Consider the following 60,948-nt stretch of genomic DNA (forward strand, 5'->3'; position numbering starts at 1 on the left):
GATTTCTCAAGGCACACAGTTGGTTTTTCCGGAGCTGTCTTATCTTATCAACTTTCAATTTTTTAATGGTACCACCACCACCACCACTACTACTACAAGCAGAAGGGCTATCACAATCAGAACCAGCAGTCTTCATAAAGAAAGGCCAAGGCCTTATCCTTTCCTTGCCACTTTGTGTAGTGAATGGCATGTTGCCAATTTTTTGTTTACCTAAAGGCAACTTGCCTTTCAATTTTTTTTCTTAACTTCAGTAAAAGTAGCTTTACCATATCGATGGCGTGACTTAAGCCCTGGGGCATGGGCCTTCATAGAGGATGAGGAAGTTGATGGCCTTGCACTGCTGGCGGCAGCTACAAGATGTGGTTCTTGACCTTGCTCTCCTGTCATGTGACAGCCCTCCATATTTTCTGCGGTCTTGAAGTAGTGTCACAAGCACCAATAGTGTAGCCAAGGTGCGGTTACAAAATTCACACACGTGCAGTCATGCGCACACAGAAAAACATTTTACAAAAAAATACACTATGTTTTATTTTTTTTGCCAGTCCACAACTTGGGCCCGAAGCACCGATTGATGACGACTGGAGTCAGGCAGCACTAGGTTGCAACTTGCGTTGCTGGTTGTATCTTGTGTGGCTAAGCCTAACAATCACACACACACAGAACAAAATTAGCGCAAAAAAAAAAAAAAGACACTATGTTTTATTTTTTTGCCGGTCCACAACTTGGGCCCGGAGCACCGATTGATGACGACTAGAGTCAGGCAGCACTAGGTTGCAACTTGCGTTGCTGGCTGTATCTTGTGCAGCTAAGCCTAACACGCACACACAGAAAAAAAAATAAAAAGACAATATCATTTATTTTCGGGTTTCCAGAACTTGGGCCCAGATGGATGCAGTAGACAGCACAGCACCAGCCCAGATGGATCAGCACCAGCCCAGATGGACGCAGTACACCAGCCCAGGACACAGCAGAAAGCACAGCACTAGCACCAGCACCTCTCCCAGCCCTACACTACCCATCCTCCCTGTTCAGTCTCCACATCCGGAGTGAAATGGCGTCCACCGCGTGGTCCCTTATATACAAGATCATAGAGACGAAAGCTCGCCAGTGGCGGGATTTTCGACTGTATGGTTTTGCTTCGGATTGAGATCCGGGGCCGGCAGAGGAACCAAACGCACATTCGGTTCTCGCCCTGGATCTCAAAATTCGGGTGGGTTCGGATCTCTGAGATCCGAACCCGTTCATCTCTAATATTATATATATATATATATATATATATATATATATATACACACACACACACACACACACACACACATTATTTATCTTACAGCTTTATGACCATAGTGAAGTATCTGAAATTTCCCATTTTACAAAGCAGGTCTGTGACTGTATGACAAATGTTCCTATCAACACCAGCTGTTATCAAAGTGCAAGACTGTCCATTATTTAAAAAAACACACTCATTTTGAAAATGTCAGTAGTCAGTTCTGCCTAACACAGTTTTACAAGTCGCAGTTACAACTTGAATCCTTCTAACAGGTTGCCCAGACAGGATGGGGTTACTACAGTTGTTCCTGTTGCTAGGCAATCGGCACGCCTCAGGAAGTGATGTATTCCACAAGTGCAAACCTGATTGGGACTTCAGCTGTGCTGCCATTGGCTCATCAACTTCCATACGGCTTTCCAGACGCACCAAGCAGCTCCCATTCTGCCATCGGCGCATCAGCTTCCAAGCCGCACCAAGTAGCCCCCGTGCTGTCATCAGCCTTCATACGGCTCCCAAGCCACAGTCAAAACCTACATTGTTTTCTAACAGCTATTGCCGCACCATCGGCACTATAACCGCATCATCGGCTCCCAAAGCCATTGCCAAATCCTAGACTGTTTACACCATCGGCACATTTGCCGCATCATTGGCTCCCAAAGCCATTGTCAAAACCTAGACTGTTTAATAACGGCTATTGCCACACCATCGGCACAATTGCTGCACCATCGGCACTATTGCCGTACCATCGGTACAACTGCCGCACCAACGGCACATTTGCCACATCATCGGCTTCCAAAGCCATTTCCAAAGACTAGAGTGTTTACTAACGGCTATTGCCGCACCATCGGCACAATTGCTGCACCATCTGCACTATTGCCACAACATCGGCTGCTGTGCTACTTTAAACCACTACAAGTCATACCATTGGTAAAATATCCACTCTTCTTTTCCTCAAAGCCTTACTATCACCTGCATCTGTTCCAACTGTACATTTAATCTATTGAATTCCCTTGTACCTCCATGTGAGCCGCTACTACCCCGAGCATAAGTCCAGGTGGCCGCCTAAGTACCGATGAACGTATCCAAGTTCTAAGAGAACAACGGGCAGTTGTTATTGGTGAAGATCTCACTATCCGGGTTCTTGTGGTCTCACATGGAGTAGGCATTGGGATTCGTAACATTATAGTCGGCCTGCTTACGCAGGTACACTTGGATATAGATACAGAAAGAGTCGTGTCGGACTTATAGCTTCTGCTATCATGGAGCAGGGACAGAATCTTGGCCAGGTGCTTGCAGCCCAGATCCAAACTCTCACACAGAAAGTCCAGGTCATGTCCATCAGGTCATGTGAAGTTTAAGACACCTCCTCTCCGGTTATCGGTGGGTTTTTTACACTCAGAAATTTTGTCTTTTTATCTCCTTCATTGTCCCTTGGCTCCAGTCATTCTTGGTTTTCCATGGCTTAGGGATCATAATCCCGTGATTGATTGATTGGCAATCTGGTGAGATAATCAGATGGAGTCAGACCTGTCAGAATCGTTGCTTGACCATGCCTATTTGGTCTGTATTAACTACGGTTGCTGAGACGCCTCCAACCATTCCGCTTCAGTACTTGGATTACGCTGATGTTTTCTCCAAAAAACTTGCGGATGTTCTTCCTCCACATAGATCTTTGATTCCAGATGCCAAATTACCCAAAGGCCGGTTGTATTCCCTTTCAGTACCGGAGGAAAAAGCTATGAGAGAGTACATCGAGGATGCTTTGGCAAAAGGATTCATCCGTCCCTCAAAATCACAACTGGGAGCTGTTTTTTTCTTTGTGGGAAAAAAGGATGGGTCTCTTCGTCCCTCTATAGATTACAGAGGACTCAACAACATTACGGTAAAAAATTCATATCCATTACCTCTCATTCCGGTACTGTTTGATCAGCTGCATCAGGCTAATATCTTCTCCAATATTGACCTCCTGGGGGCATACAACCTGATTCAAATCAAGAGTGGGGACGAGTGGAAAATGGCCTTCAGTACCCATTTCGGACACTATGAGTATCTAGTCATGCCTTTTGGCTTATCTAATGCCCCAGATGTTTTCCAGGACCTGATTAATGACATTCTTTGTGAGTATTTGTGGTCGTATATCTGGAAGACATTCTCATTTTTATCCCAATTGCTGAATCAACATTATCAGCACGTACGTCAAGTTCTTCATAAATTGTGAGAGAACCATTTGTACGCCAAGTTGGAGAAATGAGACATTGATGTCACTCAGGTTTCTTTTCTGGGATATACCATCTCATCCCAGGGATTTTCAATGGATCATGGAAAAGTCGAGGCTATACTTAAGTGGGAACACCAACTTCCCTTAAAGCCATCCAGCGGTTCCTCAGCTTTTCTAATTACTATCACCGATTCATTAAATCCTTTTCCAGCATTGTGGCACCCATTGTAAATCTGACCAAAAAAGGAGCGGATAATTTAAATTGGCCAATTGAGGCAATCTAGTCTTTTAAAACTCTCAAAGTCGCTTTCACTCAAGCACCTGTTCTTCGACATCCTGATCCTGACCTTCCTTTTATCGTAGAGGTAGATACCTCTGAAGTAGGAGCTGGAGCCATTTTGTCACAGAAAGACCCGACAGATAGTAAGTTGCATCCGTGTGCATTCTTTTCTCTGAAATTCTCCTCTGCTGAATGCAATTATGATGTGGGAAATCAAGAATTGCTGGCTATTAAATGGGCTTTTGAGGATTGGCGACACTGGCTGGAAGGTGCCAAACACCGAATATTGGTTCCTACTGACCACAAGAACCTGTCCTACATTCAGTCCGCAAAAAGATTGAATTCCTGACAAGCACATTGGGCATTATTTTTTACCCGGTTCAATTTCCTCATCTCCTTCCGTCCTGGTTCCAAGAACATCAAGGCTGACACCCTACCCAGGAGTTTTGGACCAATTCAACAGACATCCAGGTCAGACGAAGCTATCATTCCTGACGCTTTTTTCCATTGTGCCCTCACCCGAAAACTGCCAGATCTTATTCGGGCATGTCAATCAGAATCACCTCCGGAGAAGCCTTCTGATCAATTGTTTGTTCCAGAGAAGTTTAGAGGAGCAGTTCTTCTGGATTTTCACACTTGTCGAGTCTCTGGTCATCCAGGCATCAGTAAGACCTTAGAATTACTCTCCTGCTCTGTTTGGTGGCCGTCTTTGACCAAAGATGTGCGTGAATTTGTCTTGGCATGTAAGGTATGTGCCCGTAATAAGACACCTCGGACAGCTCCTTCTGGTCTGTTACTTCCACTTTCCATACCTAGCATACCCTGGACCCACATTGCCATGGATTTCATCGTTGACCTCCCAATATCTGCTCGATGTTCCGTTATCTGGACAGTGGTGGACCGGTTTAGTAAAATGGCACACTTCATACCATTACAAAAACTTCCTTCTGCTAAGGAACTTTCCAGTCTGTTTCTTCATCACATTTTTTGGGTACATGGCTTACCGATGGATATCATTTCAGATCGAGGATTACAATTTCTGGCACAGTTCTGGAGAGTGTTCTGTTCTTCTCTAGGCATTGACCTTAGTCTTTCTTCAGGTTATCATCCACAGTTCAATGGACAAACAGAGCGTGTTAATCAGTGTCTGGAACAATATCTATGCTGTTATGTTTCCAAGTGTCATAATGACTGGGTATTTCATCTGCGCTTGCTGAGGTTGCCTTTAATAATTCATGCCATTCTGCATCTTCAGTATCCCCATTCTTCTGTGTTACAGGGCAACATCCGAGGTCTAATGCCTTCAACTCTGGATCATCAGCCTTTTCCTTTGTCTCTCGCTCCGACATATTTGGAGTAAGGTTCATCAAAGCCTCCGGAAGGTATCTCTCCGCTCAAAAAGGTCTGTTGACAAACATCGGAGATCGTGTGGTTTTAAGAAGGGTGATTTGGTTTGGCTCTCCACCAAAAACATCAAGCTCCGTCAACCCACGCAGAAGTTGGGTCCCAGGTTCATTGGCCCATTCCAAATAATTTCACAGGTGAACCTGGTAGCCTTCAAACTTCAATTACCCAACTCTCTCTGTATCAATAATACCTTCCATTGTTCCTTGCTCAAACCGGTCTTCTCTTCAGTCAAGTTCAAACCCAGGTTTTCATCCAGGCATGCTTCAGTTATGGTCCACAGTCAGCATGAGTTCATAGTGGAGAGAATCTTGGACTCTAGAATTTCCAGGGGTCATCTGCAATTCTTAGTCCACTGGAAGAGCTAATGGTCTGGAGGAACGTTCCTGGGTTCCTGATTTTGCATTACATGCTCCCAAGTTGAGAAGATGTTTCTTTTGTGGATTTTCCAGACAAACCAGGTTCTGGGGGTTCTTCAACCCCACGTCAAGGGGGGATACTGTTACAAGTCGCAGTCACAACTTGAATCCTTCTAACAGGTTGCCCAGACAGGACGGGGTTACTTCAGTTGTTCCTGTTGCTAGGTGATCGGCATGCCTCAGGAAGTGATGTATTCCACAAGTGCAAACTTGATTGGGACTTCAGCCTATTTATACTCACTGGACTATTGCAGCTGTGCCGACTATAGCGTGTCTGTGAGTTTCATCGGCTTTGCTGAATGGTCAGTTTGTTTGTTTCTCCTCGTGATACAGCTCATCAACTTCCATATGGCTTTCCAGCCGCACCAAGCAGTCCCCATGCTGCCATCGGCTAATAAGCTTCCACATGGCTTCCTAGCCGCACCAAGCAGCCCCCGTAAGCCATTGCTCCCAAAGCCATTGCCAAAATCTAGACTGTTTACACCATTGGCACAACTGCCACACCATCGGCACTATTGCCGCACCATCGGTACAACTGCCACACCATCGGCACATTCGCTGCATCATCAGCTCCCAAAGCCATTGTCAACATGGACATTGTGTCAACATGCAACATATGGGTCTCACATCTACATTTACTTAGTAAAGAGAAAAAGGTGTGGTAAGCGCACGGTTCAAAACTACAGAAACACACCCACCCTTGATGAAGGCCGTGATTGTCCGAAACGCGTTGGGTATGTGACCAGACATGTGACGCACACAGACTGTAACAGAGAGCAGTGCACTTTCCTGGAAAGGCTGGTGATCTGAGAGCATGTGAGGTAAAAGGTGGTGGGTCATGGGGAAAATGAGGCGAAAACTGGAGGATAGAGGGTCACATGAGGGAAAAGCTGGCAGAAATTTATATTTTCTTTGCTTTTTGAAATCTAACATTAGGAGACACCTATTGTGTGGACATCAGTGGAGTCTGGACAAAGTTGTGGATCAGATATTAGTACATCAGAAAATCTGGACTACAGCATTACCAGCCAACCAGTCAGGAATTATTTTACAAAAGTCAATTGTGCTAGGGGCTGGTAAGCTGAAGCTTTGCCCAAGGCACAGAGTAACCTTGCACTGACCCAGCCTTCAGCTAGAAATATAGTCATGTTAACAAGCAGAAAGTGAGGCGTCATCAATTGATCAATACTAGCTTTCAGCCAAGAACACAGGGTTACCTATTCTGTCACTGGTGCTGTCAACAAACAATATAACAACAGACAACATGTTACTTTTAGGGAGGGTGAGGGGAAGAGAAGTGAAGAAGGTAAAGGGGGGGGAATGAAGGAGGTGTGTAGGCTGTTAATGTAATGGCGATGTTAGAGGCAGTGAATTAACAGTGCAAGAGATTCATTTATTATTAAATCACAGAGAGAAATTTAACAGCCTCTGGAAGTTTAATTAATAAGCAGAGAAAAGTAACTATTGCAGCCACACGGTATTTCTATTATAAACAGTGCCATATAGTTGGAAAATCAATGGGCGAGGACTGATGGCACATAAGGGTCATCTGATGGAGACCTATGGCACATAAAGGCTATGTGGAGGTGTCCAATGGCATTATAGTGGCATGTGGGGAGATCTGAAAGGCATGGGGCATATGGAGACAGAAAATTCTGATGCCCACCACTCTCTTTATATGTTTTATGCCAATCATCCTCCTTATATATGTTATGCCAATCACACCCCTCCCATCCCTCTTATAATATATTTTATAACACTATCCTCTCCTTTAACTTTCAATAAATGTTTTTGTTTTCTTTTATATGCTGCCGCCGGCTGTGGCTTAATCTTCCTGGTTGTCCGTGGCACAGTGTCACTCCAATTCTCTTCCTTATAGGACTCCTCACAGGGCCACATAACCAGATGAGATGCCATGATGTCTCTCCCCACAGAGTGTGGGAGTTAAAGCATACCAGGGACACGAAGAAGGGAGCCGCTGTCAGAGACAGCCGGGGTTGGGTGCACCGCTAGCATATCGTGCATCGCAGCAGGCGCCCAGCAATTCAACTTTCATAGATGGCTGAGCATTATGGACTGGGGCAGCAGCGGTGCAGACTCTAGGGCATCGTGCCCTGGGTGATGGCACCGACCTTCCTATGACCATGCATTGAATTAATATTGATCTATATGCCTTAAAAAAATGATTAAAATTGTCATAGTTACTCTCCCTGTATGTGTAGAAGACTAATGAATATCAAGAAGTATGGGTCATGCTCTTGTATCCCACCAACTTCCTAGTGAAATGGGTGGGGTGCGTGTTGACACTGTTCTTGGTGAATTGTGTCAATGCAGTCCAACCAGCTCTGTGAGGCAGCGTTTAATTGACATTGTGCAGAAGTGGCGAGCCCATGATGTCATTCGCATCACCACTCCCCTCTCTACCTGTATCGGAGACTGAAAATCACGTCTGGGGCCCAGCCAGCAGTATCTCTCTATCAGGTCCTTTCCAGCCTAAATAAATAAATGACATTTGGCAGCAGTAGTACCTATCTAAAGCAGACAAGTAGATCTAGGTAATTAATTCTATCTGGTGATTATGATCAAGAGTGAAAGGAAAGGGTCACATGGGTGGTATTGGCTTCCTTGAGAATTTGTGGCATTAACGATTTGTATGGGTAAAAGATATAGGCAGCACATGAAATGCATGTCGCTGTCCTTATTAATGTAGAAATAGGCTTCTTCAGACCTAACATTCTATTTATGGAATTGGGACATGAGATAAGAAGTGACTGCATCACTTTCTAACATACTTGTTGGGCAACAGCAATGGCTATCTGAATTGTCCCACCTAAATTGGGGCAGCTAGGAGGGATGACCTCTGGGACCAGATTCAAAATCTAATGAGGGCCCCCTTTACTAATATAGCCGCAACACCCAACATGATATCACTCCTCTGAGACTTCGCAATTGGAAAATTCCCTGCAGCTGATGAATGTCAGACATACCACACAGTATCCTTTCACTAACAGCACAATTTCACATGAGTCATATACATAGGTAATGTTCGGAAACATTTCTCATGGAACTGATTGCATAATAGCCAGGAGAGCAATCTAATAGACTTCTGGCTTTATCCATTCCACTTCAGTGCAAACTCTCTGCTGTATCACATATTTGCAGGCTCTCCAGAAGGGGATAGCCAGGTCGGCACAGCGGGGGAGTGTTTCAGCTTAGGTGGGCTGTGCGCGATTGCATTATCTTGGCCCCATTCCCGCTATATAATGCCGAGATTGCAGGCATTGTAAAGGGAGGGGGCTATGATGACGTGATTCAGCATGAATTGCGTCATCGGCAGCCCAGAGTTAACACTTTATTCGAAATAGTGGGTGGAGCCGGGCGGATACGGTGCAGCTCTGGGAGACTAGAATGCTCTTCTGGGTGGCAGGAATTACCACCCAAGACTCGGGAGCGTCGGAAAGAGAGAAGGCAAGTAAGGTGCATCGTCACACTGTTTGCCCAGTAGTTACATGAAATAGTGTACACCTTTGTGTAGAGGCAAACAAAAAGTAATATGACAGTGTTACATTGTAATCGCTAACTGAAATCCAAGCAATAAATTACATGACAATGAGAGGCTCATTCATCAGGCACAAGTTTCCAAATAAAGCTAAAACCGCAGAGTATGGAAAAACAAATAAAGTTGTTTTTTTTTTTTTTTTAATAAAATGTAGAACAGATCTTTAGAAGTTTTATTACAGTTTATTATCAAACGGTCTATGTTGACTGCACATAACTAATATGTAATCCACTACTACCATTTCATTTATGCCTGACAGAGGGGACTCTGATTATAAATGCTGTAATGTCATTTTCTTGTGTTTCAGTTAGTCAATAAAGTTTCCACACACAGTACAGGACAGACATTTTGCGGAATAAACCCATGCTCAACCAATCCATTCACTACGAGCTGCTGACATCATAAAGGCTGATGCAAAATGAGTACTCCAACAGTTGGAGTATTTAATTTTCATATTGTGCATGACCAGAAATTGAAGGCATGCACATGTGTAATTGCAGAGTAGAACGTATTACAGACAAAGCACGCCTTACGGGTGGAGAGGTGAAATGGGTATGAGAAGGGGTGTTCTTAAGTTCATTAAGGACGTGTTCACCCAAATACAGCTCATGCAGACCTATTGTGAGCATATACGATGATGGTGGGAGGCGTTGGTTTTGCACCAGATATAGGACAGGAACAAATACATACTGATTATGATAACTTTGGAGACGTACACACACTGAGATTTGTCCAGCTTTATGTAATTGTAGCAGCATTTAGATGCATCATTTGTGTGTAATTTGCATGCATTTTGCCACCAACCCTTCATTAGGTGCACAGTGAATTGAGATGCTGCATTCACATGAATATTAGTTCAGTCCGCAAACTGACTACCTCCACTAATTTATTGTTTTCATTAGACAAAGACAACCATTAACTCACATTTGCAACACAATGGGCAAAATGTAATAGGGTGAGAGTTTAGAAAATGTGAGAGCTTTCTTAGACTTTTTAAACTCAGCCAATGTAATAGAGGCCAAGAACAAAGTAAAAGAGCAAATTTACATGTCAGTCTAAAAAAGGTCAGGGTTTAAAATCTCATCCAGATTTTTTACCATTTTGAAGATAAAACACGAACAATGTGAGATTACTGCAAAACTCTCACATTTTCTAAACTCTCACCCTGTTACATTTGGCCCACTGTTACGGTTTTATTTACAGTGGTGTGAAAAAAGTTTTCGCCCTCTTTCTAATTTTTTCGATTTTTGCATATTTATTACTTATTTGTTTCAGATTTTCAAACAAAATTTAATATAAGACAAAGACAACGACAACATGAGCATACACAAAATACAGTTATTAAGTTTATCATTTCATTTATTGAAGGAAAAAAGTTATCAAACACCAACTGGCCCTGCGTGAAATAGTACTTGCCCTCTTAATTCAAACAATGAACCAGATTTAATGGGCTCAGACTAGGCACAATCAGGCTTGATTACTGCCAGTCCTGTTGAATGTAAACATAGCTTAAATAGAAACGTTCCAGCAAAGTGAAATTGGCTACAAGGTCTCAACAAGCAGCACAGTATTCCACGATCAAAAGAAATTCCAAAAGAGATGAGAAAGAAAGTTAGTAAATTATATTAGTCTGGAAACGGTTAAAAATTGATTTCTAAAGCTGCGTACACACTAGACGATATATAGGACCATTTGTTGTTTTGAGATGAATTGAAACAACATATCGTCCTCATCGTCTAGTGTGTATGCACTTTTGCGCGCACCCGTGTGTCATTCCTCGTATCTTCTCTTCTGCTGTACTGCCCAGCAGATGAAAAGATATCTTCAACGATTTTGAGTAAATCGTGAAATGTGTATGCCCAACCGGACGACCAGGCAGCCAGATCGTTCCGATCTGGCCTCTGAAGATATCACCTCAGCCACTCCCATATCCTCCATTTCCTCTTCCTACAGTCGGCTTGTTTTTATACCCTATAGAAAGTACTGCCCATTATTTAAATTTTCAGAAATCATTAAGATGGTCGTTAAGACGGTAATTGATCCAATGTGCAAATGATGCAAGATATATGACGTTTGGAAGATTACATCGTGTGTACGCACTATATCACTTCTTCTGGGATGAAGGGAAATCAGAACGGCCATCACGTCATTTGAACATTTTCTAGTGTGTACCCAGCTTTAGGCTCTGGGACTACAGTGAACCAAAGCGAGAGCTATTATCTCCAAATGGAAAAAACTTGGAACAGTGGAAAAACTTCCCAGGGGTGGCCAGCCAACCAAAATTCCTGCAAGAGCTCATCACATTTCATCCAGGAAGTCACAAAAGAACTCAGATATCTAAGGAACTGAAGGCCTCAATTGCATCAGTTAATGTCAGCGTTCATGATTCCACCGTAAGAAAGAGTCTGGACAAAAATGGTATCCACGGGAAAGTTGCAAGTTGAACATCACTGCTTACCAAGAGAAACCATAAGGCTTATTTCATATTAACTGGAAAACAAATTTACAACCCCCAAGCCTTTTAGGCTAATGTTCTGTGGACTGATAAGTCAAAAATTTTACTTTTTGGAAGAATTGGTAATGTTACATGTGGTGTAAAGCTAACACAGCATTCCATACCATATCATATCATACCATAGTGTGGGGATGCTTTGCTGCTTCAGAACCTGGGCCATAATTGATAAAATTAATGAATTCAGCTCCCTAACAGAAAATTCTGAGGGAGAATGTCCGATCATCAGTCTGATCTGAAGCTCAAGCCCAATTGAGTTATGCAGCAAGACAATGATTCGACGCACAAGAGCAAGTCCACCTCTTATGGGCACAAAAGAAACAAAAATGTATATTATGGAGTGGCCTCTTCAAAGTCCTAACTTGAATACAATTGAGAAGCTGTGGCAGGACCTTAAATGGGCAATTCTTGCTCGAAAACCCTCCATTGTGGCTGAATTAAAGCAATTCTGCAAAGAAGAGGCGCCCAAAACTGAGACTGATCTCCGGTTATTGAAAGTGTTTGCTTGCAGTTGTTGCTGCTAAAGGGGGCACAACCACATATTACATTTAGGGGTAAATTTACTAAGATTTGTGTTGGTCCCGATTCGTCCCGTTTTTCAATTCGGATAGGATCGTTCAAAAACTGCAATTTTTTAACCTAAAAAAATCGTGAATTTACTAGGCTTCCGGTTCTGACAGGATCGTTTTGTTTTATGGTGTATTTGATCGATCCTCTCCGTGTTGAAGCCCCAAGTTCCCTGCCTGACTTTCTCTCCCAAACAAGCAGCCTGCACATATCAGTGAAATATGTGCAGGCTGCTTGTTTATAGTTTTATTTTAAGAATTAATTTTTAATGAAAAAATTTACGTCGGGTCTAACCAGCCCCGGACTGGTCAGCCAGTCCTGGTTCCAAAAATTACGGGGAACAAAACGAGTAGAGTTCCCACGTAATTTAAGAAACAGCACCTGGCTGCAGGGCCTGTGTTGGTTTTAAATATAGGGGGGGGAAATGTGTAGGGGTCCCCCTATATTTAAAACCAGCACCGGACCCAAACCGACTGGGGTTTAATGTCACAGCCAGGAGACCTTATTACCAGGTCTCCATGGCCAAAGCATTCTCACCACAAGCCGGTCAGACCAAGCTGGGGATCTCAGGGGAGGTGGGGACCCCTCCAAAATGGGGTTCCCCCTCTCCCTAAATCCCATGCTTTGTCTGAAGCCTGGGGCTATTCCCCGTACCCCTGGAGCGATGGTGATGGGGGTAATAAAGTATTAAATAGTATAAAATTGTTGTATTTTACAGTGGAACTACAGGTGCCAGTATACCTGCCCTTTGGCACTTGTGGAACTACAGGTGCCAGCAGGCGGCCGGTACCCGTGCCCCCACTGTAAAATAAATAGTTTTAAAAAAAGACGCAACACACACACACACACACACCGTACATAGTATACATTTTTTACACACCTACCTCAATCACATATACTTACCTGCTGCCAGATGTTCGCATCCACTTGTCCCATGTAGAATCCGTTTGGATGTACCTGCAAAAAAGATCCTATACTCACCTCCATCCTGGTGCCATTCTCCGTAGCATCCACGATCTTGGCAAAACAAAAAAACGTCTTACGCGAACCATGCCGAACATGTGTAAGTATATGTTGTTACATATACTTACACCTCGCGAAATGACAGATGATCTAAATCATCTGTTATTTCTCACAGGCTGCTTTACATGTAGCAGCTGCTCATTGGCTGGTTCCTCGTGAGTCCCTAAAAATTTACCCTAAAAACACACTTTCCATTATTAAACATACACAAATCACAATGATTTGTGTATGTTTGGATGGCAACTCGCAGCTCAGGAAGTGGTGCATTTGAAACTACTATTGACTCCCCGATTTGGCTGTAAAAACGTCCGAATATAGTAAAAGGAATAATGGTAATTCCAGATTTAGGCAGAAATGAATGAAAAGTACTTCCGATTTGAGCCGATGGTGAATTCATTTCTAGTGAAAAAAAAACGGCCAAATTTGCTGCATTAACTCACCCGATTTCAACTTCAACCCCAAAAGATGAACACATCACCTGACTTTAATTATAGTAAATTCCTGATTTGCAAAAAAAGTGATATTTTCACCCGAAATAGCAATCTCGGATCAACACGAATCTTAGTAAATTTACCCCTTAGGGTGCAATTCATTCTGACATAGATGATACAGGTATTGGATAACTGTTTCCTCTAATAGAAGAAGTTATCATTTATAAACTATTTTGTGTTTACTCAGGTTGTCTTTGGGCCTGATTCATAGATAAACGGTATTGCACAACTGCTGCATCTTTGTACGCAGAGGCTATGCAATACTGTACAGCTAATATGCTAATGCCTGCAGGAGGCATCTAAGGACAAAAGAAGCCTCCTGCTGGCATCGCAGATCCAAACGCTGCATCAGAAGAATCAAGCATCAAATGTCAATCAAGATGATTGCAGCCATTAGCCATTATATTAAGTCTAAGCTTACTCAGACTGGCTGCTGTAACTGCTCAGCCTGGCCTCGACATACCTACGAAATGGGGGTGAGGCACCCCATATGTAAGACATTCGCCGCCGGTTTTGGGGCAAATGCGAGCGATTTCACAGTCAGTGATCGGCACATGCACAGTACAGATTCTGTTCATGCCCCGATCTTTAAATATCGGTGATGTACCCAAACCATCAGGTTTGCCTACAACTCTGGCTCCCCTTCCCTTCAGAACCCAATTGGAGGTTTTTTGTTTTTTTTAATTGTTATTCATTGAGATCCTTTTAATAAAAACTGAGATCATAATAATCAAAATCTCACTTATGCAAATGATTATCAGTCAAAAAAGGTCTGTTCCTTATAAAATGAAAACAGAGATTGTGATCCATTTATATAATTTAACATAGAAAATGAAGCAAAAAAAAAAAAAAAAAGCGGTAAAGTAGGGTGAATAATGAAAGAAAAAACAAAGAGGGCTAAAGAAGAGAAAAGGAAAAAAAAGAAAGATCCCTGGGGCAGGTCCCAAAACTGAAAATAAATAGTTACATATATACATATCCTGTGAATATACCTAGATATTTATGCATATGCCAATATAAATGACTGTTAAAGGGCAAAAGGGGAGGGGGCAGATTGAGAAGCTAATCATGGACTCTAAATTTTATCAAAAGATTTAGAAGAATGGTTAATAATACTAGTCATATATTCCATGCGATAAGTATACCAAATGCAAGATAAAATCCAATTGAAGGTTCTTACACTCACTTACAAAGCCCTCTCCCAATCTTCTTCCATTTACATCTCTGACCTCATCTCCCTTCACACTCCCACCTGCCCATTTCTCTCAACAAATGCACACCGCCTCTCCTGCCAACTGATTACTGCCTCCCACTCCCGCCTCCAAGATTTTGCCCGTGCTGCTCCTTACCTCTGGAATTATCTCCCTCTCCCTAACAGACTCTCCACCTCTCTACAAATCTTCAAATGGGCTCTCAAGACCCACTACGTCATCAAAGCCTTCCACCTCTCTTCCAAACCCGCTGCTACCTGCTCCTTCCTGTTACCCCATCTGTGTCACCCCTGTCTGTCTACCCCTCCCATTTAGAATGTAAGCTCTCGCGAGCAGGGCCCTCTTCCCTCATGTGCTTCTTCTTTCTTATACCATCATCTACTCCTCACTCCCCACAACGACACCTAATACTTGGTTGCTGACTCCCTGTTGCTTATTTGAGTGTTATGATCGCTAATGCAGCAATGTGTATAAGCCATGTCCTTGTCCTGCAAGTCACTGGCCTATTGGTCACTTATTTGTTTATGTACTTTGTAAGGTGCTGCGGAACACTTGTGGCTCCATATAAATAAATGATAATAATAATAATAATAATAATAATAATAATAATAATAATAATAATACTAACAATAAAAGCCTTTTTTTCCAATTTTGTTTGCAGAACTGAAACAATTAAGTGTAACAAATATGCAAAAATAGAAAAAAAAAAAAAAAAAATCAGAAAGGGTGCAAAAACTTTCCCACCACTGTATAAATAGACCTACGCACTCGTTGCTCAAGTACAATGCCTATAGGAGACATCCCTACATAATGCCCTCTGCAATACCATCTGTCAATCCTTGGCTGGATTATATACCAATTTGCATTTCATTCACTAGAACATATGTCACATATAGTACAATCCAATTGTAACATAATTTCTGCAGGGCACAATGTACTCTCAATAACTTTATGGACTGCAATGCACACAGATTAAGCCACTCCACACACATAGGTTATTCTTTTTTCTTTGCTTTGTGCTAATTCTTCCAGCAATGACCTATATTTGTATGAAAAAAAGTTCAGGAAAGTCTGACGCCACCTAGGGGTGTACTTAATAGTAATGATAAGGGTATAATGAAGTAACCTCCTGCAGTAAATCAATCCGGCGGACCCTTTTGGACTGGACTGTTTGAAAATTTGATGACCTAAATCTCACCAAGAGCAAAATAGAATGTGCTCAGTGGTGTAAGAAATTCCTCCCAGGAACAAGGCTGTAGATACTCAGGTGGCATAGTAGATAGCATTGGAAATCCGTGTTTGTGAAATGTAAATATTCTACCTGGTTCAAGAGAGATTTTCTTCCACAAAAACTTACAGATGGTGTAATGGTTAGCATTATTACCTCACAGCACTGTGGTTGTGGGTTTGATTCCCACTATGGCCCTAACTGTGTGGAGTTTGTATATTCTCCCTGTGCTTGCGTGGGTTTCCTTCACCACTCCAAAAATATACTGGTAGGTTAATTGGTTCCAAACAAAAATTAACCCATTAGTGTGTATATGTGTGAGCATGTGGTAGGGAATATAGATTGTAAGCTCCACTGGGGCAGGGATGTGAATGGCCAAATATGCTCTGGAAAGCGCTGCAGAATTTTTTTTATTATTAACAGTTTCTTATATAGCGCAGCATATTGAGTTGCGCTTTACAATTGGAAACCACATTAATAGAGCAAAACTGGGTAGTAACAGATAGACAAGGGTAAAAGGGCCCTGCTCGCAAGCTTACAATCTATAGGGCAATCTTACAATCTATAGCACAAGTTTATAATCTATGTGAGTGCTGTATAAATAACTGGTAATAAATAATGTACAGGCAAGTTAAAGCTATTCTGATTAATATAGCTCTAGGCTAGGGAAATTAAATTGAGAGTTACATTTTTCTGACTTACAAAATTCCCATATTTAAAGCAGACATATTTGTGGATTATCAAGGCAGAGCAGTGGGCTCAACTGAGAGGGTCCTACATTTTACATGGAAATATGTTGTGTTTATATGACCATTAGGTCTATGGATGGAATCGGTATGATATCCCGGCTGCCGCATGGCCAGGAGTTCGAATCCCGGCAGCCCGACAAAACAGCAGAGCCCGTCAGCGGAAGCCTGACAGCGCTGATTGTGGTAAGGTAAGTATCAACTAATCTAACCTAACCCCCCTAAGGGGTACCTAACCATAACCTTAACCCCAGTGCCTAACCATAACCCCCCCTTCCCCGCTGCCTAAAACTAATTCCCCCGGGGGGGGGTGCCTAACCCTAAGTCCCCCGGGGGTGCCTAACCCTAACCCTCCCTCCCCCTAGCCTAACCCTAATCCTAACCTTCCCTCCCCCTAGCCTAAGCCTAACCCTCCCGGGGGAATCCGGCAGCCGGCTTCCCGATTGTATACCCTATGGATGAACCATAATATATCTATTAACATAATAGTTCCTTATACCTCAGAAAAGTAATCATAATCTGCTAACACTCAAATTTATAAATACACACACAGATTTTTCTATGCTAAATTATATATGCCCATTATGGGTAAGTAAAAAAGGGGAAATTAAATTACACTCAAAATCAGACTATAAATAAAAGAACAGCACACAGCTGGGGTGGTTGGTTTCCAGGACTGAAATTAAATGTAACCAATTACATTGTGATCACAATAAATGGAGAAGCTGATTTGCAAGAAAATCATACTAGGAAGGAAAACAAATCACAATATTTGAAACATTGGGCCTGATTCAGACCCACTCGCGAGCGGCTGTCCGCTCGCAAGTGGGTCGATGTTATGGACTGAGCATGCGCACGACGGAGGGAGCTCCGTCGTGCGCATGCGCCAGACGCGACGAGCGAAGGAAAGTCCTTCGCTCGTTGTGTCCGATCAAAGGGGGCGTGCTGTCAATGTTGATTGACAGCACGCCCCCTTTGGTGGGCGTGCCTCCCTGACGGGGGCGTTCCCACGGGAACGCCTCCCGTCATAAGCCGGCCCACTGACATCACTAGTGATGTCAGTGGGAGTGATTTTGGCTCTGATAGAGCCAAAATCACTCCGGAGCTTGCGGTTGAAAACCTCAACCGCAGGCTCCGGCTCGCAAATTCGATGGTCGCGATGGTCTCGACCATCGCGACCATCACAATGCACGCTCGTATAGCCTGTGGGTGGTGACCCACAGCTATACGAGGGTCCAGGAGGACGCTCCATGAAAATGGAGCCCGGCCCTCATTCAGAGCGTGCGCTCTGCTCAGAGCGTACGGCTCTGAATGAGGGCCATAGCTTTTAATACATTCTGTAGAAAATGTATTAAAGGGCTCTATAGTTTTCAGTGTGTTAAGAAGCAGGTGTACCATTTATATTCCACTATTAGAACATTAGGCTAAGAAAATCAGTCAGTATGCTGCAGTTTAATTGGAGTCTCCATTGTATTGTACAGTATTGCATGAAATAAGAAAGTAGGAACATTGTAGGATCTATACTGCCACCTTTGGACAAAACAAGAGTATAACAGATTCAACTTTTCTTGAACTGGCATAATTTTAAAAAGAAGTCCAATGCCAATTGTATTCATATTAAAAGATTATATAAACCTATGGCTACTTGTCTGGTTTTAATTATGTAAAAATGTGTATTATATTTAAAAATTTTGGTGGATAAAATGGGACAGTTCTGGGAAAATTAGAGTGCCCTGATATGCTCAAACTATAGCTGGCACCTGAATAAAACTGCTGCTACATGACCGGATGATTGGGAGAGAATGATGCAGTCACAAAGGCAGAACAGATTCCTTATTAAAATAAATTATAGACACCATGTGACAATGTCATATTCCCCCTTCTCCACAGGCCAATCCAAGATGCTTTTCTTTCCATGCACAATTTTTTTGCCACTTTCTATGATGTAATAAGTGTGACTTTCAATGCCATAAAGATCAAAAAAATCATTACACTGGTCTTATTATTCCTAGAAATAGTACAATTATTACCATTAATTTATTTTCTCTAAGTATTCAATGACACCTATTCACAAATAATATGAGATATGGTAAGAACTTACCTTTGTTATCTCTATTTCTACTAAGTCCATAGGGTTCCACAGGATACCTTGGGGTATAGGTGATGACGACAGGCATCTGGCACCATAGAGTTAAGTTTTCAGCCTCCCAGGATGCACTAGGGTCCCCCTCCTATACCCCGCCCCCAAGCCAAGGCATCTCAGTTACGTACCAAGCCATAGGCCGGAGGAGGAGAAGGAAGAGAGTGAAAAAAGATCTGGACACACACAAGAATCACATTCTCACCAGAGGGAGACGGAAAAAACGGTGACCAGAGTAAAGCCCATCTGCAACACAGGTGCGACAGGGCGGGAGTCTTGTGGAACCCTATGGACTTCGTAGAAATAGAGATAACAAAGGTAAGTTCTTACCATATCTCATATTTTCTACATCAGGGTCCATAGGGTATCCACAGGATACCTTGGATGATGTCCCAAAGCAGTATCCTTCATGCTCCTGTTCTGAAATGAGAATCCGCCGCCCGAAGGAAGCATCCTGAGAGGCAAAGGTGTCAAACGCGTAATAGCTCACAAAGGTATGGACAGAGGACCACGTGGCAGCCTTGCAGATCTGGACTGCAGAGGCACCACGTCGAGCTGCCCACGTAGGACCCACAGACCTAGTGGAATGAGCCCTCACAGAGGATGGAACCGGAAGGCCTTCATGAAGATAAGCTTCTGAAATTGCCATACGAATCCAACCTGCCAAAGTTTGCTTTGAAGCAGGCCAACCCTTTTTACGGAAGCCATAGAGGACAAACAAGGCGTCCGACTTCCTAAACGAAGAAGTGTGGTCAACATAAATCCTTAAGGCCCGTACAACGTCCAAAGTGGCCTCACCCACTGAAAGATCAGGAGAGTTAAAAGCCGGCACTTCGATTTCCTCGTTGATATGGAAACGTGAAACAACTTTGGGAAGAGATTCAGGACGAGTGTGCAGCACTGCCCTGTTCCCATGAAAAATCAGGAAAGGGGGTATACAGGAGAGAGCCCCTAAGTCAGAAACACGTCTGGCCGAAGCAATGGCCAGAAGTAAAATTGTTTTAGCTGTCAGCCATTTAAGGTCCACTGAGCCCAGTGGTTCAAACGGCGGTCCCTGGAGAGCCCTCAGGACCACAGCTAAATCCCAAGGCGCCACCAGTGGAACAAAGGGCGGCTGAATTCGAAGAACACCGTGCATAAAGGTGCGCACATCAGGGATTGTAGCAATCCTACGATGGAACCAGACGGACAGGGCAGACACCTGCACCTTCAGAGAAGCAAGGCGAAGCCCATTGTCTAGTCCCGCCTGTAGGAAAGCTAACACTCTAGACAGACGGAACTCCCGAGGGGCATAACCTCTCGGTCGACACCACTGGAAGAACGTATGCCACACACGATGGTATGTCCTTGCAGAAGATGGTTTCCGAGCTCTTAGCATAGTTCGTACTACAGAGCTGGAAAACCCCCTGGACCTTAACATGGCCGTCTCAACAGCCACGCCGTCAAAGACAGCCGAGTCAGGTCCAGGTGAAGACAAGGACCCTGTGACAGTAGGCCCGGTCGTAGCAGCAACTGCAGAGGAATGTCCACGGACAGACCCGGAAGGTCTGAGAACCAGTGCCGCCTGGGCCACGCGGGAGCTATCAACAGGAGCGTCCCTCCTTCCTGTTTGAATTTCCGGATTACCCGTGGAAGGAGGGAAAACGGAGGAAAGAGATAAGCAAACCGGAAAGTCCACTGGACGGGCAGAGCATCCACCAGAGATGCCTTTTCGTCTCTTGTTCGAGACCCGCACACCGGCAACTTGTTGTTGTGCCGTGACACCATGAGGTCGATCTCTGGAAGACCCCACCTGTCCACCAGAAGTTGAAAGACGTCCTGGTGCAGAGACCACTCCCCCGGATGAACGTCCTGGCGACTGAGAAAGTCCGCCTCCCAGTTGAGGACTCCCGGGATGAATACTGCTGATATGGCCAGGAGATTGTGCTCTGCCCAGAACAGGATGCGGAACACCTCTACGAGTGCCGCTCGACTTCAGGTTCCCCCTTGCCGATTTATGTAGGCCACAGTGGTGGCGTTGTCTGACTGGACCTGCACGGGGTGACCTTGGAGAACCCGATGTGCCTGCTGGAGAGCACTGAAAACCGCGCAGAGTTCCAAGATGTTTATTGGAAGCTCCTTTTCCGCCTGAGTCCATCTGCCCTGGAACAAGTGTGGACCCGCGACTGCTCCCCAGCCCCGAAGGCTGGCGACCGTTGTCAACAGGACCCAGTTCGCCACCCAGAATGGATGACCCTTGTTGAGATGGGTCGTCTGCAACCACCAGGCTAGGGACAAGCGAACCTCCGGAGTGAGTACCATCGTCTGGGACTTTAGACTCTGAGGCAGTCCATTCCATTTGGACAGGATCAATTGCTGCAGAGGTCTGCAGTGAAACTGGGCATATTCCCCTATGTCGAATACTGACACCATGGAGCCCAGTAACCTCATCGACGAGTGCAGGGGCACACGGTGACTCTGCAGACAACTGCGCACCCTCAACTGTAAGGCAGAGATCTTTTCCCCCGTCACAAAGATCCTCTGCTGTCTGGAGTCCAATAAGGCTCCGAGGTGCAGAATCCTCTGAGACGGGATCAGGGTGGACTTTTGCCAGTTTATTAACCAGCCATGCCGTTGCAGTACCGCAATCGTCAGATCCAAGTGGCGTAGAAGGAGCTCTGGAGATCCTGCTACCAACAGAAGGTCGTCTTGGTACGGCAACATGCGGACTCCCTGCAGCCGCAGGAAAGCCTCCATGACCGCCATAACCTTGGTGAACACACGTGGTGCTGTCGCCAGGCCAAAAGGTAATGCCCGGAACTGAATGTGATCGTTGCGAATTGCAAACCTGAGGAACTGTTGATGGCGCAAAAGAATAGGGACATGCAGGTAAGCGTCCTGTATGTCCAACGACACCATGTAATCCCCAGGTTCCAGCGCCAGGATAATGGACCGTAGGGTCTCCATCCGAAACCTCGGCACCCGCAAGGACTTGTTGAGTGCTTTGAGGTTGAGAATCAGACGGTACGACCCATTGGGTTTCTGCACCAAAAACAGATTGGAATAGAAACCCTGGCCCCTCTGGGAGAATGGAACAGGCACTATAACTCCAGCCTGGATCATAGTGTGCAAAACCTTACGCAGTTCCAAGGCTTTGTTCCGGTCTAAGGGAAGACCGTGGTGAAGAATCGGGATGGGGGCCTGTGCCGAAAGCAGAGGGCATACCCGTGAGAAACCACCTCGTGAACCAAAGTGTCTGTCGTAGTTACCGACCAATACTGGGAGAACTGCAGCAGGCGGCCTCCCACTTTGGGAGCCCCCAAAGGGGGGCCCGGACCGTCAGGCCGCAGGTTTGTCATCAGACTTAGGGGGCGGACGTCTGGTACTCCAGGCCTGTTTCTTGGGCTTGGCCGATTTCTTGGGGCCAGCCTGTCGGGGAAAGGACTATGCTTTAGGCCTACCCTGGGCCCTGTAAGGCCGAAAGGACGACGTACCCGAACTGGAAGGGACCGCAGCAGACGGGAGACATGCAGACTTGGCTGCCGCCAGCGTGGCCACAATTTTGTCCAGATCCGGACCAAATAGGACTTCTCCATTAAAGGGCAAAGCTTCCAAGCCCTTTTTGGAATCAGCGTCCGCCTTCCAGGATCGCAACCATAAGGTGCGACGAGCAACAACAGCTGCAGAAGAAATCAGAGATGCGAGGGTACTGATATCCAAGGCCGCTTCATTGATGTAAGTGGCCGAATCCCGGAGATTGCCTACCAACTCGGCCCGTTCAGCCGAACAGTCGGAATCCATAGACGCCTCCAAACTATCAGCCCAGCGCTCCATAGCATTGGCTACCCAACATACTGCCAAAGCCGATCTGGATGCCCCCCCGTGAGGGAATAAATGGACTTTAAGCAGATCTCCACCTTACGGTCCGTAGCATCCTTCAAGGAGGACATGGAGGGCATTTGCAATGTGGCACTTCGGACTAGGCATGTCACATGAGAATCCACCTGTGGAGGGGATTCCCACTTAGAAAAATAATTGTCCGCAAACAGGTAAGCCACCGTTTACCAGGGTGTTTCCACTCCTCCTCTAAATGGTCTACTAACTGACCCGAAAGAGGAAACACTGTGGCGTCACCCTTAATATCCTTAAGAAAAGGCATATTTGGACTTGGACACAGGAGGATCATCATCCTCAATAACTAAAGCTGTGCGGACTGCCCGAATAAGGCCAGGAATATAAACCTTGGACTTAGAGTCCGACTCTTTAGTACGGAGAGGTTCCTGGTCAGATAGATCCAGAATCTCCCCATCATCGGTCGTCACGTCATCATCCTCATAAGAAGCGGACAGAGACGCCACCGGCCGCTTATGTGGCCGCAAAACAGACTCCCCTTGCAACACGTCCGACAAATGCTGTACAGAACTTGTCAGTGAATTAACCCACGCAGGTTCCTGAGACCTGGGGAGTGGAAATAGGGAGACTGTGGGGTACCATCAGTTGTCTCGGGAAACCCTGCATGGGTGACGACACCACTGACTGCTGGGACAATCCCATCTATGAAAATGCAGGTGGCGGAGCTAACTGGCCCACTAGGGTTGTAAGCGCTTTGGCGAAATAAGCCCAGGGCGGTTCCTGTACCGGAGCCGTGACAGTAATTGGCCACGCCAATAAATAACACTGCCTCCACGTTACCCTCCCCCTCCGCTATTGGTACTTTGCACGTAGTACACAGAAGCTGGAGAGGAAATTCACTCTCAGACATGATGGTAAGTATGTGACCCCTCTCACTAATACTCGTTAGTTTAGTGGGAGAACCACCCTGCAATCACCGCAAGGGCTTTAGCAGAAGAAGAGCAGGGACAGTGAAATGGCTGACAGTAGAAAGTGAAAGTACAGGCAGCAGATGCTAGCAGAAGTCACATACAATGCAAAGAAATTAATCCCTGCACTATCAGCGCTGTTCCTCAACTACGCAGACACAGAGCCTGGTGGGACACAGCGCTGCATACACAGACCTGTTTCAATGGAGGAGAGGTATGCCGGGGGACGCAGACCGCGATGCCATCGATCAACGACCTGGGGGAGGAGCGCTGCCACAGGGCCAATCGGCAGGTGCAGAGAGGGCTGTGTGCAGCGGGGGAGGCGCCGGCTGTGTACAGGGAAGGCGTGCTCCCCTGGCATGCAATTAACCCCTGGGACGCCGCAGCGCTACCGCTCAGCTGTGGTCCGCTGTCCAAGGGGGTAGTGGAAGTGCAGGTTAGTTACCTGGCTCCACGCTGCAGCCAGTCCCCAGGGAGCCCCCTGCCTGGGGACTCTGGACCATGTATCAGCAGGGACCCACCGCTGTCCCCTTGAATCCGGCCATGGTCCAAAACATCTAGGGTCACCGCTAGCTGTGACCCCAGATGCTTACCAGCATCCCCGGATCAGTACCGGCGTTCTGGTACCGGCGGGGTATAGGAAAGACAGCATGGACGTCAGTAGTGACTGTCCATGCTGTACTTCCAGATGTGCAGCCACAGCTGCCGCGAAAAAAAAAAAACTATCCTTAGACCCCCTCTAAACAGGTGCTCCTACTCCGAGCCGGGCACCAACGAAACTGAGATGCCTTGGCTCGGGGGTGGGGTATAGGAGGGGGACCCTAGTGCATCCTGGGAGGTTGAAAACTTAACTCTATGGTGCCCGATGCCTGACGTCATCACCTATACCCCAAGGTATCCTGTGGATATCCTATGGACCCTGATGTAGAAAGGTAAATACATTAGCCAGCTGAGTAGAAAGAGACAAACTAAACACATGGGCAGGCATATATAGCGTCACTCCTACATCCCTTTGGTATCTTTAAAAAACTGTCCTACAAAACCTACCACATATGGCTTACATGGACTATTTCAAAGGAAATAAAATTTGACTAATTAATATTCAAACTCCATGCAAGTCATCCATGAATAGGACATACCAAAGCAATACATGAAACAGAAGGTGGGTAAAAGTGCAAATAATTGCAAGAAAATACTTTCATTAACCACTTAACTGATGATTTTTCCAGAAAAAAAACAGTCAGAAATTGTCGGGTCCGCAGTAGAGTCCGGGGAGTCAGAGGAGATCCGTTCTGCACATGTGTAGAACAAATGTCTGCTTCAAAAACACAGTGGGGAAGTGCGGTCACACCTTGTCTGCTGAAGCACAGCTGGCTGCATTCGGATCCCATATGACCACGTCAGTTAAGTGGATATGTAACTATTTAAAGCATATTCCTTCCAAAGTGAGCATCTGCAGAAGATCTCACATCCAGAAGATAATGGCTGATAAAGACATGAAGCGATGATGACTCCTTACACCTCAGAGAATGTAGTATTTTCACTCAATGGTCAAACATTAAATAAGCTACCAGGATCAATACCTTTAGTGTAAGCCAGAGGTTCCCAAACGTGGTCCTCAAGGCACCCCAACAGTTCACGTTTTAGAGATATCCATAGTTGAATACAGGTGGTTAAATCAAATTGACTGAGATACTAATTAAGTCATCTGTGGTCAAGCATGGATATCCTTAAAACCTGGACTCTTAGGGTGCCTTGATGATAAAATTTTGGGAACCTCTGGTGTAAGCCATGAGATAAACATCACATAGATGTCCAAGGGGCTCAGATGTTAGAGCTTCTGACAATAGTTTAAGGTCCCAACCTGCCTCAAAAGGTTTGTTATGAGACCTGATTCTCTTTACTGCTTGAAAGTGTTGCATAAGTTTTTATGACACCAAAATGGTGTCCAGAAAAATACTAAGTGCAGACACCTGAACCTTCAGGCTGGTGCAGGGGTTCCCAACCACAGTCCTCAAGGCACACTAAAGCTGGCCACACATCAAAAGATTATCTGTCCAACCAGCCAACTAGTTGATTGGTTGGAATGAAAATCTGGTAACGTATGGGAGTAAATGATCAGCAATTTGCTCCTAAATGCCAGAAACCAGATGAAAATGGTCATTCAGACAAGTTTGTTAAATGTTTGATCTAAATTTGTTCAAACAACAGTTTTTGTCCATTTTCTGGTGTTTTTGAGCAAGTTGCTGATTGTCATTTGCTTTCATACCTTACCAGATTTTCATTCCAACTAATCAACAATTTGGCTGGTTGGACAGATAATCTTTAGATGTGTGGCCAGCTTTACAGTCCTGGTTTTAAGGATAGCCATACTTAAGCAGAGGTGACTTAATTAGTAGCCCAGTTAATTTGATTTAACCATCTGTGCTGCAGCATGGCTATCACTAAAACCAGGACTGTTAGTGTGCCTTGAGGACCGAGGTTGGGAATGACTGGGCTAGTGAAAGCAAACTATATAATCCAGGGGTAGCCAAACTCTGGTCCTCGAGAGCTACCAACAGTGCATGTTTTCCAGGTCTCCTCACAGAATCACAAGTGTAATAATTAGCTCCACCTGTGGATCTATTCAAGTGAGTAATGAATACACATCTGTACCAGCTAGGTGGTCTGGAAAATGTGAACTGTTAGTAGCGCTCGAGGACCGAGGTTGGCTACCCCTGGTCTAATCCATTCTGACGAAAATCCAGATTCAGTTGAATGGCAGCAGGCTCTGATTAAACAATTTAATTTTACACTATAGAATCTTCCACATCGTTTGGTTTCTAGCTTTGAGCACCGCAATAACCTTGTCAAAAAACCCTTTGCTTTTTAAGCAATGACCAAAGGACAGTATATGGATTGGGACACAGAATTGGTCCCACTCTTGTAGATATAGGTTTCTTCTGCCACAGTATATTAACCATCCTGAGTCACCCTGGGACATATGATACCAACACCCAGAAAATGATTTATTTAACTTGTTCAGGAGGCTCACACAATATTTCTTTGGACAGTCCACATATAATGCTCAGCTATAGATTTACCACATGCTCCACACATACAATTATCAATTTCTTCTCTCCAGCAGGCTAAAATAATTTCTCCATTAAAGCATTCCTAGGATGGGGCTTAGGTACATTGTGCTAGAGGCGGATTCAGGCTGCACAGCTGCAGAAATCCTAACCTTTTGAGGAAGCAACCGAAAAGGTTTGGAGGCGGAGAAACACGTAAAGGAGTCTTTATAGACCATATCGCTGCAGCCACCAGCCAGGTTCCTCGTTGTCCTCATCTGATGATTTTTAGCAGATTGGAATTCATTACCCTCTATCAAAGCTGCGTTATAGCAGCAGCTGGGAGGATAAGATTTTGCATTTGTACATCATCGATTTAAATGACTATTATGGATTGGTAAGTATATGTTAGCTTCATCTATTTATATTTAATTACTACAACAATGTAAAACAGGGATGTGCATTAATTAAAAAGTCAACTAAAGTGGGACGCTATACTTCTCTAACAGGACAGTTATATTTGGGAAACTCTCCAACTAACCAAGTGACAGAAAATTATACTAATATAGTTTTGAACATGGACTTTTATATTATATGAATTGGTTGAAGCTAATATTTTAATATTATTTTGCATAATATTGTATTGTTTATTTTTACCACCCAGTGATATATTAAAAATTATATATATATATATATAATTTCCTGTAAAATTTCTGACAACCAGCGCTTCTAATATATTATTTTTATTTCTCATTTTAAGGGTTAAGTATTTCCTTAATTAGGTGCTGCAAGTTTTCACCATCTCAAACCAGGAGAAAAAAAACAAGTTAAATCCCTATTTTTGACTAGAAATGTGGGGACTTTTTTCAGAACCCTTTGGACACGCCCTCCTAATGATAAATTACCCTAAACATTTTTGAAAGGGAAAAACAACCGGTCAAATTTTTAGAGAAAGAATATTGGTGAAAATGGGTTTAACGTATTGGGTCTGGTATTTCGGGGGCGATATTGATGCGTCATGTGTTTTAAACATCCCACGAGGTTCCAGCAGGCGCTTTTTTAAGTTTTTAAAAGTGCCATTTTAACGTACCCCAAATTTACGTCGAACAGTAATTTCCTGAAAAAAAAAAAAAGGAGAGTTATGGTAGACTTGCCTTTCTACAGGCTGGTTGATCAATCTTGTACCAACAAAGGTAATGGTAACTGTACCTACAGATGGCAGTGAAGGACCTCTGGACAGCGTGCTAAGAGCAAGAGGTCGTCCAAGTATGGGAGTAGCCAGTTTCCCTGAAGACGCAGGTGGGCTGCCATAATTTTGGTAAAGACCCGCAGAGCTGTAGCAAGCCAAAAGGGGAGTCTTGAATTGGAAATGTTGCTTTAGGACAGCAAACCGGAGATACCGCTGATAGGAGGGCGCTATAGGTACATGTAAATAAGCATCCTGAATGTCCAGAGATACCATCAAGTCCCCAAGTTCCATAGCTAGGACAATAGAGCGGAGGGTTTCCATACAAAACCTGGGCTCCATGATAAACTTGTTCAGAGACCTCAGGTTGAGGATAGGCCGATGAGACCAATTGGGCTTCTGAACCAAGAAAAGGGTGGAATAATAACAGTTCCCACGCTGTGACTGGAATAATTACCCCCACGTGCAGCAAGGACTGAATGGCCTTCTGGAGGAACAGGGCTTTGCTCGGGTCCAATTGAGGGCCTGTGTAAAAGAACTGCTGGGGAAGACGTCTCAGGAATGAGAGGGCGTACCCATGAGAGACCACTTCTTGTACCCAGGCGTCTGTGGTGGTCTGAAGCCAGAATTGGACAAACTGAAGAAGTCGGAATCCCACTCTGGGGTCCCCCAGAGGGAGGCCCACCCCATCAGGCTGAAGGTTTGTCACCGGATTTAGCAGCTGGACGTCTAGTGGCCCAGGCCTGCTTGGTTCTGGGCTTGAAGGCCTTTCTGGATGCCGACTGCTGACGAAAGGACGGACCTTTAGCTTTTCCCTGGGGATGAAAGGACCTAAAGGATGATATCAGAGGCCTCGGTGTAGATGCTGAGGGCAGAAAAGCAGTCTAAGAAGCCGCTAAGGTAGCCACAATCTTGTCCAACTCTGGGCCAAACAGGATCTCCCCAGTGTAAGGCAGTGATTCCAAGACCTTCTTAGTCCACGTCGGCCTTCCATGAATGAAGCCAAATGATACGGACGGGCTACTTCCGAAGTAGCAGATGCCTTGGAAGCCAGGAGACCAGTATCCAAAGCCGCTTCTCCCAAATAGGAGGCTGCATCCCTGATGTGGAAGATATAGGACAGCTGCTCCCGGGAGGCATCAGAGGGAAATGTGTCCTCTACAGCATCTGCCCAGCTCTCAATGGCTTTTGCCACCCAGGCAGTGGCCATTGCTGGACGAGTAATAGCTCCTGTAAGAGAATACACAGATTTGAGGCAAGCTTCAATCTTCCTATCCGTCGTGTCCTTTAGGGAGGGATGCTGTAGGGATAGGTAAAGTAGAGCTTTTAACTAGATGTGTCACATGGGAATCTACTGGTGGGGGAGCTTCCCATTTAGCGCAATCAGCTGCTGGAATAGGGTAAAAATAAACCAGACGTTTTGGGGGCTGAATCTTTTTACTTGGCGTATTCCATTCTTCGCTCCTGAGCTCAGACTGAGGAAATTCCGGGAAAACCACTTTCTGTCTCTTAAAAAGTGGCTGTTTTGTTTTAGGAGAGGGCTCAACATCTTCTGTCTGAAGAATTGATTTGACATAAGCTGACAGAGTGAGAAAAACACAGACGGCAGCGCTAGCATAAGTCACATATAATGGGGAAAATAAATATAACTGCAATGGGCACTAAAATCAACTACACAGACCGCAGTAGCTGGTAGGCTATAGCGCTACATAACAAAAGATAAAAGCAGCGCTTGAGAAAAGTGTATAGACAAACAAATTACATATAAAATATTAAAATGCAACAATTAAAATAAATGTGTTGGAGTAGTACATCAGTGTGGGACCATCGCTAATTAAGGACAATCTTGGGACTTCTTATCAGCCGATAATTCTACCATATTCTCCTGGCGAAACATTTACCATTCTAAGACTCATTGTCCAGTGGTTGCATTTAATTCATACTATATTTTGTGCCTCACAGTTTAATTACATGTATGCCTTTTCAGGATTCATCCATTGTTGTTTGAATATTTGGTCTATTTGTCTATACTCCTTTATTTTAATTGTTGCATTTTAATATTTTATATGCGATTTGTTTAATTAAATGTCTATGCACTTTTCTCAAATGCTGCTTTTTTCTAGATTAACTACCTCGGTTTTGCAGCTGCTTGGGGTAGTAACTTGTCACAGCACCCTTTACTATATTTATTTATAGTCCTTTTGCTACAGTGCTACATAACCTGGCTTCTAGGAGAGGCATGTGAGGAGACTAGACCCAGCGTTCCCAGAGAAAGCTGTGGCTGCCGTTTAGAAAGTGGCCGCCGGAGGTCTCTGAGGGGGCAGGGGGAGGAGCAGCTCAGACACAGCAAGACCACAGTGGAATGGTGCTCTGAGCTGGGGGAGGTGGTGCTCTGAGCTGGGGGAGGGGCCACAGAAAAAGAGAGGTGACCTCCCCTAAGATGACATTAACCACTGGTCCCCTGGCCTCTTGCACCAGTAACGTTAGCCCTGGTGGTCTAGTTGAGTCCCGGACAGACAGATGTCCACATCAGTACCTCTGGTCTGTCTCCAGCGACCGGAGGTATGACTGCACTAAAAGCGGATTCCCGTGAGCAAGAACCCGCTTTACCTGTCCCCGTGTCCCGGCTGCAGTTTGGGGTCGACCCGAGGAGCCTGCAAGGAGGTCCCCCGCTGAAAGTACCAAGCTGAGGGCTGGAGTTGCGGCACCGCGGAGGGGTGATGGAGTAGCACAGGGGTTCCCAACCACGGTCCTCAAGGAACACTAACGGTCCATGTTTTAAGGATAGCCACACTTGAGCACAGGTGACTCAATTAGTACTTCAGTTATTTTGATTTAACCACCGGTGCTGAAACATGGATATCACTAAAACCAGGACTGTTAGTGTGCCTTGAGGACCGTGGTTGGGAATCACTGGAGTAGCAGCATAGACGTCCGAAGGACTGTCTAGTGCTGCTTGCTGTCTTGAAGGTAAAATAAATAAAATAAAGCTTGGGCTGCTTAAAGCAGCCATACTGTTCTAACGGTGATCCAGCTCCTGCCGGAACAGCAACAAAAACAGATTGCCTCAGGCTGTGGGCGGGGTATAGGTTGGACTGGAGCATCCTGGGATTGCAAAAGTTTAATTGTTTGGTGTACGGTCCTCCTATCCACCACTTACACCCCACTGTCTCCCTGTGGAGCCCTATGGACACTGAAGAAATTAGCTTTCAATGATTTCTTTTAATTTTTTCGTATGCGCAAATCACCGCGAACCGACGCAATTTAAGTACCATAAATACTTTTATTACGCCCAATAATACACTTCTAAACTATTTTCCGATTTAAGTCAGCCATTTTTTTGGGTACAAACGCAATTTCGTGACTTTTTCGCACCTCTCGTTTCTGCCTGTTTTTTTGGCGAAAATCGGACGATTTTGCAGCTAACTGAACCCAGCCCTTTGATGGAGATAAAGTGAACTGTCAAAGTCTGTGTTTGAAACATGACAAGAGCTGGGTGGCTGGTACTTTATCTTCATCCAAGGCTTATTAAATAGACCCCTAGATCACTGCACATATCTTTGATTAGCACCATGTGAGATCTTGGAACATGGCTGCAGGGATAAGCATCCAGCCACAGGAGCATTAGTAAGGCTGGGTTACAAAACCTGGCTTGCAGTCTGCGTTCCAAAATTGCTAGATGGCGAAGCACATTTCCACTGCTCCTAAATCCAATGGTGGTGTGCTTTAACCCACTGCAGCCATATGGCATTGTGTGTGGCGATCTAAGCTTGGTATATACGACTCCATGGCCATGGACCCCCTAATCCATGAATCTCCTCATGAATAGTTCTCTCTGAAGTTGCTTCCAGAGGCAGGCCGAAACTCTTTAATGAGTGCTGCAACTAAGGACAGACTAGGTTTACATTCTTCAGCATTGGCTATTTCTGTGAGCTTGTCTGGCTTACCTCTTTGCGGCCGACCTGTTGTTGCTCCTAGCAGTTAGCAATTTTAAAGTTTTCTATGTAAGGGAAATAATGGAAGGACAGAGACAATGATATAGAAGTTGATATAGTCAGTTGGCCTACTTTTCATCGACATGTGAAGGTTTTTTTTTTTAACCACTCATTTTCCAATCCCCCACCTGCCCCAATTGTCTCTATTGTTCATTTACACTTTTGCAGTAAGTGTTGTAACATGACATTATGGGGGAGATTTCTTAAAGCTTGGAGAGAGAAAATGTACCAATTAATCAGCTCCTGTCACTTTACAGGCTGTGTTTGAAACATGGCAGGAAATGATTATTTGGTACTCTCTCTCTCTGGGCACGATTCTATTCAACGCGATGTAAATAGCTCCGAGAGTGAGCTCCTGGAGCTATTCAATACACCGCGCTGCCAAGTCCGACTAATGATTTCTTCTCTCATCCCTCCGGGGATGAGAGAAGAAATCCGACAAAAGTCCCGGTGCGAGGCTGTTTTCTGCCCTTCGCGCCTGGAAAACAGCCTCGCGCCAGGAAGTTAGGTTGGGGAATGCCCGTTATCGCGCCTAAAAACCCTATTTAAGACGCGAGAACGAGCCTTCCCCGACCTAACATTGCGATGAATTGAATAGCTCCGGGAGCTATGTCCTGGAGCTATTTACATCGCGTTGAATGGAATCGTGCCCTAAGAGTGCATACACACGTAAAGATTTTCTGTGCAACCATCCAACTAGTTGATTGGTTGGAATGAAAATCTGGTAAGGTATGAAAGCAAATGATACTCAGCAATTTGCTCCCAAACGCGAGAAAATGGACAAAAACTGTTTTTTGTTAAATGTTTAATCTAAACAATTTCTTCAAACTTGTGTGAACGACCATTTTCATCTGTTTTCTGGTATTTAGGAGCAAATTGCTTATCATTAGTTACTCCCATACGTTACCAGATCTTCATTCCAACCAATCAACTAGTTGGATGGTTTCACAGAAAATCTTTACATGTGTACCCAGCTTAAGCTTTGATAAGTCTCCCCCTATATGTGGACCAGTGACGTGTGGTGAGGTTAATGGCTGGGGAGGCACTGGCTAGTATCAGAGCCATATTTACATACAGATACATATATGAACCTGAGGGTTCATGTGGGCATTATACAAAGATACAGCAGTATATAGTGCTGAAAATTTGGTGTGTTTTGATCAGGGATGTGTGGAAAAGGTAGACAGGGGAGGCAGTGCCTCACCTGCCATACACTTTTTACACCAGTTTTGACTATAAAAAAGATTAGTATAATACAAAAAAAAAATTATATATTTTCTTTACATTTTTCTTATACATTTTTATAGTAAAAACTGGAGTACACCCAAGTATGATTGGAAAAGCTGGCTCACCTCACCTCACTGATGTCATCAGCTGAAGTCCAGCTTTACAAAAAAAATAAAAAAAACCCTCATTCAATACCCAGTTTCTCATACATCAGAATAGAATTAGCTGCAATTGCTACTTATATTTTAATAGACATGTGTGCCATAGCTGTACTAAACGACATAACCTGCAATGTTGTATCTTATCCGCCCCATTATCACTATATTACCAATAGAGGAGTGCACAGACGCCTGTTATGTTAACATGGCTAAGGAGAAAGTACTTTAATAGGCACTTTTAGACAAAAAAATGTGTTATGGTAAAATGTACCTTTGTTAACTCTTTCTTCGAAGTCCATAGGGTCCACAGGGATACCATGGGGATCTATCACAGAGTGTGGCACACATACTTCCAGTGGTGTGCTACCAGAAGTTTTGACCCTCAAGTTTTTAGGGTCTCTAGAGTCCTACCCAAGAAAAAGTTAAAGGCAAGTTTTACCATAACAAAATTTTCTTCTTCAGGGTCCATAGGGATCCACAGGGAAACCATGGGGGATGTCCCATAGCAGTATTCAAGGGTGGGGACGCTCCAGAACTGAGAAGAGAATCCGGCATCCAAATGAAGCATCCTGAGAGGCAAAGGTATCGAAGGCATAAAACCTAAGAAAGGTGTGGACAAAAGACTACGTGGCCGCTTTTTACAAAGCTGTTCAGCTGAGGCGCCATGGTGAGCTACTCACGAGGGACCCACAGAGCGAGTGGAAAGAGCAGTGACAATAGCCGGAACGGGAAGGCCTGCCTGTGAGATAGTCATGCAAAGCCATCTGGCCAATGTTTATTGGCTGGCCATCCCTTCTTGTGAAATCCATAGAGCACAAATAGGGAATCTGTTTTCCGAAGAGAACTTGTATGGTCCATGTAGATCCTGAGAGCACGGACCACATCCAAGGAGGCCTCACCTGCCGAGAGGTATGGTGATTGGAAGGCGGAGACTACGATTTCCTCATTAATATGGCAATGAGAAACAACCTTGAGAAGGAAGTCGGGACGAGTTCGAAGAACAGCCCTGTCCTGATGAAAGATCAGAAATGGGGAGTGACAAGAAAGCGCCCCTAAATCTGACACCCTACGGTCGGATGCAAGAGCCAGAAGAAAGTCTTCGCTGTGAGCCACTTGAGTTCCACAGATTCCAGGGTTTCAAAAGGAGGGCCCTGAAGGGCCTAGAGAACCACTGACAAATCCCACTGCGCCACTGGAGGGACGAAGGGCACCCTGAAGGAAGGTGTGAATATCCGGCATTGGAGCAATTCTGCGCTGGTACCAGATGGACAGAGCAGAGACATGCACTTTCAGTGAGGCCAGGCGGAGTCAAAGGTCTAATTCTGAAGGAAGGCCAGGACTCGAGACCCTAAAAACTTGAGGGTCAAAACTTCTGTTAGAACACCAATGGAAGTATGTGTGCCACACTGTGATAGATCCACACGGTATCCCTGTGGATCCTTATGGACACTGAAGAAACAGGACATATTTTAACCTGGTTTGCCTTAAAAAATTATAAAAATGCAGCTGTAAATACAGAGGTTACATAATTGTAATTACTGCTTGTAGTCCAGCAAGGTCTACATTTCTGTTCAGAACATATTTTCTCTTATTTCCCCACTATTCGTGAAGGCAAGTGAAGACAAAATATATATATATACCCCCAGAAATTTCAGCAAAATGTAACTAACATCATGGGAGATATTGTTAGAGGTTTTCTGATCCATATTTAAACAAAAATTGGAGAAGTACAGTATAGAAAATTAGATTGAGTTAAGAAAGAAACCCAATAGAAAATGTAAGACTTTCTACCTCAGAATGGACAGATAGATGTATAAATAGGGCAAAATCCAGTCAAAATTGCCCTATAAAAACAAGGATGGACTATATAAAATACTGACTCAATTTAAGATGGTTTTGGAGATATCCATGTAATGGCTCAAGGGGGTATTTTCTTCAAGTTGAGAATGCTCTGAAAGATTAAAAACTACAAGAAAATGGCTGCCTGAGTCACTGCTTATTGCTCTGATGACATTACATACCAGAAAATGGACAGAATGGGCAGTAGATGCTACTATGTGTTCAGAGAGTAGCTGTCAGAACTGCAAGTCTTTATGTATACACTAATGAAGAATGGGTACCCAAGCTACTAGGCGTGATTTGACAGCAAAAGATGGTTGATGGAGCTACTGGGCATGTAACCATGGCTTAAGCTACAATAACCACAGTCCAATTGACAGTGGATGACCAGGAAATGTTTTTTCTTAAGCAAGTATGTCTTATTTAACTATAATATAATTCAAAATTATTAGGATTTTTATCTCATCTATAGGGTGCCAGACTGTCTGTCTTTCTTCCTCCCACTCATCTCAGTAGGATTGAAGGTTTTGAAATAAAATAAACATGAAGCTGATTAAACCATGAGGTGTTTTCTCTGTGTATTGCCTCTTAGATGTGTTGGAGTTGTTTACCCTTTAAGAATAAGAATACTAGTTGTGGTTTTCTCCTATAGGATTGTTAGGGGAGGAGTTTGGAGTCTAAAACTGGCCATACACTAGACCAACTTTCCTCCAACCATCCAACTAGTTGGTTGGTTGGAATGAAAATCCGGTAATGTATGGGAGCAAATTACAATCAGCAAATTGCTCCCAAACACCAGAAAATACGAAAAAGGTAGTTTAGGCAAGTTGGCTAAATCTGTTTGATTTAAAAAAAACTTGACAGAACAGCAGCTTTCATCTGTTTTTCGGTGTTAGGGAGTAAATGGCTGATTGTCATTTGCTCCCATACATTACCGGATTTTCACAGGGCACATAGTAACATTGGTGTGAGAGGTGGGTGAAGCCACTACTGCCACCAGTCTGCATAGCACTGCTGGTCACGTGGGCCACTCCCGCCACAGGGCCTCTATGCAAAGCAATACAACTAGAACACCTCAAATAAAAAAAAATCTTTACAGAGGCAATTTAATCTTTATACCATATTTGTATAGAATACTTTCTGCAGAAATAACCCTATACCCATTTCATACTAAAAGTAATCTGCAGAGAATGAAAAACGACAGCTTGTTGAGAAATATTTGACTATATTAATCCAAAATCACGTTAAAACAGACTTGAGCCTGGGAGACACAGGCAAAAATGATTAACACATTAAAGCATGGTAAGAAAAAAAAAACCCACCTAAAACAGTTCAGGAAATGCAGCACATGCAATGTAAAAATGTGACATAATGCAAATAGTTAAGATCTTCTGCAAAAAATTACATTTTATTCAAATCTGAAATAAAAACCAATGCAATGTTATTTAGTTTTCCTTCTACATACATGGACATGTTTAAGGCAATTTATCCGCATGCTGAGCCCACGTCATCTCACAACAGTCAGTGTCTCACAGACATTGCTCGGGGCTGGGAAATATAGAGTCTGAAGACATGATAACGCTGTGCAGGCGGTTACTGGTTTCCTTACTTACAAGCTGGTCTGTACATGGGGTAAACAGATATTTCAAGTTCACAGCCACCAAAACTAAAGTCAGTTTTCAGGCATAATGTTTGCTTTCCTGTACCAAACTGAATATTGCAGCACTTGGTAGGTACAAGCCTTGGCTGTGCAGGCAACTTATAGACAGATGTCTTATCTTCCATTAGCCACCTGTAAGACAGAAAAAAAAAAGCAGTTATGTTCAGAGTATTAATACGGTCCAAGTAACATGACGGAGGATTGTAATAGCGTTCCTGTGAGTAGTTCTTGGCAAGATATTTATAAAAGTGAGAGAGATTTAAGAGTTCACTTCTCATGCAAACTATGACAACTCTTAATTTTATCATCATGTTTGTGGGTTACTTCATTGACAAGTTTGGGCTGCTAGAAGGTGGCACTGGTTCTTATGCATAGCTCACAGTCTACGGCCAGTTTCAGATTCCGTCAATTTTAAAATGACTGACAACCGGAAAACTGTTAAAATAATATTTTAAGTAGTATAGCTTGGGAATTGGCATTTCTGTACATATAGCATATACATCAAACGGCTGCCCCACCCTATTAACAAATAATCCTCTACACTTCATGTAGCATGAGGTTATAGAACTTTTAGAGATTTCATACTTCAAAAACACCGGTACGACATGGAGTGTTTGTAGCACTCTACATTGGGCTGATCATCTACACTGAAAGTCAGCACTTAGCGGGCTAGCCTCTGTACTATAACAGGTATAATCTACGTTCTTTTTCAATAAGGGATAAATACTAAGAACTGCTAAAGTACTAATTATCTGTTGGAAGTGAAAATGGCCAAATAACTTGTCCGATCTAATTTGCTTTAGTTTAGATTCAATTCAGCAGATTGCCTTTTGGTGGGCAGGCGCAATAAATGGAGCAAATGGGCCCTTGTTACTTATTAACCAAGTTCCAGAGACAGATGCCAGTTACTGCTTAAAGTATAATAAATGCAATTAAATGGGCTCTGCTGACATATTAGAATCCATCCTTTTTGAATGCATGCACTTATAGGTGCTTTTCTGTATGGTCTATGACACTATAGACTCAACCTCACGCCCCTATGCATCAGTGTTTCAAAGAACTGTATTCACAGAATAACTTTAGACACATATAGAACTTTTATAAAAATTAAATCACAACCTTGGGCGCTCCTTCACACAGCTGCAGAAATAAAATTATGTGACAATTCACCAGATTTGTCTTTATAACATACACATAAAAAATAATCTTACAGTTCCGCGCTTGTCTGTGTTCCAACATATACACTGAAAAGACTCCAAATATCCGCGTATCAGTCCATACATAAGAAAAACGGACAAAAATAAAGAAAAAAAGGAACTCAATAAATCAAAACTTAATTTGTAAGACACCCCAGGTGAGGGTTAAATCGTAAATGATGATGAAGTCCAATATTCAGAGAAGTTTTCACAAAGTCCAAACTCCCAGAGATAGGCACCTCACACGTGACTTGATGATATCAATGATATGTGCTTACATGTATGCTTACTTTGAAAAGCTTGGTAAATTCATATAATGGTTTCTTTGGGTCCAATTTCAGCGTTTCCTCTATTGGAACCTCATGTCCAAATCATTAGGACCCCAGGTACCAAAAAAATAACATATGGAAATCACCAAAAATAGAAGATATAATACTTCTAGGTTTTATTATAAAAACATGAGAAACAGACACATACCCTGTTGTATGACAACATATACTGCGGCAGAAGATGGATCCCGGGTATACCACCTACAGTTATATTAAGTCCCAATAGGTATGTGAAGATCTTAAATGGAGACACTACCAATGCATTTCGACGCTACTGCGGCGTCTTTTTCAAGATATGGGTCTCTGCAATCCAAAAACAGGAGAACTCCGTTATGCTGCCGCCATTTTGAATCCGAAAAGTTTTCGGATCCAAAATGGCGGCAGCATAACGGAGTTCTCCTGTTTATGGATTGCAGAGACCCATATCTTGAAAAAGACGCCGCAGTAGCGTCGAAATGCATTGGTAGTGTCTCCATTTAAGATCTTCACATACCTATTGGGACTTAATATAACTGTAGGTGGTATACCCGGGATCCATCTTCTGCCGCAGTATATGTTGTCATACAACAGGGTATGTGTCTGTTTCTCATGTTTTTATAATAAAACCTAGAAGTATTATATCTTCTATTTTTGGTGATTTCCATATGTTATTTTTTTGGTACCTGGGGTCCTAATGATTTGGACATGAGGTTCCAATAGAGGAAACGCTGAAATTGGACCCAAAGAAACCATTATATGAATTTACCAAGCTTTTCAAAGTAAGCATACATGTAAGCACATATCATTGATATCATCAAGTCACGTGTGAGGTGCCTATCTCTGGGAGTTTGGACTTTGTGAAAACTTCTCTGAATATTGGACTTCATCATCATTTACGATTTAACCCTCACCTGGGGTGTCTTACAAATTAAGTTTTGATTTATTGAGTTCCTTTTTTTCTTTATTTTTGTCCGTTTTTCTTATGTATGGACTGATACGCGGATATTTGGAGTCTTTTCAGTGTATATGTTGGAACACAGACAAGCGCGGAACTGTAAGATTATTTTTTATGTGTAACATATAGAACTTTTATTCTTTCATAACATATAAAAAAATAGTACATACTACTTCTTATTCCGCGGTTTTAATTCTTCTGCTGCATTACGCAGGAATATGTAATTTTTCTTCTGTGGATTGTAGAACTCGTGGCCCTGGAAGGAGAGAGTCTGTTGGTTTGACGAGTAAACCAAGTGGTACGCTCTGAAGAAACATTGCAGGTCTGGGAAGGCAATACTTACCTTGGACCAGTCATAACTGGAGGAATAAGCAAAAATGTTTCCATTGTGGTTGAAGCAACAGGCTGAGATGGGCTGGTCTAGCTGTTCTGAAGTTTTTAGTTTGGTTCGTGCATCCTTGTCCCAGAAGCTGAAGCGTCCGTCAGAGCCGACGGTTGCCAGAGTACCGTGTACCGGATGAAAAGCAATACCGTTTACCTGTACCGGTAGATAGACAGACATGTTCTATAAAAAGCCTATATATGAACTAAAGTTTTTGAATATTTACTGCAGGTGATTCATCATGAGTTATAAAATCACTTGTCTTCTCTGCATGGAGGCCTGTGGAATCTGGACCAGCAAATGTAATAGGCAGATAATAGCCGAGCTTGTGAAAGAGATAAGTGCTGCTTAATTGTTTTCTTAGAAGCGTTCAATTATTTTACAGATGTGTCCTCATGCACGCTGCAGTGACACCAAACAGCCCTTCACAGCGCGCCAGGCCTTGTCTGACTCGGCTTGGCCACAGTGTCTTTTTCACCTAAAAATGTGTCTTAGTCACAAGCGGATGTGATAAACCACTGCACCAGATTGCACCGATTACTTTGATCTGCGACACTTGTACATCTGTGTGTGAAGTAGTCTGAATCTGTATACAAAGCACTACGATGCAGTGGCCGTGCCATTCTTACATGCCAAGGTCAGGTGTGCTTCCTATACACACTCAGTTGCCCACAGATATACAAGTGTCACAAATCAAATTAATCAGTGCAGTCTTGTGAAACGGTTTGTCATATCGGTCTGCAATTAAGACGTATTTTCTGGTGAAAATAACGTCAGACCGGACCTAAATGTTCACTATCGTCAGCCGAGTCAGACGGGACCTAATGGCTCATTATAGTCAGGCGCCTGTGATGCACAACGTATTGAGGCTAGGCGTAAGAGGACACCCCTGTACCATAGAAGCACCCTTCTTCTCTTTTGAGTGAAAAGGTATTTCTACCTAAAATAATTTTTTGCTAATTGGCGTGTGGGGCTTCTAAGTAAATAAATGTACTTACATTAATCAGCTCTCTCATTTTTCTTTGCTGTGGCGAGCTTGCACAAGCTCCTGGCATTCTATTCAGAGCGCCTTCAGACTGCTTTATTGTCTTGAATAAAATGTTAGGAGGTTCTGCAGGCGGGTATGAAATCTTAACTGTTACTATGCAGGGGCACTTGCATAGAAATCACATGGAATGACAGGCCCACCACAGTGAAGGTAAGGACATTGTGGCAAGCAATTTTTTGTGGAGATACTCATCAATAACAGGATTTCATCAGTTAAAACAGGGGTGGGGAACGTCCAGCCGAAAACATTTGGTCTGGCCCTGCAATGTACCCGCAGGCGGGACTCGAAATTCAATAAATCTAGGAGCTTTATTCTGCTTGCCTCATCTGGCTAGCAGGGTGCCTTGAATGAAACCCTGCAGCTAGAATCTATGCAGCAGTTTTGCGTGAAGCATCCTTGTTCTGCCCTTACATCTCCCCTGCTGTAATCACCAGCGATTGTGGCCCCGCCCCTCCGTGTGATGTCACAGAGGGGGCGTGGCCTGCAACAGGCTCGCAAATGAGGTTATAAATATCCAAATGGCTCTTGGCAGAAAAAAGGCTCCCCACCCCTGAGTTAAAATAACTAAGATCAGTTAAAATAACTAAGATTTTCCAAAATTAGGTTTATCAACTTAAAATTGCCTGTTATACTCAAACTATTATTCTCTACCTTAAAAGTGGTATCTGCCAGACAGTCACAGGTCTCACCACCATAGTAGTCTTACCGTAATCTCAGATCATACCCATCAGCAAAGGGCAGCCAACTGCTCACTAACATTCAACCTGTCTTGAGCCACAACACTGTGCAGATGTAACTTCGATATTGATGACAGGCACCCAATTCGCAGACTACTGAGAACAATTAACTTCTGAAACCTCTTTCCATAAATAGCCAAGCCCAGAGACTACTACATACCAATTATACTGCAGCCAAACACTTCTATTGAGTCAAATGTCTACATGTTATTTTTTAGAACACAATACAAAGTTTATGAGCAGAACTTTTACCACTAGTTCACACCAGAAAAATGTTATTTGGATACACAATTCTGAGTTACTTGGAGTACAAGTAATTTTTAAACCCAAACTGTCAATATGACATAAATGTCCAATAATGTCAGACATTTTGAACTCACCGCATAGATGTCCTGTGGAGCCGCAGTATTTGTTCCGTTGGATCGGTGACATTTAAATGTAAAGTTGTCTTTGGCTCTGGAACAGAAAGACTAATTCTATAAATCCCAAAAAAGATGGAAGGAGGGGGGTGGGGGGAAATCGAGACTAGTAAAGCTGCAAGTTTACAGAAATTACTCACGGGTTTGAAGGGTTGATGTAGTGGATGGCAACTCTACCTTCAATGCTGCCCAATGCAAAACCAGTTGGCTTGTTTTGTTTATCTTTAAAAATGGCTACACACCGATGCTGAAAATGAGACAACACCCTATGAATAGGTGAATTTGCTGATAATGTGCACATTTGGTCTGTACACAAACAGTCAAACTAAACAATGCTGGCATCACAGGGGCAAACCTGTATGATAAGTACTGATAGGAAGTCTCTACAGCAATTATTAATTCAGGGGATCTGCCTGATTTTAAACCAACAGACAAAACTGGAGACTGTACCATAATCGCCTTGACCAGTCTAATCCACTAACAGCACCTATAGTTGTTCTCGGTTTACTTTTTTGAGAACTCGTAGAGGCATCACAGTGGGTGAAAATTATAAATCAGGCGAAAATCCTTTAGGACCGCCAATGTGTTGCTCCACCTTGCAATTGAACTGAGATGCCATCATGTCAATATCAAATCCTATATCTCCACAATCTGATAAAACTGTCTGGGAAGACGACTCTCGGGGACGCGCTTTCTGGAATAATCAGCCTTCCAGTTTCCATGGTAACCAGATTATGCTGCCTGGCAACCAGATTTTAACTGGAAGGGAGGAAGCAGATCTTTGTCAGCCCCAGCGGAGATTCGAGGGTGTGCCTGTAGCGTGTAACAGCTGCATAACACCCAGAGCTGTGCTCCTTACTCACTTTGTAATTTTTTTTGTTGGGGGGGGATACGGCAGTGGTCTGGCTCCTACATTTTCACCCTGGCTCCTAGATTTTAGAAAAAAATTGTCAAGCCATGGCCTAAAGTGCACAGCCTGGAACAAGGGAAGTGATCAAAAACAGCTCTTGGGAAAGTATACACGCTGTCCACAACAAAGTGCAGTAAACTGCTTTCTCCATATCTGACCCCTGCCTTTACTGGCATAGCAAAACAACCAAAATGAAGAGTTCCATTAAGGAAGGTAATTTTTCCACCAGTTGCCCATCACACGGGTGTCACATTATCTAGTTCCTGGCCAAATGTATTACCTGATAAAGCAAAAGACTCCAGAGCCCGTACCCCAAGCCTTGATCTATATTGTAGAGTGGGGGGAGCCGAGACTACTGAAGTTTAGCCCCAATGAGACAAACATCTACATAAACAAACATCTCAGAAGGTCAGACCTAGGCACCCTTGACAGTAAACAATCCAAAAGTTGCTGACTGTTTTTCTGCAGCCTTGTTGAGACAGACAAGAGGCTGAAATGGGTCTCATAAAATCACCAGATACTAAATATATGTTTGAATGAACTTGCATTTTCTATCAGTACCGTCATTAAAAGCTGCAGCATTCAGGACAGGAATAGTGGTAGCCAATCACAAAATATATAATTGTCCACATTAGAAGAACTTTCCCATTTTTCTGCATCACCATATAAGTAAGAGATAAAGGGACTTCAGCAACATTATCTGAGTAACAGGTCATTCTGAACCAGTTGGTGTTAAACTGAACAGTAATCCATAAACTAATATGAGAATATAATTGATAGGTTTTGTGTGACTTTACCTGGCCCCCATCAGCAGATTGTCAGTTGCAGCAAGGGAATCCCATTGTGCACATAAGTTTGGACTACATTCAGTATCACAGCATATCAGTATACAAGGTGAATGCATGTTAAATATTACCTGGTGTTTTAATGGAGAATCAATCCTGCGGAACTCAGAGGGCTGGTTTTCTAGCTGGTAAACTATTAACCCTCTCTCTGCTGTAGCTACAACAGCCATTGGAAAGACCTTTGTGAAAGAAATCAAAGTTAAAAGGACAAAATGTAAATTACCTTTGTACATTTGGATAACATTGAATGAAAGGTAAATGTACACAAATGTCTCAATTCTATCTGAAAAGATTAACTACAAAAGCTTTAAACTTGCAGATAATATTCAGAATGTTTATACTAAGTCTGAGCCCACTCCATCCGAATTTAGCATAGTCTATTACAGTACGTCATAGTTTCCTCATCACCCACACAAACTAAATTACTTTGGGGGGGAGGTTAAGTGTATATAAAATGTTGGGAGAGAATGGATCACAGGCCCCGAGTCAGAGTTTACGGCACAGGCCCAGCCACTGCGTCTTTGTAAGCAGACGCAATGCTAAAATATGCAAAAGCTGCGGGAGTAGTCTTCAATAAAAAGACGCCCAATGCCGACTCCTGCGCATGGTAATCTCTGAGCGGAAGATCATTTAATGAGGACGCAGCTGGTTGTCTTCTAAACTGATCAGGTTGCTTTTTTAACTTTACGATGATTAATGTGAATTCCTTTTGCCTCTATTAATAGACCCATTAAGAGAATGTCTCTCAATTGCTAAAAAACATGTTACTATAATATTAAATACTTCAGGGTAAGCAGACAAAACAAGTAAAGATACTGTAACTTTTCTTTTTCATTAAAAACAGACATTCATAGTAAAATACAAAATTCTATTTAATTTATTTGTAATACAATGAATTCTCATGTATTATAAAGGAATAATGCATCAGAAATAAAAGATAAATCACATTGGAGTCCATGACATTTCTAGATCACAAAATGATTGACTTCTAATATCCTTATATTTTACAGCCTGTACCTAGGGCAGCGGGTTACTTACCACATCTGCACAATAACATCTCTCAGGAAGCTGAAGCATCATCAAAGGATTTGGGGAACGCGTGTCCCAAAACTAGGGATGTAAAACATCATTATTCAGTAACCTCTCAGGCTTCAGAAATAAGCATGGTAATTCACAATACAAGTACTCGGTAACTAATTCACGGCCAGCGTGTGGATACTATACTACCAGTGTAACTAATAAAAATGTCTACGTTTTCTTTACATTTATAGTGACAGCTGTAAATACTAGCTATTTTATTATTATTGTTCCTATTTTAACTTGGGGAGACTCAAGGTTTGTTTCTGAGCTCTACTGTATTGCAAGCACTATATCACTCAGAGTCCGGGTGCTCTCTTGAAGCATGAAATACGCATTTCTGTACTACCATTTTTATTTTTTAATCTCCCCTGCTGGGTGACGGATAACAGCAGCACCTCCTCCCCCAGTGGAAACAGCACAAAGGTCTCACTTACAATTTCATGCACTGCCAGAAATGAGCGTCCCTTGTACCCTAGCTGGATCCCTCGGCTGTCATTGACAACTGGGACTAGCAGCATATCAGCACACTCAGAGTAGGGCTGACAGCATTCTTAAAAACAGTACGTCAAAATAAAGGCCTCTGCTCTGCCATTTTAATTAGTAGCATGTAGGAAGATGGCAAGTAGTGGACCAGATACGGAAGGAAAGAGGTCTACCTTTAGGGTCTTGTCCCAGCTTCCAGTCATGATACAGCTGTAGTTTGGTGCCTTTATCCAGTGAACGGTTTTTATGGGCGCATCGTGCTGATAGGAAATAAAACTTCAATATGTTATTTGTCAGTGCAATTTAATCATACTGAGGCAATAATAATAAGATTCTTGTCACTCAAACATATGGATTAAATTAGCCTCGTTATTTTACCGCACGAGGATAAGGGTTGTAGCCTTGTACTTTTATGCTCTAAGCTATTCCAGCACAAGCTCTTTTGGTCGCACGTCTCACAGATAGATTCTGGGATAAGCACCTGGAGCTATGGGTTTACTAGTCCGCAGATGCAGCGATAAGGGCCTACTAAATGCAGATTTCAGTTTGATCCTGAGGAGGTAAGCAGAGATCCATCTTAAGTGCAGCCTGCGGGTTGCAATTGAATAGCCCCGGGCACTGCATCATGGCTAATCCTCACTTCAAGGATAACTGAAATTTGCCCACTAATACTGGCCATACACACTACAATTATCGGGGCGATCCGCCTGATATCGGCGGATCACCCCGATAATTGTAGCGTGTGTGCGGGCGACCGAGGGTTAAATATTGCTCGGTCGGGCATGCAGGATTGTCCAGCATGCCCGTTCGATGCGATATTTACCCGGTAAACTGTCGGCCGCAACGGGCAGTGTATGCCCAGCGCGGCCGACAGACAGACATTTCCTGTGTTCCTTTCTACGGAAGGAACAGGGAAATGTCTCCTCCCCCGGGGGTGGAGCGCGGATGTCGGGCTATACACTGAGATCTCTCTCACAGTCTATGCCGGCGACATCTGCGGCTGGCATGCTGCCAGATAAAATGTCTGTCGGTCTGACAGACATTTTATCTGGCTGTGTATGCCCAGCATAAGTAATTTATAGCAATGTTACAAGTTAATCTGTAGTTTGTTTACCTGAGCAATCTGTATGGACTGGTTACTGTTCAGGTCCCACATTTTGGCAGTTTTATCACCAGACGCTGTGAACACCTTGCTGCCATCCTGTGTATAGAGAAGAGAAGTAAGGAGAAATAGAAGTTATTGTATTGATGATCCAGATATCTAGGAATGGGGTTTGTTCTGCCTTGCCTGAGTTATGTATTTCATCATGGAACATAATAGGATGGGATTTACTCATCTATTATGCACATAGATCATGCAAGTGCCAAAATTTGGATTTTCCTTTGGTAAAGCATTAAAGAACAGTGTTATTATAGCAGAACAATAAAACAATACATAATAAACAAGCACTCTTCAGTTCACATATAGATCAGCAGTTTCTCATCTTGCTGCTCTCGCCAGAAATATGTAAGAAATACATACATCGCTCCAGCAAACATCCAGTACCGGCCCTGTGTGCATCTGCTGGGCTTTGGGGATGGTTTGGCCGTTATCCTGTACTTCCCAACAGCGAACCTGCGTGGAGAATAAGGAGAAGGGATCTGAAATAGCAGTGAAGGTTCAAAGTCTTCCTTTGTCCAAAGATATCTTTAGACATAAATATGTTGTTCATTTTGGTTAACTACCATTAATTTGATTACCAGAATTACACTCTCAGCATTTCCTATAAAACAGTTTTCACTTGGGCCTCCATTGTGAAGGATTTTCTGCAGCATGAAGTAAAGGTTTACATAGGAAAAAGGAGTGTTATGGTAAAACTTACTTTGATTAACTGTTTTTCTTCGAAGTCCATAGGGTCCACAGGGAGACATTGTGGTGTAGGAGAGACCTGGAGCACCAGATACCAACAGCAAAGCTTTTCAATCCCAGGATGCTCCGGTCCTTCACCCTATACCCTGCCCACAGCCTGAGAGCACTTCACTGTTAACAAGCCCAAGGTAGGAGCAGGATAAAAGAGAAGGAAGACTGGTATACTGAGGAATCACACTCTCACACACAGAAGGAAACAAGTGACAAGGAGAAGAAAACCATAGAAGCAAGGAGCGTCAGGGCGAATGTCCTGTGGACCCTATGGACTTCGAAGAAAGAGAGTTAACCAAGGTAAGTTTTACCATAACTCTCCTTTTCTTCTTCAAGGTCCATAGGTCTCCACAGGGAGACATTGGTGATGTCTCAAAGCAGCTGTGCAAGGGCGGGAACGCTCCTGAGCTCATAGGAGAACCCTACAGCCGAAGGAAGCATCCTGAGGCAAATGTATCAAAGGCATAAAACCTAAGAAAGGTGTGGACAGAAGACCAGGTGGCCGCCTTGCATAGCTGTTCAGCTGAGGCGTCACACCAGGCTGCCCACGAGGGACCCAGAGTGAGTAGAATGAGCAGATACTGAAACCGGCACAGGAAGGACATTCTGCGTGCAAGCCTGTGAGATGGTCATGCGAATCCATCTGGCCAGAGTCTGTTTGTTAGCTGGTCATTCCTTCTTGAGGAATTCATATAGGACAAAGAGGGAGTCCGATTTCCTGATGGAAGTACTGCAGTCCACGTAGATCTTCAGAGCACGGACCACATCCAACGAGGCCTCACCTGCCAAGAGGTCTGGTGAATTAAATGCCGGAACCACAATTTCCTCATGCAGGTGGACGTGAGAAACCACATTGGGAAGGAAACCTGGGCATGTACGAAGAACAGCCCTGTCCTGATGAAATATTGAAAAGGGGGAGCGACATGAAAGTGCCCCTAAATCCGATACTCTAAGGGCAGATGATATGGCCAGAAGAAACAGTCTTCACAGTCAGTGCAGTAAGCCACTTGACATCCACTGATTCCAGGGGTTCGAATGGAGATTCCTGAAGTACATGGAGCACCATTGACAAATCCCATGGAGCCACAGGAGGGACAAAGTGAGGTTGTATACATAGAACACCTTGCATGAAGGTGTCAACATCCGGTATAGTAGCAGTTCTGCGCTGAAACCAGATAGACAAAGCAGAGACCTGCACTTTCAGAGATGCTAGGCAGAGGCCTAGATCCAGTCCAGCCTGAAGAAAGACAAGAATTCGAGAAACCTTAAAGACTTGCGGGTCATAGTTTCTTGGAGCACACCAATGGAAATATGTATGCCATATTTTGTGGTAAATCCTGGCTGAGGCCGGTTTACGTGCTCTGAGCATGGTCTGGACCACAGAGGGAGAAACCCTTAGCCTTTAGGAGGGATGTCTCAAGAGCCAAGCCATTAAAGACAGACGGGCTAGCTCCGGATGTACACATGGACCCTGAGACAACAGGTCGACTCGTAAAGGAAGTTGAAGCGGAACGTCTATGGAGAGCCTTTGAAGATAGGAGTACCAATAACGTCTGTGCCAAGCCGGAGCTATGAACAGGACTGTGTCCCCCTCCTGTCTGAACTTTCGAAGCACTCAAGGAAGTAGGGATATTGGAAGGAATAGATATGTCAAATGGAAGTTCCATTTCACCGACAATGCGTTCATGAAGGCCGCGTCGGGGGTCCTGTGTCCTGGCTCCATAAGGAAGTTTGTTGTTTGTTGATGGGTCTTAAAGCCATGAGATCCACTTCCAGAAGACCCAATTTGTCCACTATAAGCTGAAAGACTTCTGGATATAGATCCGATTCTCCTGCATGCACGTCGTGACGACAGAGGAAATCTGATTCCCAATTGAGAATCCAAAGGATGAACACTGCAGAGATGGCTGGGAGATTGCGTTCGGCTCAAGTGAGAATGTGCAACACTTCTGTCAGTGTTGACTGACTTCGAGTGCCCTCTTGGTGATGGAGGTAGGCCACAGCCGTGGCGTTGTTGGACTGTACTTGTCTGTTTTTCAGAACATTCTGAGCCAGAGTGACAGCTTTGCAGATGGCTCGAAGTTCTATCTAGGATGTTGATTGGTAAAACTGCCTTGACTAGGGACCATCAGCCATGGAAGGAGTGCTAGCCGGTTACTGCGCCCCACCCTCGGAAACTTGCGTCTGTGGGGAGGAGAGCCCAGTCCGGGATCCAAAAGGGACGACTCTTGTTCAAGTGTGAAGTCTGTAGCCACCAGGCTAGGGACAGGCAAATCTCTAGGGGGAGGCTCATCATCTGGGATTTGAGCAGATGGGGTAGCCCGTTCCACCTGGAGAGGATCAGGTGTTGTAGGGGCCTGGAATTAAACTGGGCGAACTCCACCATGTCGGAGGTGGACACCATTTATCCCAAGGCCTGCATTGCAGAGTGAATTGACACGCGGCGATTGTGGTGCAGTCTGCATAGTCTGTGCTGGATTGCTGAAATCTAGTCCACTGTTAGGAAGATTCTCTGAACTAGAGTGTCCAGGAGGGCTCCCAAATGTACCATTCTTTGAGAGGGTGCTAGGGAAGATTTTTTTCCCGTTGATCAGCCAACCGTGCATTTGAGGAAAGGCAATGGTTACTTGTAGATCGTCCAAGTATGGGAGCAGTATGATCCCTTGACAACGAAGAGAGGCCGACATAACTGCCATGATCTTTGTAAAGACCCGGGGGGCCATTGAAAGGCCGAACGGCAGAGCCTGAAATTGGTAATGTTGCTGTAGTATAGCAAACCGGAGATATTGTTGATGAGAAGGCGCTATAGGTACATGTAGGTAAGCGTCCTGAATGTCTAGAGATACCATAAAGTCCCCAGGCTCCATAGCTAGGATAATGGAACGGAGGTTTTCCATATGAAAACCTGGGTACCCTGATAAACTTGTTCAGAGATTTGAGGTTGAGGATAGGCCGATGAGACCCACTGGGCTTCTGAACTAAGAAAAGGGTAGAATAATAGCCCTTGCCCCATTGTGAGGAGGGGACCAAAATTATTACTCCTGAATTCAGTAAAGACTGAATGGCTTTTTGGAGCAGCAGGGCCTTGGTCGGGTCCCATGGAGGTCCTGTGCAAAAGAACTGTTGGGTGGGGGTCGCCTCAGGAATGAGAGGGCGTATCCGTGGGAGACCACTTCCCTTACCCAGGCATCTGACGTGGTTTGATGCCAAACCTGGGCAAATTGAGGAAGTCGACCTCCCACCCTGGGAGCCCCCAGGGAGAGGCCTGCCCCGTCAGGCTGTCCACAGACTTGGCAGGTGGACATCTAGTAGCCCAGGCATAATTTGGCCATAAGCTTGGAGGCCTTGGCTGTCTGCTGTTGTGGAAAAGACTGACCCTTAGCTTTTCCTTGAGGGCGAAAGGACTGAGAGGATGACGTCCGAGGCTTTGTGTTATATGCAGAGGGCAGGAACGCCATCTTGAAAGCTGACCAAATACAATGTCTCCAGAATAAGGCAGAGACTCCAGAGCCCGTTTTGAGTCTGAATCTGCTTTCCAGCCGGGCTATTTTCATCTGTCCAATAGTAACAGAGATAACGCTCACTGACCGATGCACAATGATCACGGGATTTAGGTTAAAAGTACAGTCCACGTTACATGCGGCAATGGAGAGGTGAACAAGCCACCACGCAAGGCGAAACGCACGTCCTCAATATCTTGGAGATCCGGCCAGTACACGGACTGGACTCCCACTGAAGTAACCCTGGTATAGTATGTACAGTCACACCCGCAGTTGCGATGCTCTGCATGTACTAGAGCATACTTTTTACTAGGGAGCATATAGCAACCGTATTACTGCTGTGACTGGTTAACATATTTCCTCACTTCTGACATGGTCAGAGAGAATCTCTATCTTATGTACAAATAGTTGCCTGGATGGCTATAATGCTCTTGGTTATTCACATGTATAGCATGTGGAGACATTGTTGTTTGATTATTCCGTGCTAGGATTCTAACACCAGATATATGCCATAAGTTTATGTACCCTGTTCCTACACATAGAATCTCTTAAACACTGGTATTATACTTAAAGTTAATTATCTGTGGTCTGACAGACATCAGCAGAGAAGGTTTGAGTTGAACATGATTCTCTGCATAGAGTTTAAATGTATATAGTGCCTTTTTTCTCTGCTGGAACCACTCCACTACTATGCATGTATGTTAGATAATTTCTATAAGCAGCAGTGTTGAGACTGATGGGAGCAGAATTAGCAGGTTTTTAAATTAGAGATATCTACCCATGTATAGAATGCACACAATGATGTGGATATCTTAAAACTTATCTGAAATGAAATATGCTGTAATCGATGCGCAGAGTTTTTGTCTGCTATAATGACACATGGATTCAGCTGTGAAATATGTATCAATCTAGTGTTATTGCATAGATAAAGTGTATAATTTATGCCATGGTCATCAGGTTGTCACATATTAGAACAATCAGCATGATTCTTGATGTGTCAAATACTGTGAATCTTTAAATCCAATGTTTATAGATTGATAAATTTCTGTGATGATCTATAAGTGAAACAAATAAAGTACGCTTATGCATTACTTTCTTTAACCTGTGTTTTATTTAATAAAGTGGACTTCTCATTTGAGATAGTACTGCAATCACTATTGCTTTATCTGTGTACTTGGGCATTTGTATTCCACTAATACCACAGCTACAGCCATACCACACTGGATATGCCCAATCTCGTCTGATCTCGGAAGCTATGCAGTATTGGGCCTGGTTAGTACTCGGATGGGAGACCACCTGGGAATAACAGGTGCTTAGGTTAAGACACGCAGGAGAATTTCGGGACAGAGTGGTACACAGCATATCATTTGTAGAAATTTTTCCATGCAGTTATTGAATAAGATCACTAGCGTATTATCATCATACAGTGTTTCCAGGACTACTAATATCTTTGCCATACTCCTTATAGGTGTTATATATAGAACACCTGAATAGTCAATATTTAGGTAATTTTATCCAATTATTGTTAATATCTGTCTGATATTCATGTGTAGTGTGGGCGCCCCCAATTTTTATTATACATAATAAAGGCTATATTTTATATAGATTCTATGTGAATCTTTGTTAAGAGTGCCCCAGCAACAAGCCCTTCTTTTTCTCTTTTTTGGTGTGTTACGGTACATTTTGGGCTTTGGGAGCACCACCAACAACGATATATGCAACAATATGCTCTAATAATATGGTTGGTAATTTTTAATTAACTAGTTCTGTGCGGAATCTCCTCCTCTTTTTGTTCCAAATAGGATGTCTCCAGAATAAGGCAGAGTCTCCAGAGCCCGTTTTGAGTCTAAAGCTGCTTTCCAGGAACGTAGTCAAACAATACGGCTGCCACTACCGAAGTGGCATATATCCTGCAGGCCAGGAGAACCGTATCCATAGCTGCTTCACCTAAGTAGGAGGATGCATCTCTAATGGGAAATATGTAGGACAGCTGTTCCCTCGAAGCATCAGGGGGAAATGTCTCTTCTAGGGCCTCTGCCCAACTCTCAATGGCTTTTGCCACCTAGGCCGTAAGTAATAGCTTCTGTAAGAAAGTATATGGATTTTTGACAAGCTTCTATACGTCTATCTGTAGTCTCCTTCAAGGAGGTTGCAGTGTGAATGGGTAAGGTGGCATTTTTAACCAGACGTGTTACATGAGAATCCACTGCTTGTGGAACTCCCCATTTAGTACAATCAGTAGCTGGAAGAGGGTAAAAGGAACTGAACAGTTTTGGAATTTGAAACCTTTTACCGGGCATATTCCAAGCTTCACTCATGTGATCAGATAGCTGGTCAGAGTGAGGAAACTCTGGTAAAACTACCTTTTGTCGTTTAAAAAGTGCATGTTTTTTTTCTTAGTAGCGGGTTCATCCTCTTCTATTTGTAAAATAGGTTTAACAGCTCTCACAAGAGCAGGTATATTTAGTTTAGAGGGTGGCTACTCTTCTTCTGAGACGGAATCAGAGTGAGAGAGGACTGTGTCTTCTGCCTCCCAGATGATATATCAGAATCAGATAACTGTGGACTGGGTAGATAACACAGGACGTTTAGTAGGTAAAGGCTTTTCTTTTTGCAGCATTTGCTGAAGAACCGTAGGAGGTATTAGCCAAACTCTGTACTGGAGTAAACAGTACGTCTAACCATGGGTGAGGCAAAAGATTTGCAGGGAGTACCTGCTGTGGCCATCCCACAGGGGGGAGCTACCACGGGGACTGCTACGTGGTCCGCAAGTTTTGCCAGCATCTGTGAAAAGGCAGCCCAGGGTGGATCCTGAGGGAGAGGGGCCTGGAGCTGTGCAACAATTAGTACAAATACCCTTCTGAATGAGCTCCTCTGTGGCTAAGCCCGCTAAGCAGGACTTACAAGACACCAGAGTAGGAGGAGCAGCATACGGCTGCTTGTTATTCTTTCCTCTGCCAGACACAGCCACAAGAATAATAAAATACACAATCTGACACAGTGCAGCGAACACCCTGCAGTATGTATAATATGGCACAGTGTAGTGTGCAACTGTGCTATAGTGCTGTATGACCTGGCCAGTGGGAGACATACAGGGAGACTGGACCCAGCGTTCCCGGAGACTTGTTTGCTTAAAATGGCTGCCGCGAGTCTGAGGGGGTGGTGGGTGAGGGAGGAGCAGCCCAGCGAACACCAGGACCGCAATGGTATGGCTCCCTGGACTGGGGGAGGGGCTGCAGGGAGAGCGCCTTCTCCCCTTGCTGACGTTAACCACCAGGTCTCCTGGCCTCTACATATGCCCTGCGCCAGTGTATTATATGCCCCGTCTATAGTGATCTAGTGGAGTTGTGGGTCCATCAGTGTCCACATCAGCGCCTCCGGTCTGTCTCCTGAGACCGGAGGTAAGACTGTGCAAAAATGCGGGTCCCCGCGAAAGGGGGTCCGCCTTACTTTTCCCCTGAATTCCGGGCTGGAGTCTGGGGTTCGGGAGCCTGCTAGCTAGTCCCCCTCGGAGCCCCACTGGGAACACCTAGCACAGGCTTGGTGTCACGGCACCGCGGAGGGGTGATGGGGCAGCAGCACAGATGTCCGGACGATAGTATGGAGCTGCTCGCCCGTTATAGTAAAAATAGAAAAAAATTAAATAAAATAAAAGCTTGGGCTGCTTAATGCAGCCCCCTGTTATAATGGTGATCCAGCCCCTGCCCCACAACAACGAAACTGAAGTGCTCTCAAGCTGTGGGCAGGGTATAGAGGGAAGGACAGGAGCATCCTGGGATTTAAAAGCTTTGTTGTTGGTGTCTGCTCCTCCAGGTCCCACCTACACCCCATTGTCTCCCTGTGGAGCTCTATGAACCCTGAAGAAGAAATAGAAAGTATAAAGAACTAACCAATGTAACAGCTTAAGGCACTGGTTCTCAAACTCGGTCCTCAGGACCCCACACAGTGTAGTCATTACTCACTGACAATTTAAAAAATCCACAGGTGGAGCTAATTATTTCACTTGTGATCCTGTGAGGAGACCTGGAAAACATGAGGACAGAGTTTGAGAACCTGTGGCTTAAGGTGTACCCCTTGCCTATACAGTGGAAGCAGACAAAAGTATGCCTCAGAAATGCCACAGATTTCCTAGTTAAATGACTGACTGCATTCACATTCATTCTGGTGCAGCTACACTTTAATGTATGTCACATATTATTCAGGCTATGGAAAACTCAGCAGGCTGTCTATTTGCCTGCTTACTACTTGTTTCATTTCTTTTAGAGCTAGCCAGTGTATCAAGCCTTCTAAAGAGTGGAGAAGTTGCCCATAGCAACCAATTAGCTTCTACCCATCATAGAATGTACTTGATAAACACTAGCTAGAAGCTAATTGGTTTCTATGGTAACTTGGTCACTTTTTATGAAGCTTGACAAATCTCCCTCATAGAGCCGTATTCAATTTTAGCCGAGCCACGATACTTTTTCACGGCCCGGACTTTTCATCTACTTCGCCTGTTTTGTAGGCAGAAAAGTATCGCGCGCTTGCCAGCTTTACCCGGTATTCAATTTGAAAGTACACGAAAAAGGGGACCCGGCGAAACTTGAACGGGCGGAAAGTACTGTCAGTTTTGGGGAAATCAGCCTGACAGCCCCCAAAAGATGCACTGACATGGGGGTTCCCTATGGTACCCCCAGATTTGGCTTGCTGAAGGTATTTGGGGATTTTAAACGGGCTGAATAGCTGCTAAATAGCGTTTTTCTATACGTGGTGCAGAATACTATTCAGGAGTATTTCTTCCAGAAAATAAGTTATCCCAGCAAATTTGGGGTACTTGAAAATGGGGATCAGCATATTTAAAAGTTGCTAAAGTGAAGTTGAAAAAAAATCGTGAAAATCGTGAAAAATCCACCTGCCAGAAGCACCTGCAATCAAACAAACACCTGGGGCATACTTGGGGACCAGCCAGAGTCAAGTTCGCTAGTTTTTAACTTTGTCCCCCAACTTTTTTTTTCGCCCCCAAAATGAAAGTGATATTTTTGGGGTGCTCTTAAGTGTTCTAAAAAATTTTTGGACAGTTTACTTTTGGGGGACTGTCTGAAGGCTGCACGGGGGTTCCCGCAACGTTGCACCCCAAAACCCCAATTCTGCACTTTTTTCCGCCTGCTATTCCATAGGCGAAACTTTTTCGCCTATTACATTGCATTGACTTTCTGCCTAGGCGGAAAATCTTTCAAATTGAACACGGGGTAAAAGCAAAACAGGCGAAAATGACGTCATCGGTGAAAAAGTATCGCGCATCCGGACTTTTCGTCTCAAATTGAATACGGTCCATAGTGTGAAGGTACCAGCCAAGTATCTCACATAGCAAAGAAGATTGTTATATAATGTCTACTTTATGCAACCAAGTGCCAAGGAGAGAGATATTTCTCTAAGGGTCCCTGGCAGTGGCAACTAAACCTGTCAACGATGAAGCTGTCCATAAACAGGCAACTCCGACTTCCTGGCAAAGTTACAGGTTCTATGCCCTGGAAAATATTTAGAGGCATTATGCTGAATACAGAGATCCTCAAGGATTTAGGAAGCAGGAAATTCCCAAATTTCATTTATTCTAAATTCTCAATTTGTTTTAATTTCTATCACAAAATCTATTGTTTTAAATATTTTGCTTATCTAAAAACCACATTCACTCACCTCAACTTTTGGATGTAAAATTAAAGTTTGAATCAGTTATTGTGGGTTTCCATGTGCACCACATCTTGTGCTAGAAGTGGACACTGTATCAGTTACTAGTGTTCGATGTAATCAATATCCTAAAATTTATTTCCACAATACCAGATAGATTCTGATTTCACCAGTTTTCTTTTTAATATAACTAATGGAAGCTGCTTCCCTGCGGCTGTGCAATACCGTACAACTGATATGCTATTGCTGCAGGAGGCATCTGAGGGAAAAAGACGCCTCCAGTTGGCATCGCAGCTCCGAGTACTGCGTCCGAAGACGCAGCATCGATCAACATTGAAACCATCAGTCGGAATGCTTATAGCATCGGCCATCTGAGTAAGCTGAAGCTTACTCAGACTGCCCGCCTCCTGCCACTTACTAGTCCAGGAAATCTGCATCCTTTAAAGCAGACTCGGCCCCGTCAATCCCAGGATACTTAGATGACACACCCCAGTTTCCGGGAACGCAGACCAGTGCCACCGCCTTCCCAAACTACCTCAGCATGTCAATCATACTGTAATCATACTGTGGCTTGGGAGAACGGGTCCTGCGAAGGTGCTTCACCATTGAAAATTTGCGTAAACCATCGGGTTTACGTACAATGCTGAATCAAGCCCTAAATTATTATTATTATTAGTAATAATAGGGAAGAAACCGAAAACACTTGCGGCACATAGAAGACCAATTGGTCCATCCAGTTTGCCCATCTTACATCTGCTTGAATCACAGGGATCTATTGCTCCCTTGGTACAAAATTCAAAGCTATTTATTACATTACAGAGTTCACGCCAGGGCGGCAGTGCGCATGGTGTAAAATTGGGCACAAGCGTGCGACCAAAAAGTGGGCGTGGCCACTTGAAAAAGGGGTGTGTCCTTAAGTCTCATCTTTTCGTTACTGCAACCCCAAAGCTCTCCTTGCAGAGTGAAAAGATGCTGTGTGCATGGCATCTATTCACCCGACGAGAACGGTTCAACTTAACATAACTCTTCCCACACGCGGGACACTGCAGCCCGTGGTTGATGACAGTAGCCGGCTGGCATTTTAGTGCTTCAAAATCTGGAAGGGCGCAATGCCCCGATAAAACAGCCTAGCGGGAACGCTAATTACCCTTCTGCTCCTTCAGTAAAAATAGTGTTCACCAGCATTACGCATGAGCTGTCGAACAACCAGTTTTCAATAAAACCCCAAAAATTATACATTATGCATTTGCATGACTTATATAAATGGAAATATTGTAACTTACATCATTGGCCCAGGAACCAGCAATGAGGAAATTCCCTGGCAATGTTGGGGGGCTGAATGAGAGGCATCCAATACTGTCGTCTGGGGACGAAGTAACCTCTATGTCCTGTACACAACGAAAGCAATGTATTTGAGCAAGATCAAAAGTTCAGCCGTAATCTAATAAATAGGCAGATATTACAATCATACCTTCATGGGATTGTGGTTATCGGTGGCCGAGCTGCCAAACATGCTTGCTCCTCCAGTACCAAATCCTCCAGTAGAACCGAACAAGCTCATTTTGGTCCTATGAAAGGAAAGAGGAGTCTAGAATATCATGTAGACAACCCTCACACCTGAGAAAATGAAATACATTAATAACAGTTGCTTCAGGCACAATATTTAATTTGCAGCTCTTGCGTCTGGTATTATAGTAATGGTACTTACACAACAATACAATACACAATTAACTGAAAGACGCTGTTGCAATTTGTACACAAACTAAACAAACTAAAACTGATACAATGAGAATGTGTGGAAGAGAGTTCACTTAATTCATATTGTTCGGTCTGATACAGACACTGATGGAACGCTTGTGATTTGTTATTTTTATCACAAAAATCCACCTGTCTTCATGAAACGCCCCTATTCACTTATATTTAGCATCGGTCCTCATAGTAACTACAGGAAGAAAGATGAAATGTTCATGTCTATACACATGATTGAATTATGAGGCAGCACAAAATTAATAGACACTGCTTATTTTCAGTACACAATGACGCAGTGTTCCAAATTGGCTGTTTTAGTGGGACGCCCTGTCCGATTTAAAGTGCTAAAATACACCCTGCCTTCCAGTCAACTTGCTCCCTCGCATCTTTTCTGTCTCACTTTGATTGTGCAGTGTCATCGGTCTGTCCAATCTGATTCAATGGCAGGTTGCCATGACAGCCAGGGGCGGAGTTCAGGTGTCAGGCATGCCTCATGCACTTGCCAGGCACAAGGTCGGTGGCCCGGGCACAGTACGGACGGCTCTGGATTGGGCCATGGCGGGAGTGGAGCGGCGCCAGTGACCAGAAGATGCTGTACAGCAACCAGAGCTTGGTATTCAGTACCGGCATTCCCGCTGTGCTTTGGGGGCTGGTGCACCGCTCCCTGTGGAAGCTGCTCACACCAGGTGCAAGTAGTTCTGACTTGACTGCGTACAGCACCAATTGACTGTATAATTCAGTGTGTGTACGATTAATTCTGTTATGTAGATCCAAAACATATATGAAGTGTTCTCCCCAGAAATTGTTTCCAGCCGGATGGCATAAAAAAGTAGCCGGGTGGGGGCCTTCGTAATAAAATGATTTAAACCCTGACCTTATAATGATTTAAACTTGAAATAACATTTTATATATTAATTCTCCTATTATTAGAGGCCCAGTCGTCTGATTATGAAAAAGCTGCAAAGTCTGTAGGAACTGATCCTTTTCATACAGCTCCCAGATACTATCCCCACTTGCAGGCTCCCAAAGTGCCAGGTGGTGCACCCGCAAAAAACAACCTGGGGAGAACACTGTATATGTATAAATATTTTATCAAATGAAAACCTGGAGTGTCTAGATGCCTGTCATTTAACCCCTTGCCGTGATTAGAAAGTCGGGAAGCTTCCCACCGCCACCCCCCCTTCCCCCAGGCTCCACATCTACCCCACTGTCACCGGCCTTCTTCAGCCTCTGCTTCCCTGCTATCACCCCCCCCCCCCAGCCTCCGCTCTCTTCACGTCACCGATACCCTCCTGTCATTGTCAAGGATGGCCAATCACTGATCACCTACCAATGTTCCAAACTGCCCGCCCAAGAATCTATGCCCATCTTCCCTAATCACTGTCACCCCCCTGCCTCCTCTCACAGTGACAGGAAAGGAGGGGAGAGGAGGAAGAGTGTGCGGGATGACATGAGAGAAAGAGTGGTGGTGACAGGGGGGAGCCTCTGCTGACCCACCCCCCTGCAATCTGTGAACCCCTCCACACCCTTCCTCTCCCCTACTATAACCGTCCACCACCCCAGCCTCCACCTCTCCTGCCACGGTCTCCCCCAGACTTCTCTCCTTGCACACACATCCTCCTCTCCATCCCTGTCAACACCGTCGTCCCCCAGCCTCCTCCCTTTACTATCCCGGAGCCTCCTCTTCACCCGTCACTTGACACCAGTATCGTTGCTACCATAACCTCCTCCACCTTCATACCTAGCTCTCTGGAGCGCAGTATCACCGGCTCTCACCAGCTATGCTCCGGGCCCGGCACTGGTATCGGGCGAATCTAAATCAACCGGCGGCGCCTCCCGCGCTCCACGCTTACAGGGCAGTGACGTCACACACCGGCGCCGGTCAGCTCCGTAGTACTGAGTCTGCGCAGCACAGCGTGATACCTGGTCTACTAAAACGTAGTGCACCCTCTGCTGGGCAAAGACGAAATAGCCCAACTAGGATGACTGATGTGTGATAGAGAAAGAGCTCCTGCTTCTCAAATGGCCAATATCAACGTATTCTAGCAATGATATTAAGGCCTCTTATGCACTGGAATTATATACATCATCTTTTTAACCACTTAACTGGATAATATTTTTTCAAAAACATTCCCAAAATGGTAGATTTTTTTATTAGCAAATTATGTAAATAAGAGATATTTAAACCTTCAGGTACTTGTGTACTTTACGGACTCATTGCAGTAAGAACCTAATGAATGTTTTAAATGGTACTTGTGTACGTACACAAATACCGAAAGTTGTCCCAACCTAAAGAAGAAAGTTCTCGCCACAAGGCTATATTCCCCCTCTATGCCCACTTGGATGGTAGAGAATGACGCTGGCTGATGATGTCAGGGTCATCTCCGTGAAGGGGATTTTAGACATTACCATGATGGATAATAATAATGAGTGTAGGACACTTGGGTTCTCTCTGAAATGAGTCTGTAAAGTACACAAGTACCAACCTTCAATATAATTTGTTAACAAAAATGTTAAAATCAAGTTTGAACAGCTATTAATTACATATGATAATTAAAAAAAATGACAATTTTGGGGACGTTCTTGAAAAAAATTATCTAGTGATTAAAAAAAAAGCTGGGGATAGACGGAGCAAGGACCAGATATGTGTGTGTATTTATGTATATATATATATATATATATATATATATATATATGGTGGTGGTTCTAGGGGTGGGCTAACAGGGCCGTCGCCCGGATCGCCGTCCCCTAGAGGGCGCCACTGAGTCCCCCAGAAGGAAAAATAAAATA

The 60,948-nt window shown here is 44.0% G+C and overlaps 1 protein-coding gene and 1 pseudogene across 3 annotated transcripts; one reads left to right on the plus strand and one right to left on the minus strand.

The window, feature by feature from the left end:
- Nucleotides 1-36,711: 36,711 nt before the first annotated feature.
- Nucleotides 36,712-60,099, minus strand: RAE1 (ribonucleic acid export 1). Of its 3 annotated transcripts, none has more exons than XM_088467109.1 (13): nt 59,935-60,099; nt 57,881-57,977; nt 57,693-57,797; nt 46,868-46,960; nt 46,460-46,546; nt 45,519-45,605; nt 44,821-44,892; nt 43,854-43,961; nt 42,168-42,274; nt 41,989-42,064; nt 39,785-39,979; nt 39,612-39,697; nt 36,712-37,114 (listed from the first exon to the last, which is right to left on the minus strand). In XM_088467109.1, coding segments are annotated over exons 2-13 (1,107 nt in total). In that variant the 5' UTR covers nt 57,971-57,977; nt 59,935-60,099; the 3' UTR covers nt 36,712-37,113. The 3 variants fall into 3 exon arrangements, with proteins under 3 accessions (XP_088323235.1, XP_088323233.1, XP_088323234.1); XM_088467107.1 differs by having other exon boundaries at nt 59,900-60,098; XM_088467108.1 differs by lacking the exon at nt 36,712-37,114 and having other exon boundaries at nt 39,611-39,697; nt 59,900-60,099.
- On the plus strand, nt 51,948-52,066 carry LOC148534308 (5S ribosomal RNA; annotated as a pseudogene).
- Nucleotides 60,100-60,948: the final 849 nt, after the last annotated feature.

The sequence above is a fragment of the Taudactylus pleione genome, unplaced genomic scaffold (genome assembly GCF_031769625.1).
Source record: "Taudactylus pleione unplaced genomic scaffold, aTauple2 ptg000069l, whole genome shotgun sequence".
Lineage (NCBI taxonomy): Eukaryota > Metazoa > Chordata > Amphibia > Anura > Myobatrachidae > Taudactylus > Taudactylus pleione.

Excerpts from the sequence above, each read along its gene's own strand:
- RAE1 (XM_088467109.1), bottom strand. The coding sequence starts at position 57,970 with ATGAGCTTGTTCGGTTCTACTGGAGGATTTGGTACTGGAGGAGCAAGC. Across the intron at positions 45,606-46,459 it reads AGTCCATACAGATTGCTCAG|CACGATGCGCCCATAAAAAC; the intron begins GTAAACAAACTA and ends ATTTCCTATCAG. Across the intron at positions 39,980-41,988 it reads CTCCACAGGACATCTATGCG|GTAAACGGTATTGCTTTTCA; the intron begins GTGAGTTCAAAA and ends CTACCGGTACAG.